We start from the raw sequence: 67,836 nt of genomic DNA, 5'->3' as shown, positions 1-67,836 counted from the left end.
ATATGAGTCGGTTTATGTACAAAGGAGAGGAGAGCTCACCGTTCTATTTTTTATTTTATTTATTATTTATTTATTTTGAGACGGAGTTTTGCTCTTGCTACCCAGGCTGGAGTGCAATGGTGCAACCTCGGCTCACTGCAACCTCCACCTACGGGGCTCAAGCAATTCTCCTGCCTCAGCCTGCAAAGTAGCTGGGATTACAGGCACCCACCACCACGCCTGGCTAACTTTTTTTTTAATATATATTTTTAGTAGAGACGGGTTTTCACCACGTTGGCCAGGCTAGTCTCAAACTCCTGACCTCAAGTGATCCACCCACCTCCACCTCCCGAAGTGCTGGAATTACAGGCGTGAGACCGGTATGCTCACTGTTTTGAAATTTTAAATGGTATAAAAGAAGACAACACCAAAAGACAACACCAAAACGTCCCCTCCCCCTTGCTGGCCTTCCACTCAGGCCGCTCACCTGGGTCCCGACATCTTCGTGCGTGTTCTGCCGGGTGGCGCACCAGCCCACTCTGCTTCTGAAAGCATATTGGGGTGACACTTCACATCATTCTGCTGCAAGCTTTTTCCATTTTCTTATGCTCCCTGGACTCCTTCCACACTGGGGCACATGGACCCACCTCCCTTCCAGCAGAGGCCCAGCGGTACAGGAGGTACCAGGGTTCATTTCGCTGTCCCCATCTGGTCACTTAGGGGGCTCCGCTTTGACAAGGTTGGAGCAGTCCTCGTCAGTGCGTGCCTGGACAAACTGTGTGCACGTAACTTTAGGACGAAGGGCTAAGCAACACTCAAATGTGACCTGCACTTTATAGTTAACAGACACAGCAGGATGACCTCCCAACACTGTGTCCTCGTGCCAGCAGGGTCTGGGGTGCCTTCATCCTTGAGTCCTCCCAGGGGACTGTGGAGCTTCCTTGTGTGGTGGGGAAATGCTGCCTTCTTTCATTTGAGTTTCTTTGTTTTTGTTTTGAGATGGAGTCTCCCATCCCAGGTTCAAGCGATTCTCCTGCCTCAGCCTCCTGAGAGCTGGGATTACAGGAGTGCACCACCAGACCCAGCTAATTTTTTTTTTTTTTTTTTTTAAGTAGAGACAGGGTTTCAACATGCTGGCCAGGCTGGTCTCCAACTCCTGGTATCAGGCGATCCGCCCTCCTTGGCCTCCCAAAGTGCTGGGTTTACAGGCATAAGCCACCGAGCCCAGCCCCTGAGTTTTCTTTAATTATGACAATGTCACTAATTCTGTAAAGGAAAATAGCCACAGAGGGACTGACTGCTGGCTTTTCTCATGAGCTCAGATTTTGGTCCCCAGCAGGCCCTCAGCCATCTCTCCCAGGTGGTCTCTCCACTCCACATGGAGAGTGACCTTGACGTGGTCCCACTGGACTCTTTGTGCCCTTCACAGAAGGCCAAGCGGAGGCCCAGAGGGGAGCAACAGCCACACAGGGGCCCAAGAGCCCACCAGAGCTCCTCAGGTGAGACGTGAAGCCCTCTGCACCTGTCCCTGCTGCCACCGCCCATCCACCGTGGACAGCAGAGCCCTGGGCTAGGTGGAAAGATGCCAGGAGTCCTCACTTCCTCCATGGCGGATGATGAAGGTAACCCTGTGTGCTGACCCCCGGAGGCACCGACTGCACAGCGAGGAGCCTGACTAGGGGGTCCCAAGGCCAAGGCCAGCGCCTCTCACAACAGGAGAGTCTGACAATGACAGACGCCCCCTCCTTGTTCCTCCAATGAAGGCCTCACAAGGCACTGTTGAGGCCTCCTAAGAATTTGATAAAAAAATAAAAAGCACCAAACAACCAATCTCTGAACGTCGGTAGCTTCAAAAAGGAGTACAAGTGCTTGCTGTTTTGAGAAACTGTTTATTACGTGCCATACACTCTGGCCCAGGAATCTCCCGAAAGCCCTAGGTCACACTCCTCCATGCCCTATGCTGCTCTCTTACTTTGGAATGCAGGGATTAAATTGGTGAATGATTATGAAATCTTAGAGTGGTAAAAGCTATCCCAGGCCTTACCCCAAAGCCAGAAACCACAAAAGAAAACTTGATAGATTTAGCTACAGAAGAACTTTAAACCTCTACGTAGTAAAAAAAATAAAAAAGGCTGGACACAGTAGCCCACATCTGTAATCCTAGCACTTTGGGAAGCCAGGGAGGGTGGATCACTCAAGCCCGGGAGTTCGAGGCCAGCCTGGGGAACATGGCAAAACCCTATCTCTACAAAAACAAAAACAAAAACTAAAACTAGCCAGGCGTGGTGGCGTGCACCTGTAGTCCCAGCTACTGGGGAGGCTGAGGTGGGAGGATCACCTGAGCCTGGGGAGGTTGAGGCTGCAGTGAGCTGTGATCACGCCAGTACACTCCAGCCTGAGTGTACACAGAGTAAGCCCTGTCTCAAAAAAAAAAAAAGTTAAAAAAACAAAATCCAAAGTCAAAAGAAAAATGACAGAAAACTAAATGCAATGTACAAGAGTATACTGTACTACTGTACAATACTCTGTGTTATTGTACTGTTGTACAATACAGTTTTTTGTTGTTGTTGTTGTTGTTGTTGTTGTTGTCTGAGACAGAGTCTTGCTCTGTCGCCCAGGCTGGACTGTAGTGGCATGGTGTCGGCTCACTGAAACCTCCACCTCCTGGGTTCAAGCAATTCTCCTGCCTCAGCCTCCTGAGTATCTGGGATTACAGGCACCCGCCACCACACCCAGTTAATTTTTGTATTTTTAGTAGAGACGAGGTTTCATCATGTTAGCCAGGCTGGTCTCAAACTCCTGATTTCAGGTGATCTGCCCACCTTGACCTCCCAAAGTGCTGGGATTACAGGCGTGAGCCACCGCGCCCGTCCACACATTGCATTTACACTCTTGTACAGAGTAGCATATGGCACAGAGAAGGGCTAAATTCCTTACAGTAACAAGCTCTTAGAATCCCTAAGAAAAAGACACACAGTCCAACAGAAAAACAAAAAATGGGCAAAGAACATAGACAGGCAATTTTCCAAATGGCCAATAATAAAATGAAAAGATGTTCAACATCACCAGCAGTCAAAGAAATTAGGATTCCAGTGATGAAAAGGGCTGTTTCGCCTACCAGACTGCCAAAGACATAATGCAATGACAGCATCTCAGGCCTGGCAAAAGGACAGGCAAGCGGGCATGCCCGCTCACCAGTGAGTGGACGGCAGGCTGGTCCCGCGTTTCTGGAGGGCATTTTGGCAAAATGCAGCACAGTCTTTGGTCCGCCAGCCTCTTCTAGGGATTTGCCCGCAGGAAACGCTTAGAGCTGCTCTAAGGACGCATCATGAAAGCTGTTCACCACAGCACTGTTTTAAAACCTGTGAAGCAGCACGCCAAAACCTTAACAGTCCCTGTCTCTGGAAAGTCATCTTATTCATTAGATCATCTCCCCCAAAGTTGGGTATTGAAAGAGTATTATTTTATGAGAAAAAAAAATGGTTTTTTGAAAAAATTCACGAAAGCATTAAAACAATGCTTTAATGGGTTTCCTGACCCCAAAATTGGCCCTCCAGCTTCCCAGGCTGGCATGACTAGAAGCACCTCTCCAAGGCAAGTCTCTGATTTTGATCCTATCAAATTTCTGACACTTTCTAGACAGGAACCGAACCCACAAATTCATCTCCCAGACACGTGTGGATCAGGGCCCAGGGGGCTTAGAGAAGCAGCGCGGTGCCCTGCGCACCATCTGCCCCTTCCACGAGTGGGCGCTGAGGGAGGATCCAGTCGGGTCTGCCCGTTCCCCGCCGCCCGGGGATGCTGAGCACACCCGGACCACCGGCCACCGCCATCCTCGGGCACACACCCTGGACCTTTTATAAAACAAAACGGGAACGACTCAAGGTCACATGGTCAGTGCGCAGCAGAAGCAGAAACAGCAGCGGCCTCAAGGTCCAGGGCAGTTCCTAGAAACTGTTCCCTCCCCCGAACCTGGCGGCAGGTGTGCTCCAGGAGCCGCCGCCCCAGGCAGGCCGTGCACCCACTCCCCGCCGCAAGCTCGGGTGGGGCAGCCACGGGGACACGCGGGGGCCGCCCCCGACCCCAGACCAAGGCCTTGGGGCTAGAGGGGCGGGCAGGCCCGGCTCCGCCCGGAGCACGCCCGTGAACTTCGGGGAGGAACTCAGCTGGCGGCCGGGGCCCCGCACGCTCCCTCCCCGCGGCCCCGAGCGCTTTCCCACGGCCACGCCCCCCGCGCCCAGAACTTCCCGGCGACCCCGCGCCCCCTGCGCGCCCCCCGGAGGCGGCCGCGGCACGGGAGCCGGGCAGCACGGAGCTCGGTCCGACCCAAGCGGCTTCGCCCCGCACCCCCGCGGAGGGGGCCGCGTCCGAACCCGGCAGGGCGGGGCGGGGGCATCCCCGGGGCGCCGGCGCTGCGGCAGGTGGGCGCGCTCTCGCGGGCGGGGGTCCGGCCGGGCCGCGCGCCTCCCCCGGAACTCGGCCGTGCCATTCCCATGATGCCCAGCCACGGGCACGGCTTCCGGAGCGCGGCCGCCGCCGCCACCGCCCGGTAGGTCGCGGGGAGGGGGCGGCCTGGGGGGGTCGCCCCGCCCCCCGCCCCGCCCCTCCCCTCCCGCGCTTCCCACGGCGCGGCCCGGGCGCGGGGCGGCGGCAGCGGCGGCGCGCGGGGAGGCGGGGAGGCGGGGGGCTCGGGCCGCGGGGGGCGTGGCCGTGGGAAAGCGCTCGGGGCCGCGGGGAGGGAGCGTGCGGGGCCCCGGCCGCCAGCTGAGTTCCTCCCCGAAGTTCACGGGCGTGCTCCGGGCGGAGCCGGGCCTGCCCGCCCCTCTAGCCCCAAGGCCTTGGTCTGGGGTCGGGGGCGGCCCCCGCGTGTCCCCGTGGCTGCCCCACCCGAGCTTGCGGCGGGGAGTGGGTGCACGGCCTGCCCGGGGCGGCGGCTCCTGGAGCACACCTGCCGCCAGGTTCGGGGGAGGGAACAGTTTCTAGGAACTGCCCTGGACCTTGAGGCCGCTGCTGTTTCTGCTTCTGCTGCGCACTGACCATGTGACCTTGAGTCGTTCCCGTTTTGTTTTATAAAAGGTCCAGGGTGTGTGCCCGAGGATGGCGGTGGCCGGTGGTCCGGGTGTGCTCAGCATCCCCGGGCGNCCTGCGCCCCCTCCCCGCGCCCGGGCCGAGGGCGGAGCGCGCCGGCCCCGCAGCCTCCGGCCCGCCCCCGGCCCGCCGCCTTCCCCGGGACGTGGGACGCGGGCGCAGGCGGGGTCCGCGCGGCGGGCGGCGGGGAACTGGCCGAGGTGAGCGGGTGCAGCGCTGGGCCGGGGGTTTCGGGGGCTGGGAAGCTGGGGGGCCGGGGACAGGAGGGCCGGCCAGGCCGGGGCCGGCGCGCCGTGCAGGCCGCGGCGGGCGGGCGGCGGGGGCTCCCCGGGGCAGGCAGACGGGGATCGGCGCCGGGGCTGCTCCGTACCCCGGACCGGGGTCCTGGCTCTGGCCTCCGTGCGACTGTCGGTCCGCGCGCCCCGCGCTCCTGGAGCCCCAGGTGAGGCGCAGGTGAGGGCCCGCGGTGGGGAGCCTGGGCCCGGCCCGGGGCGCCCGCTGCCCTCCGAGAATGGCCGCGGCCCGGCCGGCCTGGAGACTGAGGTTCACGCCCTGCTCCAGGCGGAGCTTCCGGGAGGGTGGCCGCTCTCCCGGGCCCCAAGCTCGCGAGTCCTCGGATCCCAGAAACATAACTCCGGGGGTGCAGACCTGCTTGGAGGCCCGGCCTCTTCCCTGGGAGGCGTTCGCCCCCCCCCCGGGCCAAGGACTAGGTCGCCGATCCAAGCGGCTGGGGTGAGCGCGCCCTCGGGGAGGGGAGCTCCCGTGGGGGACACTGCCCAGCCCGCAGGCCGTGAGTAGCCCGAGCTCGGGAGTCGGGGTAGGTCGGGCGGGGGCAGCCGGGAGGGGCTCACCTTGCCTCCAGTTCCCAAGCACAGGAAATGGCGGTGCAGCTTTGCTAGGGGACGCTTGTTGTGAGGTTGTAAAATTGCAGCTTCTGGAAGGCTGGGAGCGGAATTCTAGCCCACGCCCACTTCTGGGTGGCTGGAGCGGGCCCTCCTGCTGCCCCGCCCGCTCCTGCACCGGGGCTCCTCTCCCTGGCCTGCAGACCCTGGCCTCCTTACCCTGGGGGAAAACCCCACCTGGGAGGTAAGACTGCTCGCTGAGCTGCTTTTCGGCCAACCAAGACATGTAGAGTATTTGGGGGCGTTTCTCACAGGTGGGCAGACTGTTAGGATGGCGAGGGCCCAGTGTGGGTGCTTTGGTTCTCTCCGGAATATTGATGTCTGGACCGAGAAGGGACCGAGTGTTCTCCACCGCTTCCTAAAATCTGACACCGTGTGGCTTTGGGGTGCAGGTGCTGGGTATCCCCACAGCCACCCTCAAGACCGTATCCTGGGGCAGCAGTTTGACAAAGCCTGCCCCACTGCAACCTCGGCCTCCCAGGTTCAAGCGATTCTCATGCCTCAGCCCCCGGAGTAGCTGGAACTACACAGATGGTGGGCTACCACACCCAGCTAATTTATGTATTTTTAGTAGAGATGGGGTTTCGCCCTGTTAGCCAGGCTGGTCTCGAACTCCTGGCCTCAAGTGATCCACCCACCTCCACCTCCCAAAGTGCTGGGATTACAGGCGTGAGTCACCATCCCCGAACCAGGGGGCTTTTCAAGAATGATTCATCTTGCATAATATTTTAAAGCCTCAAGCTGTCCCGGGGAGATGCCCCCCCTCGATTTTGTTTTTGTTTTTGTTTTTGTTTTCATTTTTGTTTTTGTTTTGAGATGGAGTCTCCTTCTGTCTCCCAGGCTGGAGTGCAGTGGCGCCATCTCAGCTCACTGCAACCTCTGCCTCCCGGGTTCAAGCAATTCTCCTGTCTCAGCCTCCCCAGTAGTTGGGAGGCACACACCACCATGCCCAGCTAATTTTTGTATTTTTAGCAGAGGAAGGGTTTCACCATATTGGCCAGGCCGGTCTCAAACTCCTGACCTCAGGTGATCCACCTGCCTCAGCCTCCCAAAGGGCTGGGATTACAGGCGTCAGCCACTGCACCTGGCCAGATTTTTTAATACCATTCTTGGACTAGGTGATTTGACAGCTTAGAAAACTATTCACTAGGTGTCCAGGCCCTCTCTGCAATCAGTCAGAAGCTGTAAACGTGGCTGGTGGAGAACAGAATATTTCTCCAGGAAAACTCCCCTCCCCCACCTTGTCATCTAGTGGAAAGACACTGACTTGGGCCCGTTTTCTGAAGGTAGTAGTACTGTTTAAGGAGCTAATAGTCTTAATTTAGACTCTCCTCAGCCCAAGGCTAATGCAAATGTTTTATCATTGATGTCATTTTGCAGAGGCAATTTGAATAACACCTACAGTAAGGCAGGCATGGGTCCGCTAGCCAATGAGAGAGCCCCTACCGCATTGTTGGTTCTCAGTGCTCTGTGTCAGTGGGGAATCTCTCCAGAAGGGGACTTTACGGGAGATGTCATGGGCCGCAGTGGGTGGCCAGAATTTGAGAACTAGTGGATAATGTCACATATGTGCCCCATCACCGTCACTTCAGCTAGCATCAGATCTGTTGTCCAGGATAGCTAGACATGACTTGTGGTTAAATGTATTTGTCTTAATACGTTAAGTTAAATGTCTTTGTACTTGTGGTTAAATATCTTAGAGTAAGTTCCTTCAAAAGTTAATTTTGAGCCCTTAAGTTAATGGTATTTCTTTCCAAAAAAAAAAAAACTGATGAACTGTAGCTTCAGCCTGTAACTAGATGCCTCTGATTGTCTTTGATTCTGGTAGTCAAACGTCTATTGAAAAAGCAGGGAGAGGATGCCTCGGCGTGTAAGGGGAGTGATGAGGACCTGATCCCGGGCCGTTTGGGAACACTGGTTGCCGTTGGATCACAGTCAACCTGGACTCAGAGAATTTCAAGGAATTTCAAGTAATTCTTGTATTTTAGTTTCCCTTTTAGAGCACAAATTGGTACTAGCAAATGACTTACTTCTGAATCTGTCTCACCCCCTGGTTAATGGCTAGTTACCCCTTTTGGGCTCACCTGTGTGTAGGTGGCCAGCCTCACCTTTTTTTTTCTTTCTCTTTTCGTTTTTTCTTTTTGAAATGGAGTCTCACTCTGTCGCCCAGGCTGCAGTGCAGTGGCGCTATCTCAGCTCACTGCAAACTCTGCCTCCCGGGTTCAAGCAGTTCTCCTGCCTCAGCCTCCCAAGTGGCTAGGATGACAGGCATGCACCACCACGCCCGGCTAATTTTTGTATTTTTTTAGTAGAGGTGGAGTTTCACTATATTGGTCAGGGTGATCTCGAACTCCTGACCTCAGGTGATCCACCCGCCTTGGCCTTCCAAAGTGCTGGATTGCAGGGGTGAGCCACCGCATCTGGCCGCAGCCTCATGTTTTTGAGAAAAGATGGTGGCATGTAAATACCCGATTATGTGCTTGCCAGGAAGAAAGTGCTTGGTTAAACAGAGAAAGCTCCTGGTAGAGAAGAATCCACAACAGAGGCAAAACATACGGGCCAGTTTTCACCCACTGCTGAGGTCCTGAGGGCAGCCACGGCCTCTGAGCCAAGGGGAGTTCAGTGTCCATAAGCCTTGGGGGCTTGCTTGCATAGGAACCGCTTTGCCCTCCAATTCTGGTGTAGGCAGGCGGGGATCAGAGCAACATGTTAAGAATGAATAGCTGTGCAGTATCCCTGGTATTGTTCTAAGTGACTGCCGTCCATCTGGGCTTCCTCCCTACAGTGGCAATCCCCAGGCCTTTCATGAGCAGGTCTTCAAAGTGTCCCAAGCTCAGCCCAGCACTTGTGCTGAGGCAGCCACCTTTGGTCTGAAATCTGGAAGCACAGGATGAGAAGGGGGACATCACTGTGTTCAGGGTGACTTATGTGCTAGTTAGCTAAGAATAACAGTTAGTCCCATGAGACCACCTGGCAAATTTACATTTGACATTTAACACAGAGAGGGTTTAGTAAAAGCAGCCCTTCAAGATGTTTGGGGAAATAATTTTTGAGTGGCTCACATCATACAACTTTCCATTCCAGGAGCTTGTTGGTTGGGTCAAGATAAACCTACGCATGACGTCGTGCTGATCCTGGGTTTATAGTCGTCCTTTTTAACCTGCAAAGAAGCATTTGAAGACGTTGTCTCATGGGTACCGCTTGCCAACCTTTGGAGGTAAATAAAACCTCTCCCCTCTTACAGAGAAGGTGGAAGCCCGGAGTGAGAAGGGAAGAGTGGGGAGGTGATGTGCGTGCGTGCCCCGTGTGGCACCGTGGAGGGTGGCTGGAAACATTTTCTTACTGAATCTTCCCAGCGGCCCTGGGCTGGAGCAGATAAACTGTTCCTTTCCCAGCCGAGGAATCCGAGGCCCCAGGAGCATGAGTAAGTCACACAAGGACACCCAGCCAGCTGGACGTCGGGTGGACATCGGGCTCCACCCGACTCTCTCAACTCTGTGAGCCCGACATGCTGTTCCTCTGGGGCCTCACTTGGTACTGGCTGCTATCGCTATTCTTAGCTACATCATGCCCGTGTGCTTTCTTTCCGCCCAGGATGTGAAGCCGGCAGAGAAATAAAGCGCCGCCCCTCTGCGCGTCCCTCCCCGTCTGCTAGAATGTTTCTCATGAACGCTCCTCCAGTGGTTGCTCTCCAGTCCAAATGGGAGGCCTTTGGCCCGCCAGGGAGCTGTAGGTTCCCCGGGTGCTTCTCGGAGGCTGACGAGGGCGTGGAGAGCGCGTCGGTGAGCGCCCGGGTGCAGATGCTCATCAGCACGCTGCAGCGTGACGGGGCTGCTCGGGGCACCAGCGATGAGCGTGCTGCGCAGAGGGGTCACAGGGCGGAGGGATGCCACGACGCCAGGCCGGCCGCCAAGCCCACCGTGCACAAGGAGCCGCCCACGCTGGCTGCCTGTGGTCTCGTTGCTGACTTTGACCCCATGGGGGAGGAGGAAACTGCAGACTTTGGCCCGTTGGTGCTAGATTCAGACAGTGACGATTCCGTGGACCGGGACATTGAGGAGGCCATCCAGGAGTACCTGAAGGCAAAGAGTGGAGCCACACAGCCCGGGGCCGGTGGGGCTCAGCCAGGCACAGCCCAGCCTTCCAGGGCCGCAGGCGGAGGCAGTAGATGTAAGCCGGAACCGGCCCCGACTGCCCTGTGTCCACCAAAACTTGTACCTGGATCAGGTGGTGGCCCCGGCAGCCAGGTGGGATCCAGCGAGGACCAGGGCTCCGCCTCCCCGGTCAGTGTAAGCAGCGATGATTCCTTTGAGCAGAGCATCAGGGCGGAAATAGAACAGTTTCTGAATGAAAAGAGACAGCATGAGACCCAGAAATGCGATGGGTCCGTGGAGAAGAAACCAGACACAAATGAACATTCGGCCAAGTCACTCTCGAAATCCCACCAAGAGCCGGCTACAAAGGCGGTGCCTCGGCAGGGCCCGATGGGCGTCCAGAAGGAGTTCGCCTTCCGCAAACCTCCCCGGTTAGTGAAGACGAACGTGCAGCCCAGAAGCCTCAGGTCCAAGGTCACGACCACGCAGGAGAACGAGGGCAGCACGAAGCCAGCAACCTCCTGCCGCCCTTCAGAAGCAGCACAGAATAAAAGTGGGACCAAAAGGGGCACCAGCGCAGCAAGGAGGGGAAAGCGAGTCACGAGCCTGGCACAGGCACCCGAGGCGTCTGACTCTAGCAGCGACGACGGCATCGAGGAGGCCATCCAGCTGTACCAGCTGCAGAAAACACGCAAGGAGACCGAAGGGGACCCGCCCCAGACGGCCCAGCTCCGAGAGGAGAGAGCACCTGATCCTTCCACACACAACACAAGCAGCGCCCCAAAAAGTGCCTTGCCCGAGACCCACAGGAAAACACTCAGCAAGAAGAAGCCAGTGGCCGCCAAGACCACGGACCCTGGTCCGGGGGACGCTGACCATTCCCCCAAGCTCCTGAAGGAAACCAAAGCTCCACCTCCAGCGAGCCCGGCCTCCAGGAGCGAGTTTGTGGAACGGTCCTCATGCCGGGCAGACACATCTGCTGAGCTGATGTGCGCAGAAGCAATCCTGGACATTTCCAAGACCATCCTGCCGGCCCCTGTGGAGGGCAGTGACCGGTCCCTGTCTGCAAGCCCCATCTTCTACTCCCCGAACGTGCCTTCCCGCTCTGACGGCGACAGTAGCTCTGTGGACAGTGATGACAGCATTGAGCAGGAAATCCGGACGTTTTTGGCCCTCAAGGCGCAGTCGGGGAGTTTGCTGGCCAGTGGTGAGAGCTGCCCTCAGGCTGCCCAGGTTCCACCTTTGCCGCCTGGCCTCAGCAGCCAGACCAGCGGCCCCAAGGCCCCTCTTTCTAAAACACGAGACCCACTGCTGGGCTGCAAAAGGAAGCGTAGAGGCGGTGGCCATGTGAGGCCATCCACGCCCAAGAAAACGCGGGAGGTGGTGAAAGACAGTGGCCAGGATGCCAACCATAGCCAGGGGAGAGCCGAGCCTGGCCATGAGGGGCGGGACCTGCCTGTCCAGGGCAAAGCCAGCGAGGCCCCGGGAGGGGAGGGCGCCGCCAGGGGACCCGGCGACACTCGCGTGTCACAGGGCCAGGGTAAGACAGACGAGGTGAGGCGCCTAGAAGAGAAGGAAAGCTCCGAAGACAAAAGCAGCTCCCTGGACAGTGACGAGGACCTGGACACAGCCATCAAGGACTTGTTAAGGTCCAAGCGAAAGCTCAAGAAGAGGTGCAGGGAGCCCAGGGCTGCGTGCAGGAAGAAGGTCAGGTTCAGCACCGCCCAGACGCACTTCCTGGAGCAGCTGGGCGGGCTCCGGAGAGACTGGAAAGACAGGGGCCCGCCGGTGCTGAAGAGCTGCCTCTCCAAGTCCAAGAGAGACAGTGGCGAGGGCCCCTGGAAGAAACCCCCCAGCGTCTTTGGCAGCACAGCAGAGAGGACAAAGCAGGAGGGCCCCGGGAGCCAGGACACGGCCCTGGCCTTCCAGGTCAGGAGACCCGCCTCTGCCTCCGCCTCTGCCTCCACGTCCGCCTCCGAAGGGATTCCATTCCCCAGGGAGTCCCGGGACCCAGCTCCCAGCCCCAGCTCCCTGTCTGATGATAGCAGTTCAGTGGACAGCGACGATAGCATCGAACTGGAGATTAGAAGGTTTTTGGCGGAAAAGGCCAAAGAGTCAGTGAGCAGTTCAGAAGTTCAGGCAGAGGGCCCCACTGCTCTCGGGACAGGGGGCCCAGCCAGGCCAGAGGTGCTGAGCAGAAGGGAGCTGGCCCCACTGCCTGGCGTGTGCACACGGAGCCAGAGGGCCAGGGGGGTCCCACATCTGGCCGACGGGCTTCGAGGCACAGAGAGCGCGGGAGCACAGGGCGCAGCTGGTCTGTTCAGCCAGGGCGGGAAGGGGCTCCCTGCTGCTCCGGCCCGAGGGGATCCGGTGCCACCCAGGAGCACCAGTGGCAGTGTCTCCGCCAAGGGGCTCTCCGTGAGCAGGAGAAACGTTTACGTTCACAAAGACCAGAGCCCACGAGGGGCCGAGCCTGCTGCCAAAAGTGCTTTTGGTCAGCTGCCCAGCTGTGCCACCGTGGGCACCGAGGCAGGAGGTGCCAGAGGAACCTTTCACATGGGCTGCGGGAGCCCGAGCTTCCTGACCCCCAGCCCGGGAGCTGAGAGGGACACTGGAGCCCAGGCCGACCGTGCCCTGCCCTGGAGTGACTTCGCCCACCAGAGTCGGCTGCCCAGCCCGTGGGTGCTGCGCTCCGAAGGCAGAGATGCGGCATGGAGAGGGGGCATCGGGAGTGAGAGAGACAAGGGGTCTGAGGGACCCGGCCGGGGCCTGCCCAGCCTGCCCCTTGCGGGTTTCTCCCCGCTGCTGTCCACCCAGCTCTTCCACTTCGGAAAGGGTGTCTCCTGGGGGGGCAGGCAGGCCGGCCTCTTCAGCCCCCACCTGGGGCTGCCTCTGCAGGGCCCCTCCTTCTCGGCCTTCAGGGAGGCCCAGGCCGGACCCAGCCCTGTCTTTGGAAGCCCACACTTGCTGGCAAAGAAGGACGGCAGCCCCTGGCCAAGCAGGAAGGCACAGACAGGGCTGAGTTTGCACGACAGGAGGAGCTCGGGCTCGGAGGAAAGCATTTTAGACCTGAGGTATCGACGAAGGGTCATCAACAGAGATGACCAGGACCAGGACGCCTTGGGCAGTGATGCCAGTGACTTCAGCGACACCTCCGCGGAGGACAGTGGCGGCAGCTCAGTAGTGAAGGTCTAAACCCTCGAGCTATGGGTTCGTGTCCCGGGTTCCGTGCATTCGTGGAAAGCGGCGTAGCCGTGTGTGTAGCCGTGCGTGCGTGTGATGGTTCTGTGGTTGCAGGGAGGGGAAACGGTCTGTTATACATAACCCTGTATATATGTACACCAACATGAAACTTTTATTTAACAGACGTGTCCTGGTAAATATGATTTTTGTAGCTTTTTGTAAATTATTTAAAGTGATGTAAAAACTATTTTTGGAAAATACTGTTGTTCGATTTTGTAGGGTGTTCCTAACTGCAGTCTCTGTGTTATGCATACAAGTCTTCGATTAGAAAACATTTGGTTCTTATCATCGCAGCCAGGTTCACAGAGACTCTGATGCTTTTTAGTTGGTTATTGGTGAGAATGCCGGCGGTGACTGCAGTGGTAGCCTGAGGAAGGCCGAGCTGCCCTCCCTGGGAATCACTCAGATGCCCCCGAGATGTCCGTTGGGAAGCTCCCAGGACAGCACTTTTTATACAGAGGACACCCCCTCGGCCCCACAGTCCTTGGAGGCCAGAGCACACCTGAAAACTGCAATTACAGCCGTCCGTTGGAGAAACCTTTCGAAGCACAATGGCCAGCGAGCACGTGACTGCTCCCTGTTGCATGTCAAATCCACACAGATGTCAGCAGCAGCTGCTCTGCAGCCCAGCCCTGGGCCTGGGTGGGTTCATGTCCAATCTTGTTCAATCACTAGATGATTCTAACATCGAAATAAACCTCTTTTTATATGGAGTTACTGTTCTTTTTTAATCATGGTTCTTAAAGATAACACACGTGCATTTAAAATTTCCTTTTCCTTGGCTGGGCGTGGTGGCTCACGCCTGTAATCCCAGCACTTTGGGAGGCTGAGGCGGGTGCATCACCTGAGGTCAGGAGTTCGAGACCAACCTGGCCGACGTGGTGAAACCCCATCTCTACCAAAAATACAAAAATTAGCCAGGCGTGGTGGCGGATGCCTGTAATCCCAGCTACTCGGGAGGCTAAGGCAGGAGAATCGCTTGAACCCAGGAGGCGGAGGTGGCAGCGAGCTGAGATCGTGCCATTGCACTCCAGCCTGGGTGACGAGAGTGAAACTCTTATCTCAAAAAACGAATTCTTTTCTTGCCCACACCAATAATCAATGCTTAGAACTTTGGTCCCCAGACACCTAGGGCAGAGATGATGTGCAAAGCCCAGTCCTGGGGATAAGCGTTCTCCATACCTGCCCTCCAGAAACAGGAGCCCCATCAGAGGTGTGCCCGAACACCACGGCCAGCCCTTTGGGTGGTTTTCTGTGGGCACCTCCCAGGGCAGGATGCACAGGACCCTCTTCACTGTGGTTAAAGGCAGCAGCCTCAGGTCCTCAGTGTTGGCGCCCTGTGATGCTGCCCTGGTATTCTGTGCCTTCTGCTCTGAGGCTGCCGCAGTGCCTGTGGCTACTACAGAGACGGAAGCAGTGCTGGGCACTGATGGGCCATGACATGTACATTGTAATTGTTCAGCAGACTTTCATGAGTCACTGGAGGTTCCCAGGTCAGCCTCGTGGCTCAGCTGCCACGCAGGGTTTACTTTGGAGCTGAATCTTGTTGGTATTCTAACATGCGAGTGACTTGTCTACACACTGTGCACCCGTGGGTTTTAGCAAGAATTCACTCTTGTATCCAGATGCAGGCATGTGCCGCCTGCCATCCACAGTTATAACATCTGCTGGGTCAGAAGCTGGGATGAGGGTCCCTGTGGTTGCTGTTCCTGTCCAGCCCTGTCTTTTGTGTTTGATATCTTCATTGTGGCATATTGCTTCACTTAAGTGCTTTCAGGAGAAACAGTTTCATGTAATCCGTACTCTTCTATTTATATTGCTTCCCCCCCCCCCGCCCCCCGAGACAGTGTCTCACTCTGTCGCCCAGGCTAGAGTGCAATGGGGGCACAGTCTTGGCTCATGCAACCTCTGCTTCCCAGGTTCAAGCAATTCTCGTGCCTCAGCCTTCCAAGTAGCTGGGACTACAGGCGTTTGTCACCCAGCTAAGTTTTGGATTTTTAGTAGAGATGAGTTTAACCATGTTGGCCAGGCTGGTCTCAAACTCCTGACCTCAGGTGATCCGCCTGCCTCGGCCTCCCAAAGTGCTGGGATGACAGGTCTGAGACACCCCGCCCTGCCTTCTTTATATTTCTAGATAATGCCTGTGGGGGTGTTGGCTGGAAACCGTCCTGGGCCTGCTAGGGGAGGCGTTGCCAACCACAGTGCACATAGCGCTGAGCCTCTCCCACTCCTGCCCCCATGGCCACCCCAGGGTTGCTTGTCTCATGTCTTCCCCAAACCCCGGACCCTTTACACCTTCCATGACATTCCCATGTCCTCTGCCAACGCTCCACACAGCAGTGCAGGTCAGAGCTACTGCTGCCCCAGAGAGAAGACCTCCCAAGGTTCGGGGACATGGCGTTTGTAGCACACGGTCACCGGCCCTAGTTAGCGTGTTCTGCCCGTCCTTGTGGGTACGGCATCCGCTATCCACATGCAGAGCAGTTACCACTTGGCTGACAGTCACCGTGGGTTAATTACACACTAAGAATGTTCCGGGAACCTGCATTTCTTTATGGAACATTTTGGTCCATTTTCAGTTTTTGTAAAGAGGTGCTGTGTCATCGCTGGGGTCACCCCGGTGGGGTGGACTCAAAACTGCACAAGATGTCCCCAGTTCAGAGCTCCTTACCGAGGGCCTTGGGGTCAGGCTTTGCTGTGACAAACAGTGGCTTGCTCAAGCACCGACCAAACGGCCCTCCTGATGGGATTAAAACAGGCGATTCATGGGAGTCTTCCCTGGGGCTTCCTCTGACCTTTGTTCTGCTGATCATGGCTGTCTTTGGAGCTCCTCTTGTCCTGCTTTCAGGAGTCACTGGTGCCTTAAGACTCAGCTGGAGATGAGTCCGTTGGTGTCTACTTTCTTTTCACGAACTGGAATTCCCTGGTATTGTCCGTGGGCCATGTGACCTGAAAGTGTTGCTGCTTCACCCCTACACTGCCCTGTGTGTTTTAGAGAAGAGGCCAAGATCCAAGGTTCCTCCGTACCTGCCAGTGGGTTTTCCTGTATGGGAGGGGGCTGCAGTCGGGACAGCCAGGAGCTGTCCAGGAGGGATGCCCGCCCCTGTGTTGGCAGTCTGTCTCCCAGCACCTCCGCAGATTCGGGTGTGACAACGCGGCCTCATCCCATAAATACAGGCCCGGAGCCGCTTTGGGAATAAGTAGATGTGTGCCCGCCCTGTAGGAGTCTCCGGTGGACGGGGTGTCAGTAAGTCAAGCTCTTTGCAAGTCTGTAATTATTAAGACTTAGATGTGAGTCACGTCCCAAGAGCCCCTCTCTCTTCCCAGGGAGTAGAGCCAGCGTCCATTTCATCCAATACAAAGAATCGGGAGGCGTCAGGTTTTAAGGTTTCTGGTCCTCTGGGATGGGTCAGCCTGATGTTGGGGAACGGCAATGGGAAAGGGAAATAGTTCTGGTGGATCTTGTCTGATATTCTCCACGCACGTCCCCATATAGGGGGAGAAGCTTCCTTTAGGGAAGAGTCCCCCTTATTTTATCTGTCGCTCAAAATCTGAAGGGTCAGACAGCAGGTTCTCCCAGCTTGAGATACATTTGCTTCGGAAAATCAAGCAGTACATTTAATTATTAGCACCTTGTCTGCTTATATAAACATGAAAACGCTTTGTCCCCTGGATCCCCCCTCCCTCAAAATGAATGAAAGGGACTGTTTAAAGGGGTGTGGGGAACAACACAAAACCCACAGTCCACATCTGCAAATCACAACCAGGTTTATTCCCAGGCGTGGCTGTTGGGGACGGTGGTGGACAGATCACATTATCTGCAAAGTCTTTGAGGCTTCTGGTATTTTGTGTACTAAATGTAAGAGATTTTTTTTTTCCAATGTCAAGATATTTTACTATGTAGTAGAAACCATTCTAATATTGACTATAATGAAAAGATAAAGGTTACTGATGAAAAATACAGAAATATAAATGAAAATGTACGTTGAAGAAGTGGCTGGTTTTGGCCGCGTGCGGTGGCGCACACCTGTAATCCCAGCACTTTGGGATGCTGAGGCGAGCGGATCACCTGAGGTCAGGAGTTCGAGATCAGCCTGGGCAACACGGTGAAACCCCGTTTCTACTAAAAATACAAAAATTAGCGGGGCATGGTGGCACATGCCTGTAATCCCAGCTACTTGGAAGGCTGAGGCAGGAGAATCACTTGAACCTGGGAGGCAGAGGATGTGGTGAGCCAAGATTGTGCCATTGCACTCCAGCCTGGGCAACAAGAGTAAATCTCAGTCTCACCAAAAAAAAAAAAAAAAAGAGGAGTGGCTGGTTTTAAACCAACTCAGCAGCAAAATTCAGTGATTAGTAAGCGACATGAAACTTATTTTTCTTATTTATTTATTTTTTTTTTGGAGGCAGGGTCTCACTCTGTCGCCCAGGCTGGAGTGCAGTGGTGCAATCTTGGCTCACTGCAGCCTCCGCCTCCTGGGTTCAAGCAATTCTCCTGCCTCAACCTCCCAAGTAGCTGGGATTACAGGTGTGCACCACCATTCCTGGCTAATTTTTGTATTTTTAGTAGACACAGGGTTTCACCATGTTGGCCAGACTGGTCTCAAACTTCTGACCTCAGGTGATCCGCCCACCTCAGCCTCCAAAAGTGCTGGGATTATGGGCATAAGCCATCACGCCCAGCCTTAGCTTTTAATTTCTGAGTGGAATAAAAAGGCTAAACAAAGTGAAGATTGCTCTGTGGAGTGAATAGAGAGGGTTTCAGAAATGACTGTGTCCTTTTTTTTTTTCTTCAAATATCTCTGCAAACTGACGTTACCCTGTGTTTCCGTCGCCTTTCCTGTAATTCTAAGATTTTGAAAGAACACAATACAGATGGGTGCCATTTTCTTTTCATTTTGCAACCCTCCGTTCTGAACACTTTAATCCCAAACAGAAAACACACCCGTTTAGCATTCACTTAGATCAGTGGACTTGATTTTTCTCAGCATGTCAAGATTTCAGTTTGGAAATCTGTTCCAAAGATGAAGGTCCACATTTGTGAGCCCTGGAGTTCCGTCTCCACATTTGTGATCCTTGGAGTTCCGTATGACTCGCAAATGCATAGTAGGTTAGGACTGAATCTGCAGATCTGGTGCCGATGGCCTCGCGCCTCCAGGACGTCCCCAAGGCGGGCTCCGGCGAGGCCTGCTCACAGCACTTCCTTGAGGCTCTTTCTCATCTGAGAGGGAGGCACAGCGATGAGACCTGCCCTAGGTGTGAGGCTTGGGCCAGGTGACAATGCCAAAGCCCTTACAATACTACGAAATGCCGAGAAACGGATTGGCGGGCACACGCCCGGGCCCGGGCATGGGAGACGGGCACGCTCACAATTCAGAGGTATTGGAGTTTTTCATCTTTCCAGATGCTTACTCTATTTAGAATAAACAAATGGAGTCCAACTTTCCATCAGCTCATTAGCGGCTGTACAGAAATAACGTTTTATTAGACACAACCCACCAAAGCACTCGGTGCCCAACTGAGATGCCGGAATCGAGCCCGTGAAGCCCGTGGGAGGGAGGCACCTGTTGCTGTTGGTTGATACTCCCAGCCTGGGCCCCTATAGCGCCTCAGCTAGAATTGGGGGTGTTATCCAAGTGAAGTGGTTTCATCAGGTGTGACGACTTTGCCTGCAGGTGTGACTTTGCCTGCAGGTGTGACTTTGCCTGCAGGTTTTGCCTGCATGAAGCGGTATGCTGCAGCAGTGCAGGTGTTCAACAGTTCTAGGCTGATGGGGAAAGAACCCCAGTCATTTGGCCTGATGGCTTCATCTTACCCTGGGGTTGCTAACCTGCTTTTCAAAATCATCTGTGGAGGAAGGAATGCTTTTTTTTTTTTTTGAGACAGAATCTTGCTCTGTCGCCTAAGCTGGAGTGCAGTGGCATGATCTCGGCTCACTGCAACCTCCATCTCCCAGGTTCAAGCAATTATCCTGCCTCAGCCTCCCGGATAGCTGGAATTATAGGCACACACCACAACACCCCTGGCTAATTTTTGTATTTTTAGTAGAAACGGGGTTTCACCATGTTGGTCAGGATGGTCTCGAACTCCTGACCTCAAGTGATCTGCCTGCCTCAGCCTCCCAAAGTGCTGAGATTACAGGCGTGAACCACCCACCACGCTCGGCCAGGAATGCATTCTTTTCAGCATGTTGAGAAACCTGATTGATAAGGCATGTTATTATTATTTTTTTTATTTCAATAGACGCTAAACACAGAGGGATTACTGGTATTCTGGTATTTTTAAGGAATGACTGCAAAAACATTTTCAATTTGATGCCTGGAGTCTCTGCTGGTTTTATAGCTCAGAAGAAAGGTATTACATAGATCCTGGCTTGAGGGCCAATTTTGTTTTTTGTTTGTTTGTTTGTTTGTTTGTTTGTTGTTGTTGAGACGGAGTCTCGCTCTGTCGCCCGGGCTGGAGTGCAGTGGCCGGATCTCAGCTCACTGCAAGCTCCGCCTCCCGGGTTTACGCCATTCTCCTGCCTCAGCCTCCCGAGTAGCTGGGACTACAGGCGCCCACCACCTCGCCCGGCTAGTTTTTTTGTATTTTTTAGTAGAGACGGGGTTTCACCGCGTTAGCCAGGATGGTCTCGATCTCCTGACCTCATGATCCGCCCGTCTCGGCCTCCCAAAGTGCTGGGATTACAGGCTTGAGCCACCGTGCCCGGCCTATTTTTTTAATTAAATGTATTAATTTTCTCCGGGAAGCATTTCCATCCCAAATTGGACATTAAGACTGTTGCCAAAATGTTTACTTTTGTGTATTAATAATAGTATATATGAAGAAATAATCCATCGTGATGTTTAACTTCTTCCCTGATTCGTGAGTAGAATCCCTGCAGATAAGAATCTATACACAAGATATTATTGATGGTATATAAGAGGAGTTTATTTTTTCCAGTTTCAGCACTTTCTAAATTTCCTATAATGAACACATCGTGCTCTCATAGAGGGAAAAAAATCCATGTCATAGACAGAATTTTTTTTTTAATTGAAGATCCTGTAACTCATAGGAAACATGGATTTATGACTACACAGAGATGAAAATCCACTTAATGTAGTTATTACCCCACCTTAGCAAAATACAAGTAATCCCGTGCCTGCTTTTTCTACTTTTTATTGAAATTTTAAAATAAACATAGAGAATGCCCATGTCTGCATCACCCCCTTCCACAATGAAGGGCAGTCACCAGTCTTGTCTCTGCCCCTGCCCCTTGCTGGAGCATGAAGCACACAAGCATGGCGGAGGAGGTTCACCTGCAACCCGTGCTCCTCGAGTAATCTCAGATAGTAATGACCCTCCTGCCTGTTCAGCCTCGACTTGGCTGACGCGGCATCTGCTCCTCCTCCTGGCCCTCGCCCACACCCCAGTGGGGCATCCCATGCCCTTGTGGGAACCCTGCAGGGTTGGTGCAGATCTCAACCAGGGTGCTGGGTGCTTTTAGGACGGGAGATCTGCTCCCTAACTGGTCTTGTGGGTGACATGGCTCCCAAATAAAGACATGAGCAGAGTTAGCCGCCAGCACTCCTGATGCTCAGGCCAGGACTTGGGCCCCGGGAGCCACAGCCCCACTGCACCATGACAAATTTCAGACGAGATGGAAGCTCAGGATGTGACAACGTTTTTTAATGCAAAGTCAACTATGAGCATCTTTCCCATGTACTTATTAGACGTTAAATAGCAGGACTTCACAGCCCTGTTTGCACATTTTCCTACTCCGCAGACGGAATAATATTTTCAGGGAAGGGGGCACAGTGTGTGCCGTCGCTATCGGGCGACTGTGGGGGATGAGGGACAATGATTTCCCAGGAGGCCCCTGGGGTCAGAGGACTCCTAGAGGGGGTTTCCAGCCCCTCAATCGCAGATGGATGGCCTGTTGATGTTGTAACTGGGGTGGAAGTTGAGCCGGTCACAGGAGGTGATGTAGTTATCAGGGCCAGTCACGACGCTTTTCTCCAGGTAAACATTGAGAGTGTTGTTCCGGAACATTCCGCCCGCTGCAAGTTGTTGGGAAAATTTATTCGAATTTGGATAAAATACTTTCTAGAAGAGATGAAGGAACACGGATGAATGAACATGGATGAATGGGCTCACCCCAGACCATCCTAACCCATGCCCGATGCCTGGCACTTGCTGTTAACACTGCCCCTTGCACTGTTCGAGGGATAGAAGGGTGGGCTGCGGGGCCACCTGTGTGCCATCTCTACCTCGGGATGTGGCTGTGAGCATCGCCTTGGGAGTCAGGCCTGGAGTCACCCCCAAGTCTGCTTTTCCTCACTGTGCTACTCTGGGAAAGCTGCCAGCCCTCTCTGAACTTCATTTTCTCTTCTATGGAATAGAAATGATATTCACATCAGTGGGTTTCAATCTTAACTGGGGCCGGGCATGGTGGCTCACGCCTGTAATCGCAGCACTCTGGGAGGCCAAGGCAGGTGGATCACGAGGTCAGGAGTTTGAGACCAGCCTGGCCAACATAGTGAAACTCTATCTCTACTAAAAATACAAAAATATTAGCCAGGCGTGGTGGCAGACACCTGTAATCCCAGCTACTCAGAAGGCCGAGGCAGGAGAATTACTTGAACCCGGGAGGCAGAGGCTGCAGTGAGCCGAGATCGTGCCATTGCACTCCTGCCTGGACAACGAGAGCAAAACTCCATCTCAAAAAAAAAAAAAAAAAAACAAGATGATAACCTTCACTGGAAATTTGAATCATCTGAATCATCTGTAAAGCTTTAACGACACCAATGCCCACACCTCACCAGCCCAGTGGTCTGGGCAGGGGCTGCCCTATGGAGGTTGAGAAGGGGTGTATTGAGGCCACTCGTGTGGGCGGGCACCCAGCGGTAGGAATTATTCTAGCGAGACAGCATCATTAGGTGACTGTGACATTCCTGAAGCCTGAAGCTAGTGGCCTGGACCTCTGTCAAATATTTTACCCTATGCGGGTGACCTGTCGTCCGTAGAGGATCCTGTGTCATGTGTCATCTCCTTGGCAAGAAACAAGTGCAAAGAGAAAACTTCTTTTTGTTTTTGAGAAGTTTTAGATCTATAGAAAAATTGAATAGAAAGTACAGAGAGTTCCCAAATTACCTCCCTCAACACACAGTGTCCCCTGTCCTCAGCATGTTGCACTCGTGTGGCCCATTTGTTACAGTGAAGCCAGTGTTGATACTTTATTAGTAACTAAAGTCCACATTCTACAGGTGGGACAAATGTATCATGACAGGGACCCACCCCTGCAGTATCATGGAGAGGAATTCCCTTCAGAGCACTTTTTTTTTTTTTTGAGATGGAGTTTTTGCTCTTGTCGCCCAAGCTGGAGTGCAATGGCGCCATCTCAGCTCACTGCAACCTCCGCCTCTGGGTTCAAGCCATTCTCCTGTCTCAGCCTCCCGAATAGCTGGAATTACAGGCGCCCACAACTAAGCCCGGCTAATTTTTGTATTTTTAGTAGAGACGGGGTTTTGCCATGTTGGCCAGGCTGGTCTCAAACTCCTGACCTCAGGTGATCTGCCGGCCTCGGCCTCCCAAAGTGCTGGGATTACAGGTGTGAGCCGCCACGCCCAGCCCTTCAGTGCACTTTTTAATGCAAAGCATTTATCTCCTGTTCTCACATGGGAGGTAAACAGCTTCTCCGGCATCCACCCTTGGTCACGAAACTGGAAAAGAGACTCCAGATGGAGCAGGTGGATAAGAAGCAGGAAAACCTCCTTGGAAACTTGTCAAGAGTACCTCATGCCTCCGATCCCACTGCCTGCTCACATCAGTGACCTGAAGGCTCCTACCATTTACAATAGGAGCGTTTTTTCATGGCCTTTTATAAAACCTAAAACATCTGGACCCATGTTAGTGAGTTTGCTGGGTTTTTTGTTTGTTTGTTTTGGTGACAGGGTCTGGCTCTGTCACCCAGGGTGGAGTGCAATGGCACGATCATGGCTCACTGCTGCCTCAACCTCCTGGGTTCAAGCAATCCTCCTACCTCAGCCTCCTGAATAGCTGGGACTACAGGTGCATGCCACCACACCCAGCTAATTATTTTATTTTATTTTTGTAGGGATGGGGTCTTACTACGTTGCCCTGGCTAGTTTTGAACTCCTAGCCTCAAGTGATCCTCTCACCTCAGCCTCCCAAAGTGCTGGGATTACAGGCGTGAGCCACCGCGCCCAGCTGTGTCTGGTCGTTGTCATAGAAATACCTGATCCCCAGGGAAAACTCAGGGTCGTTTGATTATGGGAGAGTGCTCCAGCATTTTCAGGTAAGTAATCTTCTCACCAGAGCTCAGTCACTCACACAACACAACTAAATAAGCACTCAGCAGACCTTTTCAATGATGAATGCTTTGACAAAGAAAAAACGCCCACAATATTCTAACCCCAAAATGGCTGGCCCAGTGTCCCAGGTGTGCAGGAGACACCGCACTAGCCCCTCTGTCCATTCACCTGGACCTTCATGGGGTTTGGTGTGAGGAGGTTCTAGGAGGGCTATCCTGGAGTCCGAGGTCAACTTCAAAAAGGGTTTGGCTTCCCCAGTGGCCCACAGGCTCCTGTGCCCACAATACACCTTGCCCACCCACAAGCTGTGCTGTCAGCCAGTACTGCCCTCTTAAGGTCACACGTTAACATCTCATAAAGTGTAATTCCAGAAAAAAAGTAGCCCTTCATTTATCTGCCTCAGAACTGAGCACTGTAAGTTGCAGGAGATGGTTGTGTGTGTGTGTGTGTGTGTGACTGCTGTGCGTGTGCTTGGGGGTGTGGGGACAGGGTGATGCCAGCAAGTCTATATCCTCCTCTTTTAAAACGCTCCGCTCCCAAATTCATTCACTCATTTAGTTCCATCCTACCCTCTCCCAAAACGATTTGGGGAACCTCCCTCCTCCCCATTTGTGATGTTGGAACTTTGGCCTCTTCTCTGGGTGCACCCCTCCCCGTCTCATTGTTGACTTATTGAGAACCCCAGGTTTTTAGCCTCTTCTTTGAGGCTGCCCACCCCCGCCCCTTCCCATGCCCGGTCTTGCATCCCACTTACGGGCATCTCATGCACGGTGGGGGCTCTGCTCCCGTAAGCCTGGTTACTGGTCGTGTATACCGAGATAGCCTTCTGGGTCCTGGTAGATGAGAAACACTCTCTTTTCGTTCATTTAATCTAATTCTGCACAAGCCACAGCCTTGTATTTGGTTGACAGCACTCCACTGGAAATGCCCCCAAAGAAAGAGCAATGTGCCTGGGCTGGTGATGCAGCCTCAAAGGCAGCCTCTGGGAGTACCTGGCTGATGACCGTTCTGAATGGCCCGGCCTCCCCTGCCCCCTCTGCTCACCACTGTCCCTGCTCTTCCGAGGCAGGCCAAAGCCCTAAAGAGCAGGCAGCCAGCAAGTGCTGACCCCTAGCCCTAGAAGGACCTTGGCACATGCTGCAATTTCTGGGTAACTTAGCCTGTCAGGAGTGGAGGCTTGGCCTCCAGACCCTGCCACCCAGAGGGTCCCTCTGCCTTTAGCCCCCACCCTCGCTGAGGTGATGCTTCTCTCCGTACCACTGCCCCTACCTGTCAGTAGGACAGGCTACTGAGAGGCTGCAGGCCCACACCTTAGCTCTACTTTATACTCCCAGATCTTGGCCAAGTTGTTCTTTCTACATTCCAGTCGTCTCAATGGGAGAACGAGGATACTAACAGACCCTGCCCTAGAGGACTGTTGAGGGACCAAATGTGTGAGCACAGCAAGATGCTTGCACCTGCCTACAGGAATTTTCTTACTGCTTCTTAGCCTGCAATGCCCTGTGGCAGCTCACAGCTGGCTGAGTAGACTTGCTGCAGGTGCTGCTGTGCTCACGCCCCGCAGCGGGGTTTCAGGGTAGAGAGGAGACTCACCCGACACAAAACAGTGGAGCTGAGACCACAACTGGGTTTTCTCCCCACTACGGCCCTGCCCCTCACTGACCCTATTCCCACTTCCTGGTATGAGGCTCTGGGGAGCACCTTCGTCGCTCACTAGTGGACAATGACAGCGCGGGCCCCGAATGACCACTCGATCCTCTTGATTTCTGCAGCTAGGACCTTGGGGGTCTTGCGGGGTCTCTCACACACGGGGCTATCGAGCACCGGACGCCAGGACCAGGCGCGCCCCAGCTTCCTCACCTGTAGCCCCGGAACCACCCTGGGTTGTTGAACCTGCCCGGCAGGTCCGCGCTTACGCGGTAGTAGTCGCTGGTCCTCTCAGGCGGGGCCGTGGCGTTGGGCTCCACAGGCTCCGCGCACGCTCTGGGGCTTTCCTCCGCCATTGCGCCTCGAAAAGCGGGACTCGGTGGCGTCCTGTTGCCAAGCGACGGTCAGGTCACGTGACTGGGGCGGAGCCGAGGGGCCTTAAAGGCGCCGCGCGTGGGCGGTGCTCCTCCGCGGGCTGGTCGGGAACCTGCCGAGCGAGTCCCCAAGGACCGGGAAGGTCGGGACGGCGAGAGATTCCCTGCTGGGACCGTCGTATGGGGCAGCCCCTGGCCCCCAGCCACCCGCGAGGGGACCGGGTCACCCCAGCATGGGGGCGTGGACTCCCGGGCGAAAGGAACCCCAGGGCCTGGGACCCCGCCAGCCGGGTGATGGGGTTTAAGCACTGCAGGTCCACTCGGCAGACAACGATTGGACGCTTGCTGTCCAATGTACTCCAGGGATGATATGCCCCTCAGCACCCCGAGTCTAAATTGAGACCCGAGATCTTGCTAACTTTATGAAATTCTCCTAAGTCAAATATCGTTTAAATATTAAAAACCGTTTTGGAGCGCGAGAGGCTGCGCGGGACGTGGTTCACAGCTCACGTGGCGGGACGCGAGGGTCCCCATCGCCCAGCGGGCTCCCCCAAAGGTCAGGGGCCTCCCGGGCTGGTGGGGCCCATTAGCGAGGCGGGGCGAGCTGCAAGGCGAGGACGGTGGCCCCACTCCCCGCCCGAGACTCTCAAGCCCGGGACCCCGGGCCCTGCCCCCTGGTCTGCCCCGCCCCCGCAGGGAGGTCCCAGCCGCCCGGGGACGGCGCTGTGGCTCCTCCGGGCCTGTAGGTGGCACTGCGGCCCCGCGCGGACGGCGGCGGGAGGGGAGACCGCTCGGCCCGGCTCGGAGGGAGGCCTCGCTCCGTCCCGCGTCCCGGCCATGGCGACCGCCCCGGCCGCGCTGCCCCGAATGCTCGGCGCGGGTGAGCGCGCGCTTGCGGGTCCCTGGGGAGGAGGATGCAGAGGGGGCGCGGGGACCCGAGGGAGCGGCGGGGACGCGGAGGGGACCCGGGGCGAGCGCGGAGGGGACTCGAGGAGGGCGCGGGGACGCAGAGGGGATCCGTTGGGGCTGCGGTGGGGGCGGGCGTGGTGCATCCGGGACGCGGCGCCAGGACCTCTGTCTGCTTCCCCCCAGGTGCCCGGGCCCCGTCGCGCTGGCTGAGGTTCCTCGGGAAGGCGACCTCCGGACCTGCTCGGTCGAGCCGCAGGACGCTTGGAAGCGCTGCGACCCCTGTGATCCGCGAGTCCGAGGACGGCACCGGTGACACTGGGCGCGCAGCCGAGTCAGGTAGGAACGAGGAGAGGCCGGCAGCCGCGGGAGATGCGAACCCTGCAGGGGCCTGGGCGCTGCATGTGGTCGAAACTGCGCGCCCGGCCGGGCTCCTCCCACTCCCTTGCTGGCCACCTGAGAGCACAAGGTGGGGAGGTGCCAGAAAGACCTGAGAAACCCCCTGGGCCCCTCTCTTTTTCTCTTCTGTCTTCCAAGTAAGACCAAGGGACGGGGTTGACCAGGTTCGACCAGGCTCACACAGGAGCAAGGTCGGGATCAGAACCTGGCTCCAGCCCTCTGTTTCCTGAAAAGGTCCTTGTGCTTCCAGGTCTTTCCTGGGGCTGGGGGGCTCCCGGCTGCCCACCGCGGTGTCACAGGAGGCACTTGGGAGCAGGGGTGGGCGGGAACTGCGCTCTGCCTGTCTCTGCTGCCACCGATGGGAGACACAGCGTCGCTCCTCCTCCCTGCCGTAGATTTCAACGACAAGATTCTGAATGAGCCCCTCAAGCACTCTGACTTCTTCAATGTCAAGGAACTGTTTTCCGTGAGAAGCCTCTTTGATGCCCGAGTGCATCTGGGACACAAAGCTGGCTGTCGGCACAGGTAGGTGACACCCCCATCTGAGCTGTAGCGGTTCCCAGGAGTGCTTGGGACCTGGGACCTGCCCTGGTTCTAGGGCCACTTTTGAACTGGCCCGTGTCAGTTTTAGGTGATTACAGCTCTTCCTCCTCCACATGGGAACACGGAGCCCCACACAGAAGCAGCAGTTCACTCCCCAGCTTGGCGGGGGCTCTTGTGTGCCTTGGGGTGGTGCTCACAGCCCTTAGTAGGGCAGGCCTGCTGGGGGATGCAGAACTCCACGGGTTCAGAAATGGAAAGGCTGAGGGCAGAGCCTGTGAGGCTGGCCCCCCCTGGATTGAGCAGGGCTTTCTGGGCTGTGGGGAGGAGGAGTGACTGGTCCTGTATTCTCACATGGTCATTTTGACTGTTGCAGGGAGAGGGGATGGGAGGGGCAGGTGGGAGGCCAGGGAGGAAGTTGGTGTGGGTGTCCAGGGCGAGGGTGGTGGGGCTTAAATCGCAGTAGCAGAAGAGCTAGAGCAGCAGGTGGACATGAGGCAGCGGGGTAGAGCCAGTGGGCCTTGGGCTGGGGTCGGAGGTGGCTGGGGCCAAAGGGATCAAACACCTGCTCTTTGCCTGGAGCCTGGTGCTGGTTACTGATGGTGAAAACCAGGGGGGACCTGGGGGCCATCACAAGCTTGGTTCCTATGAGGTGTGAACTCTTAGCTGCCCCAGTGGAGAGGTCACACGGGTACCAGGAGGGATGGGCTCCCAGGGAGCCATCAGCATCGGGGACTTGTGTTTCCAGAGCATCGGAAAAGGAGGTCGGAGGTGGAGCCCTGGGCACTCCAGTGTTTGGAGTCAGTGAAGAGAGACGGCCGGGGGTGGAGGGATGTGGTTGTCTGTTGATGCTGCTGAGAAGTGAATTCAAGGGTGTGACCTTGGCAAGATGGAGGTCGCCAGTGTCTTGATGGGCAGGGTTGCTTGAGAGGAAGGGACAGTACCCAGTGGGAGTAGACTGGAGGTGAGGACCTGGGAACCGCAAACGTGGATGACTCGCCTGCCATGCACCGAGAGGCAGGGGTGTCTCCCATGCCCCGCTCTTCCTCAGCCCAGGCCGGCAGCAGTCTAGTGCCCTGGATCAGGGTTCTCCTCCCAGGCTTGGCCACTCCTGCCCTGATTCCTTAATGCTTTTGGCCCAGAGCACCCCCTAAGTCCAACCCCAGCGGGACCTTGTCCTCAAAGCCTTGGGAAGAGGAGAGTGACGGAGGGGGCTGCCCCGTGAGCCGCACAGGGCTGAATGTCCTTCTGGTGTCATATTGGATGTCCACACGTCCATATGGGGTCAGTTCTATTAGGATTCTCTCGGGAAGAGGTAGAGGGTCGCAGGGGTTAAGCCATGAGACGAGGTGTGCAGAGGGGTGGCCCGGACAGGTCTGCACTGCTGTCTGTCCACATGGGGAGCGTTGCAAACTGTGCTTCCCAGCCCATAGTGCCCCTGAGGAGGAGCTCAGGAGTCCCTGGTGGGCGTCTGTGTTCTGCAAGGGGCCGGTGGAGTTGGCCCGGTGAACTCTCATCCCCCTTGCCCTGGTGGGGTCTCTGGCAGGTTTATGGAGCCATACATCTTTGGGAACCGCCTGGACCAGGACATCATCGATCTGGAACAGACAGCCGCGCACCTCCAGCTGGCCTTGAACTTCACCGCCCATGTGGCCTACCGCAAGGGCATCATCTTGTTTATAAGCCGCAACCGGCAGTTCTCGTACCTGATTGAGAACACGGCCCGCCACTGTGGCGAGTACGCCCACACTCGCTACTTCAAGGGCGGCCTGCTGACCAACGCGCCCCTCCTCTTTGGCCCCACAGTCCGCCTGCCGGACCTCATCATCTTCCTGCACACGCTCAACACCATCTTTGAGCCGCACGTGGCCGTGAGAGACGCAGCCAAGATGAACATCCCCACGGTGGGTATCGTGGACACCAACTGCAACCCCTGCCTCATCACCTACCCCATACCCGGCAACGACGATTCCCCGCCGGCCGTGCACCTCTACTGCAGGCTCTTCCAGACGACCATCACCCGGGCCAAGGAGAAGCGGCGGCAGGTTGAGGCTCTGTATCGCCTGCAGGCCCAGAAGGACCCTGGGGCCCAGGGGCCAGCCCACCCTCCTGGGGCCGACGTGAGCCGTTCCCTGTGATGTTCACTCAACTCTTCCCAAAGCAAAGCACAGCCAAGCCTGTCTGAGCTGGGAGCCCCCTTCCCCAGCCCTGGGTCAGCGGCATCCTCAGTCCTTGTTACTTACTTAGCTGACGTCACAGTGCAGACATCCGCTGTTCCGCCTCAGAACCAGTGGCTGAGCAGACCGACGTTGCCTCTGCATTTGCTCTGTGGGAAACAGAGCGCAGAGGGTGAGCGATGTGCGCAGAACGGCCCGTTGGCTGCAGTTAGGACCTCAATGGCTGGTGTGGCCGAGCTGCTGGAAGACGCTGCTGTCCCTGTGATCCGAGCAGCCCTCCGTTCACCCTGACCCCTGACCTTTGTCAGGAAGGTACAGTTTTTCTTCTCAATCTAAATGCCTTTCAGGTGGGCTGCTTCCTTGGCTGCCTGGTTCCAGGGGGCTGTTTTGTAATGAGATGCTGCAGGCAAGCTGCGCGGAGGCTCCCAGCCGGGTTGGTGATTCCAGCAAAAATAAAACTCAGATTTGGGCAAAATGAGACTTGGAGTTCGGGGTTCTGCCTCGAGTGCGTTTGCTTTCGTCCATGTGGTGTGGCTTTTTTTTTTTTCTCAGGCACGCACTGGGGCCCCAGTGATGGGAGATGGGACGGGCGCTGTGTGTGTGAGGGGCATGAATGAGGTCAGCAGAGGTGCCAGCTGCCACTAGAGGGCACCGTCTTCAGCAGTGGAGCTCCTGACAAGCCCACAGCCCGGCCAGCCTCATTCATCAGAACAGGCTCGGTGTGTTCCCAGTTTCAGGAAAGATGGGCACGTGCTGACAGGGACGCTTAACACCCCTCACCTGTGGGAACACAGCCGTGTTCCTGGGACAAGCTACAACCTCCTCTCTGCCCCATCCCGAGCTGCTTAGGACCTAGGCCCCCCTCCCCCATGCACCTGACCACCCAAGGAGCCATCTCGGCAGAGTCCAGGCAGCAAGGCTGTATGGAGTCTGGTGCCCCGGGTAGGGCAAGGTCTGCCCTGCAAGAGCAGCACAGGGCGATGGGAGGCCAGAGTCCAGCGTCCATCCCTGTCCCTTCAGGGTTAGGCTGGCGAGGGGTTCATGGTAGGGGTCCCCGGGGGTGTCACGGGTTTGTGATGTGGGCAGGACAGGGAGCTGAGCTTCAGGTTGGTCTCTGGCCAGCATGGCTTTCATTTGCAAAGTCGAAGTCTGAAGATGCAGGTGTATAAAGGCAGGTGAAGTGAGGGCCCCTCCAGGGCTTCCCCCCAGAATCCCTCTCAGGGTGTGCAGGTGAGATACCCTGAGCTGGGTCTCCTGTCCCACCGTGCTGGGGAGGCCAGCTGTGGGGAGCCAGGACCCCGGCGATGAGGCAGCAGTATCAAACACTGGGCACTGATTGGGGGCTTCCAGGAGGTGCCCCTCTAGCTGCGACTGGGCCTCCTCCAGAAGAGGCCTTTGTAGCTTGGGTCCAGGCCAGGCCCTTCCCTGCTAAGCCACTGGCAGCGGGGGAGAGCATTGCAGGCAGCCCCAGGGTTGGGACGGCAGGAGACACAGTGGGGTGCAAACACAGGACGGATGGGGCGGTCTCTTCTGGCCATTAATTTTGAGGCCAGGTGGAGGGGAGCAGCCCAGGCAGTGCTGTGGCTAACCCAAGAAACCTTGTAAGAATGATGGGGGCTGGCAGGGCAGGCTCCCTGGGTCCCGACAGGTCCCCCTTACCTTATGCTGATGACCTGCCTGGCTCCTGCTGTCCTCCTCCCACTGGCCCCTGCACCCGGCACAGGCTGGCGAGGACCCACTAAAGAGCCACGAGTGGGCGCTTGCTGGGCTTCCAGGGCGGGAGGGCCCCTGGCCGAAGGGATGACCCAGTGGATAAGCAGGCACCGGTGACCACGAAGAGCAGGGAGGGACGGGAAGGGTGCAGCGCAGAGGCCATGGGGGCCATGCTGGGACAACCAGGGTGGGCCTAAGGGCCCCTTCTGGAAGTGGAAAGAGTCACCTCCCAGGATTCTGAGGGACTCTGGGTGAAACGAGGGTTGAGGGCTAAGGGGATGTGGTCTCGCTGACCCCATCCTTGACTCTGCCCGGAGGGGCCCTCCAAGTTTTCCACCCTGGAGATGAACCCCAAGAGCCCTCAGAAGAGGCCAAAGGAGACGGTGAGAGTGCCTGAGGCTGGGGAAGGGCAAGGGAGTTGCCTCAGTACTGGGGAGAGGGCCCCCCCAGCCATTTCCTCTCTTGGCCACGATGCCTGCAGGCCCCATTAGAGGTGGCCTTCTCTGGACTGTGGCAGGACTGTGCCTGGACCAGCTGGTGTTCCAGACGGTGGGGAAGACCAGAGGCAGCCACCAGAGGACAGGCCTGGCAGAGCTGGCTCAGGGCAGGGTGGGGTGGGTAGGGCCAAGGAGCCTTTCCATCCCTGCTGAGGCTGGGCCACTCCCACCCGTGAGGCCCAGAGGATCCCCATTTGCCTGGAGGAGCTCAGGGCAGCCCCCTTCGTCAGCACAGGCCAGGCTTCCACTGTGATCCTCTGCACCCCTCCCTGGGTGTGTGGGGGGAGGGGATAGGAGGGGAGGGCCTGCCCTGGGCAAGAGTAGGGTTCTGGGGCAGGAGCCTAGGGGCCCATGAGGATCGAGGCCAGCTGGGCCAGCCGATGCCCTCTGCTGATGTGGGCCCCAGCCCTTGAGATGGATCTCATGTCATCCTGGCTGGAGGTCTGCGCGGACACGGCTCTGTGGCTGATTCGGGGAGTGGAAGGTCAGGTGGGCAGAAGTGACAAGGGCAGGGCCCGGCTCTGATGTTCCTAGGTCGCTGTCTCTGCATAGCTCCACGCAGGACACTGGCCAAGGGGGCGACCCCCACTGTCTCTCCCCAAGTGAGGGACAGGGGCTCCTCGACACCAACAAGGGCCAGCGCTGGCTGGGGGTGCAAGTGTCCTGGGGACGTCTCCACAGCCTGGGCCCCTGAGTGGCTGGGAAGGCCTCCTGCCCAGATGCCCCCAGGTGGCTCCCAGGGTTCTCCCAGGACTCTGCCTCTCCAGCGGCCCACAGTCCCAATCCCAGCACCCTAGGCCTCCTCCTGCCCTCACCTCACCACCATCTGGCCCCAACTTGACCAGGTGCAAAGTGACTTTTCATATTTCTATAGGAATAGCCAAGAAATTCTTCCTAGATTTCTCCAATTCATATTATGGCGATGAGCGACTGTGTTTTGTTCCTGTTCATGTTTGGGCCATCCTCCCTTTGGCCCACTCCAGAATGAAAATGAGTCAGCCCTGTTCCTGGATGAGACCTGCAGGGTGAGAGTCCCCACGCAAGCTCCACGGAGAAGCTAGAGCGTCACCTGGGGGCAGAGCAGCAACCGTTCCTCGTTCCTGCTTTCCTGGGCAGGTGTGGAAGGTTTGCCCCCACCCCACAGACGCTGGACCTGCTGTTCCACAGGCGAGCATGTCCCACTCCACTGCACAGGGCTCCTTGCTCGCATACCCACCGACTGTGGGTCTTGGCAATGCCACTTCACCCCTCTGAGACTCGGTTGGTCTGTGTGAGAACTGGGAGCTAAGAGGACCTGGTGAGGCTGCTGTCAAGCCTGGGTGGGACGGGCCATGGAAAGCACTCTGCTCACGCCTGGCTCTGGGGAACAGGCTGCCCGGTCTGTGGTGTTCTTATTTATGATTTTCCTCTCCCTTCCATGGGGAAACTCTCTGCCCCAGGCCTCACTTGTAAGTGCAAAGCAGTTTTCCCACCTGTAGAGAACATTCCAGGTTCCATAAGGGAGGTTCCCATCCTGGGTATAGCAGAGCAGGACCCTCTGGGGAGGGCTGAAGAGCCCAAGGGCCATTCAGGTACCTGAGAAGGAGCTGGTTGGGCCTCATTCATTCAACAAACATGAAGCTGCCCTCCCGGACCCCCGTGAACCCATGACTGTGTGTACGCACCGATTTAACAGTGTGGAAATAAGGAACAGAATGTGGAGAGGCACAGAGGCAAATGTTCAGGATGGCTTTTGTTCTATCGAAGGTGTTTCAAGCCATGATTTTCTTGACTATTTCCATGATTTAGCACAAGGAAAAATCTTACAGATGAGGACACTCGTGTCCAGAAGGTGGAGACACCTGCTCTGGTCACAGCCAGTGTGGAACCTTGGCAGAGTTTGGGTCTCTGAAAGCAGACAGTGATTTGGGGACACGTTGTTTGCTGCAGATGATCCCAGGAAGCCTGAGGGATCACCTGGGAAGGTGGACCTGGAGGTGAGAAGCTGGCGAGTGACCTTGAGCAAATCCTACAGTGGGGACCCCACTCAGCCTTACAGGAAGTCCAGGTCCCACCTGGATGGGCTGTGTCCCCATGGGTGGAAGGTTATCCCTGGAATATTAATGCCTTTGTTCCGTTGGCTGGTGCAGTGTGTAGGAGAGGAAGCCCCCATGGTGCTTGAGAGAGTCCTCAGGAAGGACACATGCAGGTGTTTCAGGGGATGCCATGGCCTGATGGAGACCAGCTCCCCCAGCTGCAAGTGGACCCGGGTGGGCTGAGGAGACATGGGTGGGTCAGCAGCAGCACAGCCACCCCAGGTCTCCCAGATCCAAGGCAATACCAGCCAGAATCTTGAGTGAGAATCAGGAAACAACAAGACAGACACATGAACCTTGATCAGCTGCCACATGCCTCTGGTGATCTAGAAGATTCTGCTCATGTGCAGGGCTGTTTCCACTCATGAAAGACCAGAGAGGGCCTTGATAAGCTGCCACATGCCTCTTGTGGTCTAGAAGATTCTGCACATGTGCAGGGCTTTGTCCACTCAGGAAAGACCAGAGAGGGTCCTAGCTATCTATTCATTCTTGACTAAATATGAGGACTTACACATGTGCAGAGGAGACAGGAGAAGGCTTAGAAGAAAAGAATATCCAGGGCAGACTGGTAAACTGCTAGAACCTCAAATGCATTCCCCACCCCACACACAGACCCACTGGCTCAAGGCATTTGGGCACCACCTCTGACCAGGTAATAGCTGATCACTAAGATATGGTGACCCAGGAACAACAAACACTTAGGAAGCCAGAATTCAAAATAAAAAGTATTAAAGTAAGCCATGTTAAGAATTAAAGTATGATGAAAATGACTCATTAGAGAACATACATAAGGAGATACTCATTAATTAAAAAACTGAATAGATATTCTGGAGCTGAAAAGTTTAATAATCGAAACGAAAATTCACTAGAAGGGATTGACAGCCGATCTGAGGAAAGAATCAGGGAGCTCTGAAGGTAGATCAGTAAAAATGATCCAGTTTGAAGACTAACAGCAAAAGTTAATAATAAAGGAAGAGAAATGAACAGTGCCTTGAACCTGTGGGAAACAATCAACATATTAATATTCACATAATCAGAGTTCAAGGAGAGGAGAAAGAGAAGGGACAGAAAAATTATTCAAAGAAGTATCTACTTGATACAAAAGGAAGCAGGAAAGGAGAAAAGACATGAGACATACCGGAAGCAGATAGCCAAATGGCAGAGATAAATCCAACCATAGCGGTAATCAAATTAAATGTAAATGAATTAAACACTTCAATCAAAAGGCAGACATTGACACTGTGGATAAGAAACAAGATCCAACTTTATGCTATCTAGAGCCTAGAGAAGAAACATTTCATATTCATAACACAAAAAAGGTTGAAAGCAAAATGTTGGGAAAACAAACACCATGCAAAACATAACCACGAGATCTGGAGTTGTTTTATACATATATCAGTATTTTTTCTTTGTTTTGTTTTGAGACAGAGTTTCACTTGTGTTGCCCAGGCTGGGGTGCAATGTCACAATCTTGGCTCACTGCAACCTCCGCCTCCCAGGTTCAAGTGATTCTCCTGCCTCAGCCTCCTGAGTAGCTGGGATTACAGGCGTGTGCCACCAGGCCCAGCTAATTTTTGTATTTTTTTTAGTAGAGACAAGATTTCACCATGTTGACCGGGCTGGTCTCAAATTCCTGACCTCAGGTGATCCGCCTGCCTCAGCCTCCTAAAGTGCTGGAATTACAGGCATGAGCCACCAGGCCCGGCCAGGAGGAGTTATATTAATATCAGACAAATAGACTTTAAGACAAAGTGTTAGCTAGAGATAAAGAGGGGAATTTCATAATGAAGAGACCTATTCAGGAAGATAAAATAATTATAAATGTCTATGTATTTAACAGCACAGCCCTAACAGCACAGCCCTCTGAGTATATGAAAATTATAGCCAGTATGATATGGCAAAAAAACAAAAAAAAACAAGCAACAGCACCAAAACCAGAAACAAACAAACAAAAAAAGAATTAAAGAAGAGATTAAAGTTCAAAATTAGAAAGGAAGAAGTAAAATGACCTTTATTAACAGAAAACAATCCCGTGTATCAAAAATCCTAAGGAATCACCAACGAACTGTAATAAATGAGTACTGCAGGATCACAAGATTCCAGATCAATATGCAAATATCAACTGTGTTTCTCTATCCTAGTAGTAAGCAATCCATAAATTAAATCAAGAAAACAATTCCAATCACAATATCCCTGAAAAGAACAACATACTTTTTTTTTAAAGGAAGAACAAATTTAGCAAAAGAAGAAGACTTGCATACTGAAAACTATAGAATATAAAACACTGCTGAGAGAAATTAAGGATATTGTAAATGAATGGAGAGATACTCTATGGTATTAGAAGACTTGGTATTGTCAAGGTGGCAGATATCCCCAAACTGATGTACAGATTCAACTCGATCACTAAGAAAATCCCAGTTGGATTTGCTTGTTTCCAAACATTGACAAGTTGATCTTAAAATGTATATGAGACACCAAAACATTATTTCAGAAGAAGAATAAAGTTAGAGGACTTACATTTCTCTCTTCAAAGCTTCCTAGAGTGACGTCAATCAGAACAGTGTCATCCTGGCATAAAGATGGGCACAAAGATCAATGGACTAAAGTTGGAGTCCAGTAATAAACGCTGACATTTATGGTTTGTTGATTTTGAAAAGGTGCCAAGGCAGTTCTATAGGGAAACAGTAGAATTTCAACAAATGATGCTGGGATAATTGGATATCCTCATAAAGAGATTTAGGCCTGTACCTCATACTAAAAAATTAACTCAAAATGGATCATAAATCTAGATGCTAGAGCCAAAAGTATAAAACATCTAGAAGAAAACATAGAACATCTTCAGGACTTCAGCCAGAATTTTTAGATATATCATCAAAATCATAACCCATAAAAAAATGTATTTCATCAAAGTTTAAAACTTTTGTGATTCAAGAAATACCCATTATGAAAGAGAAGGCATAGACTGGAAGAAAATATTTGTAAATTATATGTCTGATAGAACTCTTACAACTAATAACAGGAAGACGAACAACTCAAACTAAAAAAAAAAAGTAAAATGTAATTGAATATGCTTTTCACCCAAGTAGCATATTCACCCTGAATTTGCTTTTCACTTAGGAAGAAGGATGAGTGACCAGTAAGCACAGGAAGCCACTCAGCATCATGAGTCATTCAGGAAACGCAGATCAAAACCACAATGAGACACCACTTCACACCGCGTAGAATGGCATTAGTCCAAAAAAAAGGACAATAACAAGTATTGTCATCCATATGGAGAAACTGACACCCTCGCACATTGCTGGTGGGAGTGTGAAATGGTGCAGCCATCGTGGAAAACAATCCAGCATTTCTCTAAATGGTTAAGCATAGTGTGGCTGATGACCCCCAGTTCAACGACTAGTCATACACCCAAGATAATGGAGAACATATGTCCTGTATCTGAATGCTCACAGCAGCATTCCTCATAACAACCAAAAAGTAGAAAAAGCCAAAATGTCTATCAACTGGTGAATGGATAAACAAAATGTGTTGCATCCATACAATGGAACACTGTTCACCCATGAAAAGGAATGAAGGTCTGACACACGCTGCAACACGGATGAACCTGAAGACAGTATACTCAGCCTGGCACGATGGCTCATGTCTGTAATCCCAGCACTTTGAGAGGCCAAGGCCGGGGGGATCACCTGAGGTCAGGAGTTCGAGACCAACCCAGCCAACATGGCAAAACCCTGTCTCTATGAAAAATACAAAAATTAGCCAGGTGTGGTGGTGCATGCCTGTAGTCCCAGCTACTCGGGAGGCTGGGGCGGGAAAATCACTTGAACTGGGAGGTGGAGGTTGCGGTGAGCTGAGATCGCACCATTGCACTCCAGCCTAGGTGACAAAGTGACACTCTGTGTCAAACTAACAAACAAAAAAAAGACAGTATACTCAGGGAAAAAAAAACAAAAACAAAAACAGACACAAAAGGTCACATATGTATGATCCCACTTCCATGAAATGTTCAGAATAGAGAAGTCTCTAGAGATAGCAAGTGGATTCGTGTGTCCAGGGTCTGGAGAAGGGACTGGAAATTGATTTCTCAGGGGCATGGGAGACCTTTCTGGGGTAGTGGGAACATTCTAAAGCCAGATGGTGCTGGTGGCTGCTCAGGCCTGTAGATGTACTAAGAGTGGTTGAATCGTACAGTGGATGAGCATTACGATGTGTACACTATATGTCAACAAAGCTGTTAAAAGGAAGTGATCAGAGGTGATCCAGAAGCGATGCTGCCTCCAACTGAGGCAAAGGAAGAAGAAAGAGCTTAAAAGTGTTCCCAGAGCAAAAACGCCTGTTTTCTAAGGAACGGACGGCCCCACAATCGGTTCAAGTCGATCGAAGAGCCTCCGGGAGAAGTAACAGCTTCGTCACCCGTCTAGTTCGGGGCTTGTTTCTATAGTAACCTGTGACATGGCCCCCTTCCCAAAACACAGAACAAAACAAAAAAACAGAAACTAAGACAATGAATCCCTGAGAACAGTGAGAAAGAGAGAAAGCTCTTGCTTCCTTTGGCCTACGGAAGGGTGTGGCTGTTGAGCTGAGCCTTGGAGTCCCTGGGTTTGCCAGGTTCCCCGTCCGGCAGTGCTGGGGACTTCGAGCCAGTGACCTCAAAGAACGGCCACGCCAGGGAGGCCAGTGTGCATGCAGGTATTGACGTTGGCTTTCCAGGGGTGCAGTGAGCTGCATGACTGAGACCCATTTCCCCATAAAACAGCCAAGCCAGGGAGACCAGCGTGCACGCTGGTATTGATGTTGGCTTTCCGTGGGTGCAATGAGCCGCATAATGGTTTGAGGCGAGGATTTAAACGTTTTGAGACAGGCATGACTTGCCACTGTTTTAAAGGTCAGTTGCTGCTGTTTCAAAGATACGTACTGTTGCTTTGCCAAGAGGCCTCGTTCCGTGTTGCTGGGAATCAGCAGCCATGCTGCTCTGACGTGGCCGGTGGTCGTCCCAAGCCCCCACGCCTCCCTGACCTCTCGCTGTCCATCATCCCCCTCTCCAGAGGCGCTCACACCAGTCATCACTCCCCCTCCCAGTGCCCACATCCCCTGCCTGTCCGCTATGCCCTGTCCACAGTGCCCTGTCCACAGCACAGCTAGCTCAACACACGTGGCATCCACGCCAGGCACCATGCTTCGCCTTACACTGCTGAGCCCGCCTGGCCCTGCATGGCCCACGTGGCTGGGGTACAGGCGTGGGGCAGGCTTCTGTGATGGCGTCAAGAACTGGGCGCTTCCTGCCTCTCTCCTCAAGGTCCCCAGGGCTGGCTCATCCCAACTGGGGCGCCTGCTGTGGTTCTCAGATGCCCTTAGCGTGTTTCTTCTCTGGGCTCCCTGGCCTATTTCAGAGCAGTCACAGACCAGAGGGACTGGGCCCCGTTAGATCCATCAGATGCGCCCTGGAGCGGGCAGCGTGGTCACCATCCATGAGGATGCCAGCGTGTTGGGGGAATGCAGGGAGGGGAATGGATACTGGGTGGGCCACCAACAGGCCCGACGGAGCCCTGACTTCCTGCACGAACATCGTCCCAGTGCACACATCTGCCCAGGACCACTGGGGCCATTCTTACCTATGGGTCTACCAGATGCCCAGGAAACGCCCCCAAAATATATGATGCTCACAAGGCAAAGGCCACCTGCCCTGAAGGACGCAGGAGCCACAGAGTAGTGGAAAGCAAAGGGATGGAGGAATTATCCCCAAATCAGTTACACACCTGATGGCAGCCCAGTCACAATCTCTAGGGAGGTTTCTTTTCTTTTTATGGAGGGGGTCACTGTAGACAAATTGCATTTTTTCTTACAAATGTATAATTATCTGAAATGCAAATATACCGTGTTCTGTTTAGGGCAAATAGCCTCTTCTGATGTTGAGACTACAAATAATCAGAAAGCACTGAAAATTCAAAAGCCGGAGTTAAAGTCCTCAGCAGCGCTTGGGTATGCGGTGGGGTCCGTGACAGATGCTTAAACCATGGGCTCCAAAGGCCAACACAGGAAGGAAGGAGAGAGCCTCAGAGGAGGGGGCAGGTCGGACCCGGTCCATCCCCGGCGTGGCGCCCTCAGCCCTTCTCACCACCCAGTGCCTCTTAACATTGCTGGCGGGTGTGAGCCGGGGTCGTGCAGCCTCTGAGCGAGCTCGGCCCCTTACTCACCATTTCCAGCCTCACCTTCCTCTCCTGCGAAAGGAGCACGAGGGTAACACCTGCCTCGTGGAAGTGCAAGGCTGGTACAGGCTTTAGCTGCATCTCTGAGCCCTTTCACCAAAAAGGACTCACTGAACCAAAGAGCTGCACAGAACATTAGCATCCACCCCCACCCCAGAGAGGGCTTCCTGGAGCTCACCTGGGGGAGGGTGTGTGTGCAGGTGGGAGGACGGGGAACGTGGCCTCCCTCCACGTGGCTCGTGATCTGAAGGCCCCACCTCAGACATCTCCAGCCTCCCAGGTGGCAGCTGCCTGAGTGGCAGGTGGTATCTGGGGCCAGGAGACCTGATTCTGCCTGGCTGGGCCTCAGTTTCCCAGGAAATGACTTGGACAGAGTAACGCCGCCCCCTCTCTATGGCACCTGGCTGGGGACTCGCTCCCTCCCTCCCCACTGCTCTTCCTTCTCCTTACTCCTGGGGTCTTCCAGGAAAGTGCTGATCCCGGAGTAAGATTTGAGGGGGCAGTTCCTGCACTAGCCTCAAGCCCTCTGTGTACCCCTTCCCCAGATGCAGTGAGGGCGTCCGGTCCTCCAGGAGAAGAGCTGGGCTAGGAGCTTAGTGTGTTCCCCGTGTCACGGGGCCTCTTCCACCCCCGGCTCATGGACCCCATGCTGGCCGCAATGCCTGCCACTCCTCTCCAGGGACCAGCCTTCTGGAAGGGGGATGTTGAGCCCGTGAGGAGTGGGGAAGCAGGTGGGGATGGCCGTGTCCACAGCATCACCTTGGCAGCTGACGGGCAGGAGGACAGGTCCAGGTGGCCTCCAGGCACGTTCTTGTTTGTGTGACATTCACCGTGACATGGTGCATGCTGTGGCACACAGGGTCCTGTGTTCAGATAAGCCAGGGCCTCGGAGGAACTCAGGCAGAAGAAAGAGCCGGAACACAAACACAGCGCGACCTTTCCCGGGAAGGAGCCCCTCCACGAATGCGTCCTGGGCCCCCTGCCACGTCCTGGGCCCCCATGGCCAAGTGCCCCTCTCTTCCACCACCCGCGACTCTGCTCAGCCCAGTTGAGCCCCAAGAGCCTCTGCTGAGTCCCAAGAGCCTCTGCTGAGCCCAGCCCGGAAGGGCGAGGGAGCCTGGGTGGCCAGAGAGGGCCGAGGCCTGTCAGGATGACTGGGCTCCTTCAGAACAGGCACCCACCTGGGACGGGGACGTGCAGGGACCGCTGCGGCTGCCTTGGCCCAAGACACCCTGGAGGCCAGGCGGGCAGGGCCCCTTCTTCCCGGAGGAGGTGGGACTGGGCTGGGTTTTGAAGGATGGCAGCGGCCAGGTGGATGCAGGGCACGGACAGGGAAGGCCACGCAGGCCTAAAACACACAGACTCAGGCAAGCAGGAACTTCGAGGTCAAGTCCCGGAGCCCTCGGAGGGAGACTCAGGAAATCGGATGCTCAGAGGGGGGCAGAGTTTGGAGCCCCAGGCTTGGGGCAGGAGGTGGCATGTCCAGCAAAGGGGCTGCTGCCCATCACGGCTGGCCTTGCCCTTGGTTTTGGTCCCGGGGAAGTGCAGGGTGCAGGAGAGATGCCACAAGGCCCTTGGGTGTCCTTCCTGTGGCTTCCTTCGGTCCCAGGTGGGTGTAAGGAAGGAGACCACTACTACTCCTGCTGCCCTCCCTTGCCTAGTTCACAAGACAGGAGGAAAGAGAGAAAGAAACAAAAGTAAGATAAATAGCCAGACAACCTTGGCACCACCACCCGGCCCCAGGAGTTAAAAAAAGTAATAACAACAACATCAACCCCTGACCTAAACTACTTGTGTCATCTGTAAATTCCAGACACTGTATGAAAAAATGCATGTATGTAAAACTTTTTGTTCTCTTAGCTGATGCATGTAGCCCCCAGTCACATTTCCCACGCTTGCTCGAATTATCACGACCCTTTCACGTGGACCCCTTAAAGTTGTAAGCCTTTAAAAAGGCCAAGAATTTCTTTTTCGGGGAGCTCTGCTCTTTAGACGCGAGTCTGCCAATGCTCCCAGCCGAATAAAAAGCCTCTTCCTTCTTTAATCCGGTGTCTGAGGAGTTTTGTCTGCGGCTCGTCCTGCTACAGGTGACACATCTGTCACCGCATCCACGCAAGACACTGTTAGATAAAAGACAGGAAGGAAACGGTTCCAACTCGCGAGTGAGTCACTGGGGAGGTGGGATTGGAAGTGATTTTCTCCCCTCTTCCAGCTTTCTAAGATTTATAACATGTGTGCGTCCTTTAAACGTGTGTCAGGAAGCGACCCCACGAGGGCGTTGTGTCTGGGCAGGAAGAATCCCAGGATTCCCTGGTTTTACTGGTTTGAGCGCCAGCCTCCAGGAGACAGGGCAAGGGGCTGCTCATCCTCCGTGACCAGGCGGCTGCTCTGCCTTTGTCTCATGGGTGGTCAACGGGGTGGCTGAAAGGCTCCCGTGTTCCTCTAGCCCAGGGGATCCGATCAGCCTGACCGTCACCGTCTCTCCGTAGCCTAGTCGGTGGCCCAGCAGTGGACAGAGGCCCTGCAGGCCACTGAGGAGGATGGAGCCCAGGGACAGAGGAGGAGCCACAGTGCGGGGGGTCCAGGCCCTGCCTACAGCCCAACCCTCAGGACACCACAACCCCTGCACCCTGTGTGCTTGCCTTGGGGCATTTGCTTTTCAAACTCCAGGAAAAAATATTGACAGTAACGTGGGAGTAGCAAGAATCCAGATAAAAGAACACACAATTCACGCTGCCTCCCTTTCTCATGATTTGCAGGTACCAGCACACCCGGGCACTTTCTCCGTGGTGCGCTGTCCTAATCCTGACTATTTCAGCGCCCAGAAACAAGCCGAGAATAAAAACACCCATCGCCCATGCCCGGCATTAGAAAATCTCCTTGGTATATATTCAGATTATTTTAAAAGAAAATTAAACTCACAGATATAGCCAGGAGTAGATGGATTTTGTGGAGCTTAAAATATACGTAAAATTTAGGGATTACTTTAAATAATAATAGCAATATGAATCCAAATTTGATAGGAAGATAAAATACTTATTTGAAGTAATAAAAAATCACAAAGCTCACACATGAAAAAGCTGATAGGTGCACTAAACATCATCAAATGGAAGAAACAAACAAGATTTGATTAGTGACTCCCTGGCATCCCTCTATCAAACTTACTTTTTCTATATCTCTTGGCTGCTACCCCTTGATTATTGCTTCCTATGAAAATGATTTCCTGGCCGGGTGCGGTGGCTCACGCCTGTAATCCCAGCACTTTGGGAGGCCAAGGCAGGTGGATCACGAGGTCAGGAGATCGAGACCATCCTGGCTAACACGGTGCAACTCTGTCTCTACTAAAAATACAAAAAAATTAGCCAGGCATGGTGGCGGGCGCCTGTAGTCCCAGCTACTCAGGAGGTTGAGGCAGGACAATGGCGTGAACCTGGGAGGCAGAGCTTGCAGTGAGCCGAGATCGCACCACTGCACTCCAGCCTGGGCGACAGAGTGAGACTCTGACTCAAAAAAAAAAAAAAAAGATTTCCTATAAATAGAATAGAAAGATAACTCAGCCTTCCCTTTGATGTGAGGTTCAGATTCGTTTCTCATCATTGGTTGGGGGCTGCATGACACACGTGGCCACCGTCATGGATGTGTGTGTGGTGATGCTGCCACGGGCCTCTGCCCCGTAAGCAGCGGCTCTGATAATTCTCCTTTGCGAGGTGGCCACCAAAGGAGCACAGAGCTGGCTGGGGCATTCGTGCGTGTTCCTGACTGAGAACTTTTCACGCAGAGAGGAATTCTGTCCTGACGTCTTTATTGTATAATAGATGCGATTAAGGCTGTAGACTTGAAGTTTATATTTCTCTTTATGTAACACTCTGTTCATTGTTGATTCTAGTTTATTGCCTTGTAGCTACAAAGGGCAGGCTCTACTGTGTTGGTTCTGTGAAATTCCCCAAGTTGCCTGGTATGTGGCCTACTTTAAAACTATTCTCGGTGGCTCAAGCCTGTAATCCCAGCACTTTGGGAGGCCGAGACGGGTGGATCATGAGGTCAGGAGATCGAGACCATCCTGGCTAACACGGTGAAACCCCGTCTCTAAAAAATACAAAAAAAAAAAAGCTAGCCGGGCGAGGTGGCGGGTGCCTGTAGTCCCAGCTACTCAGGAGGCTGAGGCAGGAGAATGGCGTAAACCCAGGAGGTGGAGCTTGCAGTGTGCCGAGATCCAGCCAATGCACTCCAGCCCGGGCAACAGAGAGAGACTCCGTCTCAAAAAAACAAAAACAAAAACAAACAAAACAAAACAAAACAAAACAAAACTATTCTATGTGTCCTTAAGAAGAATTAACAATTAAGAATTGTTCACTGTAACAATTATAACAATATAATTGCTTAGCTGTTGAGGCAGTGTCTTTGTATACTTTCCAATTTTGGTTCCAAATCTTCGACATTGGTGTGAACTTTTTAAAACCCTCGGCCTCTGTTTCTAATGGAGAAGTGCTGGCGTCTCCCGTTCCGACTGGATTTGACCCCTTTGTTCTTCAGTCTGTTTTGGCTTCTTGCGTTTTGATGCAGTATGTCTTCAAATTCATGAATAGTCATCTTCTTGTGATTGTGCTTTTGTTTTCATGTTGGCCCCCTTTTCATCTATACTGAGAAAAAATAAATCATGCTTTTGTCTAACAAGCTTCTTTATGTATTTTGAACATTTATTATCCCTGCCCACCCCTTTCCACTTCCCTCTCTCCATACATCACTATTCTCCTGTGCTTAACATGCATCTTTTGGTTTGTATGAACCCATGCATGTGGGCACAAGTGTGTTTTGTGTGCATTTAGCTCGCTTTAAATATCCAGTAAAACAGAACCTTCCTCCCCGCATCAAAGTCTGCACCATTCGTGTTTGTACAGCCAGCAGCTAGTTTGCTTTGCTGACATCATTTAACCCCCTGACCTTGGTCTGCTATAGACTTGCTAAAATTCTCCCTTTCAAAATTTCTTTGATGGAAGCCAGTGAGTGGTAGACGCTCTCAGTTGCTGTTGTTGTTGTTGTTTAATTTTTATTATTATTTTTTTCAAGATGGAGTCTTGCTCTGTTGCCCAGGCTGGAGCACAATGGCATGATCTCAGCTCACTGCAACCTCCGCCTCCCAGGGTCAAGTGATTCTCCTGCCTTAGCCTCCTGAGTAGCTGGGATTACGGGTGCATGCCACCATGCCCGGCTAATTTTGTATTTTTAGTCAAAATGGAGTTTTACCATGTTGGTCAGCCTGGTCTCGAACTCCTGACCTCACCTCAGCCTCCCAAAGTGTTGGTATTACAGGCATGAGCCACCTCGCTGGGCCTCAGTTGCTTTTTAATGTCCAAGATGTCCTTATTTTGCCTTCAATATTTTATGAAAGTTGTGCTGAGAATAATATTCAAAGGTAAATGTGATTTCCCCTGGGTCTGTTAAACACGTTACTCCACTGTCTTCTGGAAGGTAGCGTTGCTGCTGAGAAGTCTGCTGTCAGCTGACATCTGCATTTTTGGTAGGTACTGTGGCTCTTCTTTCTGGTCATTTTGACTTTTTTCTCCTCTCCTGGATGATCGGCACTTCACTGTAATATTCTAGGAGTGGATTTCTCTTGGTTTGTAATTTAGATCTGGGATCTCATGTCTTTTCAATTCTGAAGAAATCTGAGCTATTACATTGCTTTGTTGCCTTTTTAGAAAATGTTTTTCTTTCAGAACTCCTATTCTGTTTATATTGAAGCCTCTTGATCTATTCTCCATGTGTGTTAACTTTGCACATGTGTGGTCATGTGTGTGTGCATGTGTGCATGTGTGCATGTGTGCATGTATGTATGCATGGTGTGTGTGCACATGTTTATGCCTGCGTGTGTGTGCATGTATGTGTGCATGTGTGTGGGTGTGGGTGTGCATCTGTATGTGTGCACATGTATGTGTGTGCATGTGTGTGGTGTGGGTGTGCATCTGTATGTGTGCACATGTGTGTGCATGTGTGGGTGTGCATGTGCATGCATGTGTGTGGGTGTGTACGTGTGTGTACGTGTGTGTGTGTGTGTCTGTGTGTGTGTGTGTGTGTGTGTGTGTGTGTGTGTTGTGTTTTCAGAGCTGCTGCACTCTGATTGGTTTCCTCCACTCATTTGATTCCTAGCTCCAGGCTGGAGGCTGAATCTATCTGTAACACCTCAATGTCTCCTTCAAATGTTTCTGTCTTCGTTGATATTGTTAGTGCTATCTTCCATGACACTAAGTCTCTTTTCTATTACGTCAAGTCTGGAATTTAACCTGTCTATTGAGTTTTTTATTCACTTTATTATTCATCTTCAAGATTTGTAATTATTTCTATTTCATCTCCTTCTTTTTTATATTCTGGCCAGTTCTAATTTTATACTTTACATATTTTTTAATTGCTAGGCATCTTTTACTTTACATATTTTTTAATTGCTAGGCATCTTGATCATACTCTTGCAGTTTTAAAGTGTGTGTCAGAGTTTCCTTGGCTGGTGTAAGTTCCTGTACCAATTGCTCATTTTTAGCCTGCCTTTCTTAGTGTGGGTTTTCTTGGGTAATTTGGAACCTGGCCTTGCTCATTTCAAGGTGAGGATATTGTGTCTCTGCATTTCTGCCTTTCTCCACTATCTCGTTGTCATTGTCCTCTGTCTAACAGTGTTTCGTAGCCTCTGCCCTGGGTCCCAGGCTTCTGCTCTGCAGTGATGCGGAGGATGTCACAGATAAAGTCACCCCTTCCAACGACGGCTTGTCTCAGCTTCTCTCAAGGCTGTGTCGATGTCCTCTTGCCTTCCTATGCCCACAGTGCTCCACTAAGTTATAAGAAGTAACAACCCTGGGATGTGTCAGGAAGGGTTTCTCAGCCTCCTTTCTGGAGTCAGGGAAGCTGTTCCCATCACTGCCAGGAGCTGGACCCAGGCCCTCTCTGCCTGCCTTGAGACTCAGGGCTGACAGGCCCCTGCCTCTGCCCATCACCAGCCTGTGCTTCTCCTCCATTCCTGGTTTCATGTGAGTGTGTGTATGTGTGTGTGTGCATGTATATATGTGCACACATGCATACACACACACACACCTGTGTTGGTCTTCTGTCTGACCTATTGCTGCTCTGTGTGTGGGGCAGTGTGGTTCCTTATTGCACACCGTGCTCAGGAGTGTGGACACCCTCTGTAAATGCACACGGTCCCGTGTTCACACAGGAGGGTCCCTTTTTTTTCCATGATGAATCTGAGGCCAAGTAACCTGCTTAGAGATGCAGGAATTTCAGCCGAGACCCAAGCCCATGGCCCTCAGACTCCAATCCGCAATCCCTTTAGCAATGTGCACGTCAGCACGTGTGGGATGGCTGGAGGATGCCTGTTACTGCCGCACATGTCCCCCCCAGGAGGCCTGCATGCCCTTCACTCCCTTCAGTTTCCTTCCAGGTGAAATCTGCAAACCTGCTCCTCTGGACCTGGTCCTGGTTCTGTGTCCGGGTGATCCTCTGGGATTAATAAGCTGTTATTCAACAGCCTCCAACAACAATGGCACGTTATCTGCTCCATTGCAGAACTGGCCGTGGTTTGCATCCAGGAAGGGATTGGTCAGTCACCTGTGCCAGGTCCCTGGGGGACCCTGAGCCCAGCAGTATAAAGGGCGGCTGTGGGAGGAGTGACACAGCCTCTCTCAGCCCCAGCAAACGACCTGTCAGGCAGCCGTGGACTCAGACCCCAGAGATGAAGGCCCTGCTCCTGGCCGTCAGCCTCAGCCTCATTGCTGCCCTGCAGGCCCACCACCTCCTGGCCTCAGACGACGAGATTCAGGATGTGAGGCCCAGATGGGAAGGGTGGGCTGGAGGGGGCATGGGGCAAGGTTGAGACTGGATGGAGACCCCCTACCTCCCCCATCCAAGGAGACCCTCATTTTTGGGTTGGGCGTTAAAGTCCTGCCCCGAGGGAATGATGAGATGGGGCAGCAGGGGTCTGGGCTGGTGGGGGAGGGAGTGCAGGGGCACAGAGGGGGCAGGACTGGGAGGGTAGGGGTCTGGCTGACTTCACTTCTCCCCTGGGGGGTGAGGGCTCCTGTGGTCCTGGTCAACTTGTAGGGGCTGGAGCCACCTTCAGGTGGGCCTGGCAAGGGTGCTGGGTATTTCCTGGGTGGGTTAGACTGGGGAATGCTCCCCGTCTCCAGCCCTCGGGGTGCGGTAGAGTCTGGAGGCTGCAGGCCAGGGAAGAGTAGGGGAGGCTCTGGGGCGGTCGGCCTGAGCCTGATAGAGAGGAACTTTCTCCAGGTGTCAGGGACGTGGTACCTGAAGGCCATGACAGTGGACAGGGAGCTCCCTGAGATGAATCTGGAATCGGTGACACCCATGACTCTCACGATCCTGGAAGGGGGCAACCTGGAAGCCAAGGCCACCATGCTGTGAGTGTCTGCCAGCCACCGGGCAGCCTGCAACCTGGTCTGGGGCCTTCCCTTTCCCCACCCAGGAGAGCTCTGGTGCTGAGGAGGTGGGCAGACCTGCTGGGAGGCCTCTCTCAGCCCCTCCTGCAATGTTTGAGGGCAAACTGTGCCACTGAGGTACCTTGGCTGGAGGGGGCCTGAGGGGACAGAGGCCCCGGATCAGACCTTGTGGGCTACCAGTGGTACCACCCACCTCCTCCTCCGACTAGGGAATGTCTGGTGATGTGCAGGTCTCTTTGGGTAAAGGTGTTTACCCCCAACCAGAGTCAGAGACAGCAGGCAGGGCCCGCAAACTAGCCTCACAGTCCTGGCAGTACATTTCTGTGGGAGGAGTGGCACAGCCTCTCCCAGCCCCAGCAAGCAACCTGTCAGGCAGCCGTGGACTCAGACCCCAGAGATGAAGGCAGGGATGGGGCTTGTAGAATGACCAAGAGGGGGCAAAGGACGCCACGGAGAAGACTCCCTTGAAGTCCCTGCATAGAGCTCACCTGTGCAGCTCTCACCTGTGCTGCTTCCACCCACATGGCTCACATCTTTGACTTTCCACCTGTGTGATTCACCCACGTGGCTCCCACCTGCACAACTGTGTGGTTTAACGCCTGTGGCTCCCTCCTGAGTGTCTCCCTCCTGAGTGGCTCCCTCCTGCGTGGCTCCCTCCTGTGTGGCTCCCTCCTGAGTGGCTCCCTCCCGAGTGGCTCCCTCCCGTGTGGCTCCCTCCCACGTGGCTCCCTCCTGCGTGGCTCCCTCCTCAGTGGTTCCCTCCTGAGTGGCTCCCTCCTGAGTGCCTCCCTCCTGAGTGGCATGCAGTGCCTGTGCTCCAGTCCTGGGGGCTGATCCTTAGAAAGTCACTGACGCTGGCAATGACCCTGATTTTTTTTTTCCAAAAGCCCCTAACTGAACCTTTCCCTCTCTGGGCCAGATGATGATGGATGTGGGGCTTGTCCCTGAATGTCTCCAAAAGGAAGAATGCAGCTGGCGGGATGAGGCTCAGGCCCACGCCGCAGACACTGCCTGCAAACCAGGCAGCCCGGGTCCCTCTGGCAGGAAATGTGTTGGGGGTGGAGGGGTTGGGAAGGCAGCCACCAGGAGGAGTGGTGCAGAGCTCCTGGCCACCTCGGGAGACCCCGGGAACTGTGATGTGTGACCCGGAGGGGCCGCTGGTGCTTGGGTCTGAGATGCAGAGAAGCACCCTCCTCTATGGGCCTGTGGCAGACTCGGGGCCACCTTTGCAGGGCATTGCAGTGTGGCTGCTCCAGGGCCAGGGGAGGCACAGGCCAGGGCCACTTTGCCAGGGAGCTTCTGTTTTCCAGGATAAGCGGCCAGTGCCAGGAGGTGAAGGTCGTCCTGGAGAAAACTGACGAGCCGGGAAAATACACGGCCAGTGAGTCCTGCAGCCTGAGCCAGAGCCCGAACTCGAACACATGCTGGAATTGGGGGGGCAGCCAGTGCCTTTTTGGGGTGGCCTTTTGGTCTGCTGCCCCTGACTCCACTAAAAGCCCACTCTCCTCTCCCACTGGTCAATTTGCGTTAGAGACTTGAACACCTGACCCCAAACACCAGGTGTGACGGGTTTATTCCGGGGCGGACCCTCAGGGCTTTCCCTGTAGCCCGGCTGTGGCTCTGGCAGGGCCAGGAGCAGAGTCGTATCTGGCTGCGGGGTGCTGCACCCCAACTCCCACCTCCGCAGACCTCATACCCAGAGGAACCCCTGGTGACTCACTGGTTTGGGATGTGGCTGCCTCTCAGGTGCATCAGGTTCCTGGGAAGTGGGGGTCCCATGGCCTGGGGCTCAGGCCTGGTGGGGAACCTGGGTCGGAGAGCTCTGGGAGGCTGGGAGGGTGCAGGAGCTGCGGGGCTTGCTGGGCCTGGTGCCGCACGCTGTCCCGGGATCCTCTCTGAAGGCCCTGGTGGCTAATTCAGGACTGTGCTGCTGTCCTTCTGCAGACGGGGGCAAGCACGTGACATACATCATCAGGTCACATGTGAAGGACCACTACATCTTCTACTGTGAGGGCGAGCTGCACGGGAAGCCGATCCGAGGGGTGAAGCTCGTGGGTGGGTCCCGCACCCCCACCCTACAACCCAAGTCTCCACCCGCCCTCCCTCCTCCCACGGCCTCCTGCACCCTCTTCCCCATGGGAGAAGCCACTGGGACCCAGGAACCCACTGCAGTTTCCTTAGGATGAGTTTTCCTGATAAAGGCCCCAATTCCCACCCCTGGAGCTCAGGATTTCGGATGCCCCAGCCTAGGTCTCTGCAGCGAAGGCAGGAAGGAGCCGCGGCTGTCGGCACAGGGGCTCAGAGGTCGCACGTGTCCCACGGCAGGCCAGGCCCTCCCCCGGGGCAGCTCCCTGCAGCGTCATCCTTGAGCGCATTCCTGCGGGGTGTCCAGCAGCGGGGAGGAACGGGGATGCGAGCAGGAGTCTGTGTGGAAAGGATGTTCCAGCTCCCAGGGTTGAATTCCGGATGCCGTGGCTCCCACAGACAGTGACGTGTCAGTGCCATCCCTGTCTGAGTATGAGGCCCGTGAAGGCTCCTGAGTCCTCCCTGGATCCAGGGGTGTGCAAATGACAGAGGAATGGGACAGGCAGTGCCCTGGTGCCCCCGAGGGGAGAGGCGCTTCCTCCAGGGCAGGCCTGTCCTGCCGTCCATCCTCACTCCGGGACATGCCTGGGGATGGACGGAGAACCCTTCCCATTCTCCCAGTTCTGCTGCCTCGGGAGCCTTCTCAGCCGTGCACGGCACCCTGGTCCCACTTTGCCAGCCCAAGGGCCTCTGGGTTCAAGTCCCCCCATGGTGGGCAAGGTCCCCCTCCCCAGCCCAGCTCAGGCCTCCAGGCCAGGACGGGGTGCCGGCGACTGCCTAGTTCTGCCTCAACCACCCACATCTCGCCCTGGCACCCACAGGCAGAGACCCCGAGAACAACCTGGAAGCCTTGGAGGACTTTGAGAAGGCCGTGGGAGCCCGCGGACTCAGCTCAGAGAGCATCCTCATCCCCAGGCAGAGCGGTAGGAGGCACGGCCCTGCAGAGCCCCCCGTGTCCCCGCGTGGGGACGTCAGCAGAGCCGCGTTGCATGGGCGTGTAACTGTGCTGCGTCTAATTCTGGCTTTGTCCTTCCTGGGGTGGTGGAGCTGGTGGCTGAGGAGGGGCCCCGGTCCTGACTGCATTCCTGGGGTCTCCTGACTCGCCTGTGCTTCCTTTTCCTGCAGAAACCTGCTCTCCAGGGAGCGATTAGGGTGAGTGAACAGCTTTAGAGGACATTTGAGAAAATCCAGCCTTGGGCTCAGTGGCACTTCGAGAGGCCCTGGGGTCTCTCCCACCTACCACACTCCTACCTGGGTGGGAGACGCCCCACCTAGGCCAGGCAGGTGGGAGATCTTCTCCTGAGCTGCCCGCACTCGGGCACCAGCCTCCGCTCTTGCCCTGGGAGTGACTCCTGGGAAGCTGAGAAGCCCACAGCACCGAGCCCGCCTTTGCTGGCTGCTGGTGGAGACGGTGTCTACCCCCCCACCCCGTGGGCGGGAGCAGGCAGGAGATTCAGGTTCCTCCTCAGCACCGCTCACCCTCAGCCGTCCTTGTGACCTCGCTTACCTGATAAGTTGCTCAAAGATTCAGCAAAGCGGCAGGCGTGCCTGTGCTCGCTGTGTCAGGTTGACCCCTTGCTGACTGCACAAGGGGACCAGAGTTCGGAGACTCGCCCAGGGTGTGGGCAGAGCCAGAATCCCAGACAGCATCGCTGTCCTTCCTGCACCCTCCCCTTGACCTGCAGTCACCCTGATGCCTCTTCACTCAGCAGGGAGCTCTGTCAGCAGCCTGCGGGGGTGGTCCCTGCTCCATCTGCTCCAATCTGGAGGCTGGAGCCCCCACCTGCAGCCCCCAAGAGCCCGTGTGTGCCCCTGAGATCCAGCACGTGCCCCCCACACCATTGCCTCCGAGAGCCCGCATGTGCCTTCCACCATAGCCCTCAAGAGCCCAGTGTGTGCCCCCAGCGTAGTCCCCGAGAGCCCACATGTGCCCCCACACCATGCCCCTGAGTGCCCACATGTGCCCCCACACTGCAGCACCCAAGAGCCCACATGTGCCCCCACATCACATCCCCGTCCCACCCTCTCCCTGTCGTGGCCTCACTCACCCTCCCCCTTGTTTCTAGGGCAGGGGCACCTTGGCTCCTCAGCAGCCCAAGGGCAGCACCACCCAGCACCTCCGTCGTTCACAGGGACGCAGAAAATCTCCCCACCCCTGCAGAACCCGGCCAGCCGCACCCCTTCCTACCACCCCCCACCTTCCCCCCGCCCTGCGCCTCCTCTCCTGGTTCTCCATAAAGAGCTTCAGCAGTTCCCGGTGACTCCGCCTGTCTGTGGGGTTCCTCGGGGTGGGGGATGCTGGCTGGGTGCTCCTTTGGGTGCAGGGAGGGGGTGGGAAGCGGGAGGAAGGACAGGGGACCAGCCTAGGCCCAGTTCTCCATGGTGGGTGCCACAGGCCAACAGTGCGAGGGGCCTGGAGGGGTCTGGCAGGGGGGTGTGTGCTGGCGACTCGGCCTGAAGGTTCGGGGGGGCTGCTTCCTGCAGGTCAGCTGCCCACGGAGCTCAGGCTCTAGGGGTGGGTGGGGGCAGGGCTCTGCTCCTCGATCCTGCACAAGTAAGACCAGAAGGCCTGGGACCAAGCGTAGCTGCCACCCCAGAGGGGGACTGGGCAGGGCCACCAGGGCCCTCAGCACTGACGCTGAGTCCGTGAGGCTGGACATGGGGAGAGGGGACAGCAGCTTAAGGCAGGGTGTGGCTCAGGCTTGAGCTCACAGGGGAAGCCAGTCCTGTCCTCCGGGGAACCACACCAGCACTGCCGCCAAGGCCTGGCTCCACGCTGTCCCTCTCTGTGCCTGGGTAGGTTTGGGACGGGAAGTTCCCAGCTTGGGGGCAGCCACCGGAGGTCCCACCTCGCGCAGGCGCCTTTCCTGACCCTGGCGGTTTGTAGAATTTAAAGTTTCTGTCGATGGCGCAACCTCGCAGTGGCGCTGAGAGCGAGGAGAGGCAGACTCTTAGTGACCTGCTTCTCCCCAGGAGAGGGCGGCTGCCGGGCAGCACCACACGGGGTGGCTTGCGCCCGGGACAGGACAACAGCCCGCGGAGCTCAGGGGAGGGAGCGGAAAGGGTAGCGGGTGACCCGGCTGCCTGTGGCCAGCTAACATGAGTCATTTCTCGGCTGCAGGGCATAGCGGCTGTCCCTGATTGTCTGGTACCTGGCCTTGGGGCAATGAGGGCTGGTGGGGAGTGGCCCCCGAGCGGGGCCATCTGAATAGGGCAGGGTGGCTGTGTGGACCAATCAGCTGCTCAGGAAGGGGCCGGCCCCTAACCAGGGCCTCCGCGATAGGTCAAGACTGCATTTTAAAAAACCTCGATTCTGGCCAGGCATGGTGGCTCATGCCTGTGTTCCCAGCACTTTGGGAGGCCGAGGTGAGAGAATCACTTGAAGCCAGGAGATGGAGACCAGCCTGGGCAACGTAGTGAGATCCCATCTCTACCAAAAAAAAAAATTAGCCAGGCTTGGTGGTGCACACCTGTAGTCCCACCTACTTGGGAGGCTGAGGTGGGAGAATTGCTTGAGCCCAGGAGGTCGAGGCTGCAATGAGCTATGATCATGTCACTGCATTCCAGCCTGGGTGATAGAGCAAGACCCTGTCTCAAAAAATAAGATAAAAAATAAAAGAAACCCGATTCCATTTGGGTTCCACTTTCTGCATCTCAAGATGAATCTCGGTTCTTACGAGGCATCTGAGGTTCTCACCCACAGCAGATGCCACCCATGCCCAGCTCCATCTCCCATCTGCCAGGCTCCAGGGGTGACGTGGCTACAGCGGGTGTCACCTGCAGCAGGCAGACGTGGCCACGCTGGCCGGCACACCCATCTCAGGTGTGTAAGTCTCTGCACCAGTCTTCAGACACCACGCAGATGAGTGCAAAGAGCCTGTGCGAGCACCTGTAGCTCAGAAAGTGCCCCGTGCCCCACACAACCTCCATGGGGAAGCCAGAACCCCCCTCTCCCGCAGGGCCAGTGCCAGAGCCCAGGCCCAGGGACAGTCCGGACAACTGTGCAGAGAGGAGAGGATGATGGGGCAGCAGTGACAGAAGAAGACAGACACCCCACCTGGGTGCACCCCAGAAGAGAGAACCCTTCACTACGTGTGGCGATAAGGAGAACTCTCATGTGGACCAGAGCGTGACTGCGCGAGAGCTGGAAAGGGAGTTTGGAAGGCGCTGGATGGGAATCCACCTCTTAGGGAGGCGCAGGGTCTGGTGCGGAGGGGCCATCGGGAGAGGAGATGTCCCTGGAGGACTGGTGGGGAAGAAAGTGGGCTGTGAAGAAAGTGGTGAAGAAAGAGGACCAAGGGCCCCTTGGAAGATGTTACAGAAGGTCAGAGGGCGGCCCATCAGCCCTAACGGCTCTGTTCTTCCCAATTTCATCCCAATTCATGTGTCAGCTTTTTCATTATCCCTCTGCATTATTTTAAACGTGTCTGCTCTAGGGGCGACAATGACATCCTTAATTCACAGTGGACTTGGAGCGAGCAATGTGTCCTTTACTTAAAACGTGAAGACCTTGTGACCCCACAGGTGCGTCCTCCCCGCTCTCCCTCATGTCATAGACCTTGTGACCACGCAGATGTGTCCTCCCCGGTCTGCCTCATGTCATAGACCCTGTGACCCCACAGGTGCGTCCTCCCCGCTCTCCCTCATGTCATAGACCTTGTGACCCCACAGGTGCGTCCTCCCCGCTCTGCCTCATGTCATAGACCTTGTGACCACGCAGATGTGTCCTCCCCGGTCTGCCTCATGTCATAGACCCTGTGACCACACAGGTGCGTCCTCCCCGCTCTCCCTCATGTCATAGACCTTGTGACCCCGCAGATGTGTCCTCCCCGCTCTGCCTCATGTCATAGACCTTGTGACCCCACAGGTGCGTCCTCCCCGCTCTCCCTCATGTCATAGACCCTGTGACCACACAGGTGCATCCTCCCCGCTCTGCCTCGTGTCATAGACCCTGTGACGGCACAGGTGCTTTCCCTCATGTCATTGCTGATGCGCAACGCATCTACATATGCTGGAGACGCCGCGACGCAGCACTGCAGAGCCTGCCTGAAGCCGTCCCACGTGTGATAAAGGAATGGAGAGGGTGTTTTCTCTTTACCCGCAGACCTTCCTCGCTGAGTGCTGTTTGATCCTGAGTGTCCTGTTTCCCTGCTGATCACATCCCTCAGCCTGAAGAATGGCTTTTATTAGGTTGGTGTGTGCTCCTGGGTCCTGTAGTGTGTGTCAGCCCCATCCTGCAGCTGCTTCAGGGGAGCCCCCCTGCACGGGACAGCGTACCCCCAGATGGAGCACCACAGGCTGGCCACAGTCGGCCATTGGCACAGTGACCTCGACTTGGGCAAGCATCTTCCCGCCAAGCTTTGACCTCTGTGTGGTCTTCAAGGGTGGTGGGGGTGTTCTATTCTAACAGGTGTGGGGGCCCCTTCCCTGGGAGTTCCGGGGGATGTGGCTCCAAGGTTCTCAAAAGCATCTACCTGGATACCCCAGTCCCCAGGCGCAGGGCCTCACTCCTCCCAGCTCGGGGTTCTAACTGGCATAGGAGATGAGCTGAGGCTACAAATTTAGCCTTCTCCAAAATTCTGCCGCTTCTTCAATTGGTTCCTGGTTTTCCGCTCTGCCTACTTTCTGGCTGAAGGAGATAAGGGCCTATTTAAATGTTACTTTGGAGACTCGCTCCATTTAGGCCGCTATAACCAAATGCCATCATCTGGGTGGCTTATAATAAACGGAAATGTGTTTCTCTTTAATGTTGATGACGTCCAACCCATTCCTTCTCCTTGAATGAGTCACCCTTCTGGTGCTGTAGCTGAGAATTCTCTGCCTAACCCCAGGTCGTGACGGTCTCTCCTTTGTTTTCTTCTGAATGTGTTGTAGACTTGCGTTACATGGAGACCTGGGAGCTGGCTTTGTGTGAGGCAGGCCTGTCGCTCATGTTAAGGACCATCGATCTGCCTGTGGACCAGCAGCTGTTCCAAACCCAGTGGGTGAAAAGATCGTCCTTTCTCAATAGAACTGAGCCACGGGTTCCATTAATACATGAGCCCTGTCTGTGTGGCTATTTCTGAATGTTCTATCCCGTTCCATCGTGTGTGTGTACAGCCCTTTCCAACACACATGCTCACACCCCCTATACACACATGTGGAGAATACGATTTCTTAGCAGCCCGTGTGGCTGTTTCTGAATGTTCTATCCCGTTCCATCGCGTGTGTGTACAGCCCTTTCCAACACACATGCTCACACCCCTATACACACACACGTGGAGAAAACAATTTCTTAGCAGCCCGTGTGGCTGCTGCCCGCATCCCCTTCCTGGCCTGCCAGCCTCCATCCACACGTTTCCTCCCACAGAGCCTGCTGGGCTGTGCACAGACACTGCCTCTCGGGCCCCGCAGGTGTCCCTGAGTGTCCAGGCTCCTGCTGAGAAGGGGCCAGCCCTGGAGTCTCATTCAGGGGCCAGATGGTCAAAGGGCCTGGAGCAACACCTTTTCCTCTCTGAGATCCGGTAGTGGGTGGGAATCCTGCCTGTCACTGGCAGAAGGTCAGCAGGGTTAGGGAACACCAGAGCCTTTCTCTGTGGCCCCTGGGGGCTGGGACCTGCTCACTTGTCTCTGGCCCGAAAGGGCAGTGGCCCTGCCTCTCTCCACCCTGGGGACGGCAGGACACCCCCCAGCAGCCCTCCCTGCAGGGAATGACTGGGTCGGGCTGACACCTATGGTGCTGCCACCCGGGGGAATTGGGAGTGGGCGGGGAAGGCGGTGCCCGGGCCTGGGAAACACAAGGGTGCCATTGTGAGCCTGGCATCACCTGCAGCCCTGACCTCCTGCTGGGGTCAGCCCTGGGTCATAGGACAGATGCTTTAAGCTCAGGAGCTCCCCCAGTCCCAGGAAAGAACCCAAGAACCCCTGGCTGAGAGAACAGTCGGGGCTCAGGTCAACAGGGCGCCCTTTGGGCCAACCGCTAAGTCCAGCCTCTGGCGTCTGTGCCTCTCACTGTGCCTGCACGTGACAGGGTGACAGCGGGAAGACGCTGGAAGGCCTGAGGTCAGGCAGAGAGGGAGGCCGGAGTCACCAGAGCAATGACCAAGCCTCTCTTAGAGGTCAGCTCTTCCCGCCTCCGCCCTGCCTGCATCTCAGCTTGGTGCGTCCTCCCGCCTTCTCTGCCCCCAGATGCCTCTGATTGTCCTCAGGGAGCTGGTTCAGCAACCTGACCTGCCCTCAGCAGCAGTGGCAGCGTTCCTTAGGCTTCCCCTGAAGGCTGATGTCTGTGTTCCCTGCTGGAAAATTCTCCATCGGTTCATCGGCAAATAGTTCTTTCACCTCTCAAATCTTACCAGATGAATTTCTTTCTTAATCATTTATTGAATGAAAATTCACATAAGATCAATGTTTTAAAGTGAGCAGTTCAGGGGCAGTTGGTGCAGCCACCTCCTCCATCTCGCCCAGGACACTCAGCACTCCAGAGCAAATCCCTAAACCTACTGACCACGGGTCCCTCCCAGCATCCCCCAATCCCTGACTCATGGCGAAACGGTGGGCCAATCGTGCTGCCTTTCTCGAACCTTAGTTCCCTCAGAGGTCAAAGTCATTGTTTGGAAAAAACTTCGCCTATCTTAAGCCCCTCTAAAAACGTGAGGTCAGGTATCGCTATAATATATTTGTATTTTGCAAGATTACCACATTAGAGCCAATATTAAAAATCAAACACATTATTTCTAAACACCTTATAAACTTTGAAAATCCACAGTACTCTTGGAACTATGATTAACATCTGCAAATGCCTCAATGACACCCAGTCCCTGGCCGCTAACCTCCCAGGGGCCATCACACCCTCCTGTACCTCCACACCCTCCTTTCCATCTCTGAGTGTTGATCACCTTCCAGCCATACCAGCATCCACAAGGCCAGAGGACCTGAGCTCCCTCTCTTTGCCTTTTCCCTGAAAAACACCCCTATCTAGGTTCTCTCTCTTCCCTACCCGTGAAGGGACAAGGCCCATTCAATTCTGAGAGTCATCCTCAGGCTCTGGGCCCAGGGGTTCTTCATCTTTGGCATGGGAGACCCTGAGGTCAGAGAGAGTGAATCCCAGGGGGCCAAGAGATGAGGCAGAAGCTGTTGCTGGAAAGCCAGATCCTGGTGTTTGGTCAGTTCCAAGCCCCAGGGATTGCAATACACTGTCATGTATACATGTCCTTAGGAGGAAGCTTCACTTGTTATCAGGGAAAGCATTTGGTAATAGCAGTGGTTACAGGACCTGGTGCTATCAATGGTGTCAGGGAAAACACGGGTTCAGCCACACAATCATAATGGTTTCTATCTCATGTTACTCAATCTAATAAATGGATGAATGAATGAGTGGAGGATAGACGGGTTAATGAATGGATGGTGGATGGCGGACGGGCAGATGAATAGATGGATGGATGGATGGATAGATAGATTAATGTTAGATGGTAGATTGATGATGATGGATGGTTGATAGATGGGTAGATGAATGGATGGCGGATGGGTGGATGGGTGGATGCATGAATGGATGGATGAATGGATAGATGAATATTGGATGGTGGATGGATAATGGGTGATAGATGGTGGATGGATGGTTATATGGATGGGTGACAGATGGGGGGATGGTTGGATGGATGAATGGATAGATGAATGTTGGATGGTGGATGGCGAGGAGAGAGCCCCCAACATGGGGGACGCGCAACGTCTTTTTACTTAATTGTTACTTTTACTTGAGACAGGGTCATTGGGACACCCAGGAGGCTGGAATGCAGCGGTGGATCTCGGGTCACTACAGCCTCGACCTCCTGGGCTCAAGCAATCCTCCTGCCTCAGCCTCCTGAGAGTTCTGGAGGGACGCACATTTCCCAGGTTGGGCACCTGAACGGGCTTCGAGTCTTAGCGCTGTTGGGAGCCCCAGGGGGACCTCGGCCACAGCCCACCTTTCGTGTCTTTGGTGACTTCAGTCCAACAGAGGAGGGGGTGCCACTCCTCACGAGGGGTGCCTGGGCAGCTTAGGGAGGTGGGTGGAGTGTCTCTGGGATGAGGTATTGCCCAACCCACCCTGCCCGAGACACCTTCCCTCACCTGCCAGCCTGTGGGTTTTCAAGAAGCTAATCTCCTTCAAGCTTCTCTCTTGCATCAGATAGAATTCCACTAGGAATTTTTCACTTTGCAATGAAAGGCTACATTAAAATCACGTGTTTGCCAGTAACCTCAGACTTTCAAAAGCTCATGGTTTGCTTTTTGACGAAATGTAAAGCCCTGGGAAGGGTCAGGTCCGGGCCCGGAACCAACAATTAAAGGGGCCTGGCTGAGGCTTCCCTTAGCTTTGCGTCCTCATCCCAGAAGCGAAAATGACCTGGCCCCAAATATGTGCCCAAGGTCGAGGCTGGTGGTCCAGGTACTCCTGGCTCCCTGTAGTGACGTATCCAGCTCCCAAGCTGTTCCATCCTGCCCCAGGGCACCTGCCCCCTCCCCACCCACTGTGACCCCACGTCCGCCTTTCCCCCGTCAGGGCTGGTCATGCTCTGGTCCACCTAGGCCTGAAGACAGAGCTCCCCTCTGCCCTTTCCTCACCAACCCCTGGTCGGCATCCTCCCCCTTCCCCCACACAAAGGCTCTGGGGCCCGCCAGTCCCAGGTGGTACTCACAGCCCTGAGGCCCTGGGCCCCCCAATCCTGGACACAGGAGATGAATGAGGTCAAGTGGTGTGGATCCTTGAGGGGCCAGGAACGAGGTGGGAGCTGGCCCAGAGGCTGGGGCTGGTCTGTTTGTGTTCAGGACCTCTTAAATGTCTTGGGAAGGGGCAGTGCTGGTCACCTGCGGGCTGGTCACCCCCCAGTATCTGGGACTGTGGTCATCAGAAGCAGCACTCGGTGCAAGGGCATGTCCCCGACCTTGACGGGTCAGCGCCTGAGCTCTGTCCACTCCGGCCCGGCTATCCTCCTATCTCAACCCCCCAACATAAAGGCTTGACCTGGTCCTTTGGGCCTCACCAAACCAGACACTGTCACTACGCCCACGCCACTCCTCTACCTCCCACTCTGCCTCCCGGCCCCGCCCCCACGCCTCTACCTCCCACTCCGTCTCCCGGCCCCGCCCCCAAACCTCCGCCTCCCACTCCGCCTCCCGGCCCCGCCCCCACGCCTCCGCCTCCTACTCCGCCTCCCGGCCCCGCCCCCACGCCTCTACCTCCCACTCCGTCTCCCGGCCCCGCCTCCAAACCTCCGCCTCCCACTCCGCCTCCCGGCCCCGCCCCCACGCCTCCGCCTCCCACTCCGCCTCCTGGCCCCGCCCCCACGCCTCCGCCTCCCGGCCCCGCCCCCACGCCGCTGCCTCCCGGCCCCGCCCCCACGCCGCTGCCTCCCACTCCGCCTCCCGGCCCCGCCCCCACGCCGCTGCCTCCCACTCCGCCTCCCGGCCCCGCCCCCACGCCGCTGCCTCCCGCTCCGCCTCCCGGCCCCGCCCCCACGCCGCTGCCTACCTTGCTGCTTCCTGGCTCAGTCCTTCTTTTCCTGGCCCACCCCGGAACCCCTCAGCACTGCTCATAGATCCACCAGCTTTTAGGAAACTCGCACATAAAGCGTTGGGCAGGAAAAGCCCATCCCTGCAGAGACGTGGACCCGCCCGCTGCCTCCGTTCACGTTTGTCACAAACCATCTCAACAAGGTGGCGTTCCGGATGCTCCTCAGCTTGCGCCCCCAGCCCAGCTCCCTTCCCAGCTCTTTTCCACCCCAACACTCTCTCCCATCTGGTCCCTGAGCTCAGCCTCCGTCACTCGGTGCTGAAAATGACCTCTTCCAATGTTATTTCAGCAACATGGCAGCTTCCGGGCCTCTCCCAGGCAACCTCACTCCCGAGGGTCCTGGTCCCAACAGGGAGATCAAGGTGAGTCCAAGCGTGCAAGCTGCTGCCATCGACTGAGCTCTGCTCCGGGCACTGTGACACCAGCTTTTCATGCCTATGTCGCTTACTGCTGGAAGAACCCAGTGGCGTGGGCACTGTTCTCATTTCTATGCAGAAACAGAGCCCTGGGATTAAGGATTTTGCTCGCGGTTGCACAGTCAGGAAGTGGACCAAGCTAGGGCAAGGGCAGATCCAGGCAGGAGGGGCTTCAGCAGTGGAAGAATTTGGAGACCTGGGACACCACCTTGCCAGGGCGCTCCAGGGGAACAGAGGGTCTCAAGCTTAAGCTCACAGCTGGGTGGGAAATCTGGCAAAGGAAGGGCACCAGGCCAGCCTGAGAGTGGAGAGAGGGGCCATTGGAGAAAAAGAGAGCCCATTCTCTCTTCCCTGCTGGGGCCCTGTGTAGGTCAGACCCCTTGAGGTTGTCCCATGGTCCCTGACCCTCATCCCTTTCGTCCCCTTCGGACTTTTTCTTGTGGCTTCATTGTGGGTCGCTCTGCTGCTGGGCCCCAAGCCTGCCCTGCTTTCCTCGGTCCATCTGCTGTGAACCCACCAGTGTACTCATCACGTCAAATTCCTTGCTTTCCATGTCTAGGATTTCCATCTGGTTCTTTATTCCCTTTTAATTTCTTAAAACTTCACCGAGGTGAAATTCACAGAGTGTAAAATAACCGTTTTGAAGTGTACAATTGTGTAGCAATGAGTCCACACACCCGGGTGCGTATCCATGACCTCTTTGTAGTTCCAAAACATTCCCATCGCCCCAAAGGAAGCCTAGTCTCCAGCAGCATTCGCCCCCCACTGTCTGTCCCTAAGGATTTACCTGTTCTGGACATTTCCTATCAGCGGAATCATACAACATGTGACTTTTTGTGACTGGCTCCTTTCACTTAGCATGTTTTCAAGGTTCTTCCATGTTGTAACATGGACCAGTGCCCTGTTCCTTTTCTTTTTTTTTTTTTTTTTTTTTTTTTTTGAGACAGAGTCTCACTCTGTCGCCCAGGCTGGAGTTCAGTGGCCGGATCTCAGCTCACTGCAAGCTCCGCCTCCTGGGTTTATGCCATTCTCCTGCCTCAGCCTCCAGAGTAGCTGCACTACAGGTGCCCGCCACCACACCCAGCTAGTTTTTTGTATTTTTTAGTAGAGACGGGGTTTCACCGTGTTAGCCTGAATGGTCTCGATCTCCTAACCTCGTGATCCGCCCGTCTCGGCCTCCCAAAGTGCTGGGATTACAGGCTTGAACCACCACGCCCGGCCTAGCCCTGTTCCTTTTCATAGCTGAATAATATTCTACCATTTGAATAGACCCCATGCTTTTTTGCTTTTTTTTTTTTTTTTTTTTTTAGATGGATTCTTGCTCTGCCACCCATGCTGGAGTGCAGTGGCACAATCTCGGCTCACTGCAAACTCCGCCTCCCAGGCTCAAGCAATTCTCCTGCCTCAGCCTCCCTAGTAGCTGGGATTACAGGTGCACACCAACATGATGCCAGGCTAATTTTTGTATTTTTAGTAGAGATTTTTCACCATGTTGGCCAGGCTGGTCTCAAACTCCTGACCTCAGGTGATCCACACACCTTGGCCTCCCAAAGTACTGGGATTGCAGGCAGGAGCCACCTCGCCCCGCCAACCCCATGCTTTTTATCCACTCATTGTTTGATAGACACTTGAGTTGTTTACATCTTTTGGCTATTCTGAACAGTGCAGCCACAAATACGCACACACACAACTGTTTGTTTGAATTCCTGTTTTCAATTCAAGCAAAGTTTCTGGGTCATGGGATAATGATGTGTTTAACTTTCTAAGAAGCTGCCCATTGTTTTCCACCGTGGACGCGCGGTTTTCCTTCCTGGGTCTTTTCCATGCCTCCCATTTTGCTTCTCATCAGGTTCTTGCCTTTCAGTACCCTCTTGAGCATGTAGAGATATGTAGAATGGGTCTTTAACATCCTGATGTGCTGAGTCCACCGTCACTGTCATTTCTGGATCTGTTTCTATCACTCGATTTTTCTCCTGCTTATGTCTCATACGTTCTTGCTTCATTGCCTGCCTGATAATTGTTAACTGGATGTCATATTTACTTTGTGGATTTCACGTTGTTGGTTTCTTGACGTGGCAGCTGGCCTCCAGGATGGCTTCCCTTGTGTGATGCCTTCCATTGTGTATGGGCTGGACCTCATGACCCACTTCTAATAGCTATGACAAGGAGGAAGGGATGGCGTGTGAATCAGACACAGAGTGTGACATCAGCCCCACTGCTCCTCTTACCGCTTATGGTGGGGAACCGTGTCACAGGCAGCCCCAGGGAGAGGCTCATGTGGCAGGAGCCTGAAATTCCCACTGGCCATTGTGGCCCACCAGTTCCAAGACATTCTCCAGAGCCTGAAGTCCCGGCCCAGAACGTGACCACAGCCTCATTGCAGACCCTGAGCCCGAACCACCCAGCTGGGCCACTCCCCGACTCCTGACCCTCAGAAATCGTTGTTTGAAGCTGTTGTGTTTGGAGACAATTTCTTATGCAGCAAGAAATAACACACTCAATTTTGTTTTTCGTTAAATAACGTTAGACTGTGTGGCTGCAGTTAAATTGTTTTAACATGTTGGATCTTCCCCATACTTGCTTTTAATTGTATTCGGATGGGTTCGGAACAGCCCTTGCTAACCCCACTACCAATGCAGTCTCTTTCTTAGAATTCTGCCTGCTGCCCCGTGTATTCTGAAGGCTTTCTCCTCGGCTGTGTGAGTTCTAAGAGTCACTCAGTTGACCATTTCCAAGGTTTCCTCCCTGCCCCTCTGTGTGTCTCCTGAGCGCTCCGTGCAGCCCCTCTCCGAAGCTTTGCCCAGCAAAGTCGAGTCCCTCCACCTCCCCACACTCTAATACTCTTCTCCTCAGTGTGTGTGGGGTGGGACCCTGCGATCTGTTTGGGTTCGTTTGCCCTGAGCCAGGCCTTGCTGGGGTCACAGAGCTCAGTGCTCGTGTCCGTCTCTCAGGGATCACGATCCTTCGCTGCCTGTTGTCAAATATCCAGAAAGCACTGCTTCCGAAATCTCCTGGGCTTCTAGTTGTTTAAGGTGGATAAATACGACACCTGCTATTGTACATTAGCCAGGAGGGGAGGTTTGCGTTGTGTTGTAGCTTTTGTTTTGAAATAACTATAGATTCATGGGAAGCTGCAAAAATATTACAGAGGGGTCCTGTGTGCCCTTTGCATGCTGTGCATAGCTACAGTCAGACCTCACATAAGTAATGTGCGAAAATTTACATAACCATACGTCATGCAGGACCAGGAAATTGATGTGGATGTGGTCTACAGGTCTTATTCATATTTCACCAGTTTTATATTTGCTTTTGTTTGTTTGTTTGTTTTTGTTTGTTTTGTTTTGTTTTGTTTGTGATGGAGTCTCACTCTGTCGCTCAGACTGGAGTGCAGTGGCCGGATCTCAGCTCACTGCAAGCTCCACCTCCCGGGTTTACGCCATTCTCCTGCCTCAGCCTCCCGAGTAGCTGGGACCACAGGCGCCCGCCACCTCGCCTGGCTAGTTTTTTTTCGCATTTTTTAGTAGAGACGGGGTTTCACCGTGTTAGCCGGGATGGTCTCGATCTCCTGACCTCATGATCCGCCCGTCTAGTTTTATATTTGCTTGTGTGTGTGGTTCTATGCAAGTTTTTACCTGTGTAGATGTGTGTAACCACCGCCACAATCAACATATAGAATGGTTCCATCCCCACAGAGGTCTCTTGTGTTACCCCTTTAGAGACACACCCACTCCCCAGGCCCAGCCCTTGGCAGCCACTAATCAGCTTTCAATTCCTATAATGTCATTTCGAGAATATTGTATGAACAGTCATAGAGTATGCGACCTTTTGGGATTGGCCTTTCTCACTCAGTGTAGTTCCCTTGAACGTCCTCCTGCTGCTGTGGGTATCAGCAGTTCACCCCGTTTTATGGCTGAGTCTCCCATAAGGCGGATGTACTCGTCTGTCTAACCGTTCATTCACGGATGGTGGTTTCCAGTTATTAGCTATTACAGGCAAAGCTGCTGTGGACAATTGTATGCAGGGTTTTCTGTGTCCATTTATCCCGTTTGTCTGGGATAAATGCCCAGGAGTAAAAGTGCCAGGCTGTAGAGTAAGCATATGCTCAGTATTTTGTTGTTGTTGTTGTTTGACACGGAGTCTTTGTCACCCAGGCTAGAGTGCAGTGGCACAATCTCAGCTCACTGCAACCTCCGCCTCCCGGGTTCAAGCAATTCTCCTGCCTCAGCCTCCTGAGTAGCTGGGACTACAGGTGCACGCCACCACACCCAGGTAATTTTTTGTATTTTTAGTAGGGACGGGGTTTTACCATGTTGGCCAAGTTGGTCTCGAACTCCTGACCTCAGGTCATCCACCCACCTTGGCCTCCCAAGGTGTGGGGATTAAAGGCGTGAGCCGCCATGCCTGGCCCAGCATAGGCTTAGTTTTAAAAGAAACTTCCAGCTGGGTGTGGTGGCTCACACTTGTAATCTCAGCACTTTGGGAGGCCAAGGTGGGAGGATCTCTTGAGCCCAGGAGTTCAAGACCAATCTGGCCAACATAGTGAGACCCAGTCTCTATTATTGAAACTTAAAATTTTTTCAATAAAAAATAAAAGCAACTTACAATTTCCAGCATGGCTGTACCATTTTAGAGCCACTTAAAGTATGGATTTCTCAACATTATGAGAGATCTAGTTTCTCTGGTACAGTCCCTACTTTTCTTTTTTTTTTTTTTTTTGAGACGGAGTCTCGCTCTGTCACCCAGGCTGGAGTGCAGTGGCCGGATCTCAGCTCACTGCAAGCTCCGCCTCCCGGGTTCACGCCATTCTCCTGCCTCAGCCTCCCGAGTAGCTGGGACTACAGGCGCCCGCCGCCACGCCCGGCTAAGTTTTTGTATTTTTAGTAGAGACGGGGTTTCACCGTGTTAGCCAGGATGGTCTCGATCTCCTGACCTCGTGATCCGCCCGTCTCGGCCTCCCAAAGTGCTGGGATTACAGGCTTGAGCCACCGCGCCCGGCCAGTCCCTACTTTTCATTGTCACTGTCCTAATAGCTGGGCTGTGATATCTCACTGTGGCTTTGATTGGTGCTCCTTGATAGTCAATGACATTGAGCATCCTTTTAGGTTCTTATTTGCCACCCTAGATCTTCTTTGGGGAGCTGTTCCTTCATGGTTTTTGCCCATTTTCTTTCTTTTTTTTTTTATTTGAGACGGAGTCTCGCTCTGTCACCCAGGCTGGAGTGCAGTGGCTGGATCTCGGCTCACTGCAAGCTCCACCTTCCAGGTTTACGCCATTCTCCTGCCTCAGCCTCCCGAGTAGCTGGGACTACAGGCGCCCGCCACCTCGCCCAGCTAGTTTTTTGTATTTTTTAGTAGAGACGGGGTTTCACTGTGTTAGCCAGGATGGTCTCGACCTCCCGACCTCGTGATCCGCCCTTCTCAGTCTCCCAAAGTGCTGGGATTACAGGCGTGAGCCACCGCGCCCGGCCTGTTTTTGCCCATTTTCCAGGTGAATTTTATTTTTGCTGTTGAGTTTTCAAAGTTCTTTATATCTTCCAGACACCAGTCCTTTGTTGGATATGGAACTTTGAAATGTTTTTCTCCCCATTTGTAGCTTGTCTCTTCATCCTCTTTTTTTTGAGAAGGAGTCTCAGTCTGTCACCCAGGCCGGAGTGCAGTGGCGCGATCCCAGCTCACTGCAGCCTCCGCCTCCTGGGTTCAAGTGATTCTCCTGCCTCAGCCTCCTGAGTAGCTGGGATTACAGGCACGTGCCACCAGGCCTGGCTAATTTTGTATTTTTAGTAAAACGGTGTTTCGCCATGTTGGCCATAGGTGGTCTCGAACTCCTGACCTCAGGTGATCCACCCACCTCGGCCTCCCAGAGTGCTGGGATTACAGATGTGATCCATCACGCCCAGCCGTCTTCATCCTCTTCACAAAGTCTTTCTGGAGTAAGAGTTTCAGATTTTGATGCAGTATGATTTATCAGGTTTTTTTCTTTTGTGGATCTTGCATGTGGTGTCAAGTCTAAGAATTCTTTTCCTAGCCCTAAGTCCTGAAGATTTTCTCGTACGCTTTCTTCTAAAAGTTGTATAGTTTTTTTGTTTTATTTAAACTATGAGTGAATGCGTATGTCAGGTGTGAGGTTTTAGATGGAGGTTCTTTGTTTGCATGGGATCGATTGCACGTGATGAAGTGCTCCAGCACCATTTGTTGCAAAGACTGTGTCCTTTTCTTA

General features: G+C 54.6%; 4 protein-coding genes and 1 long non-coding RNA gene across 12 annotated transcripts; 3 read left to right on the top strand and 2 right to left on the bottom strand.

Moving 5' to 3' along the window:
* Positions 1–8,468: 8,468 nt before the first annotated feature.
* PPP1R26 (protein phosphatase 1 regulatory subunit 26) lies at positions 8,469–14,019 on the top strand. The gene is made up of 3 exons (XM_025360732.1): positions 8,469–8,658; positions 9,054–9,186; positions 9,564–14,019. The coding sequence occupies exon 3, from the start codon at positions 9,626–9,628 to the stop codon at positions 13,256–13,258; it is 3,633 nt and encodes a 1,210-aa protein (XP_025216517.1). The 5' UTR covers positions 8,469–8,658; positions 9,054–9,186; positions 9,564–9,625; the 3' UTR covers positions 13,259–14,019.
* A 6,934-nt stretch (positions 14,020–20,953) lies between these two features.
* On the bottom strand, positions 20,954–27,232 carry C15H9orf116 (chromosome 15 C9orf116 homolog). Of its 2 annotated transcripts, XM_025359783.1 has the most exons (4): positions 27,126–27,232; positions 25,480–25,683; positions 24,374–24,452; positions 20,954–21,345 (listed from the first exon to the last, which is right to left on the bottom strand). In XM_025359783.1, the coding sequence occupies exons 2-4, from the start codon at positions 25,620–25,622 to the stop codon at positions 21,289–21,291; spliced, it is 279 nt and encodes a 92-aa protein (XP_025215568.1). In that variant the 5' UTR covers positions 25,623–25,683; positions 27,126–27,232; the 3' UTR covers positions 20,954–21,288. The 2 variants fall into 2 exon arrangements, with proteins under 2 accessions (XP_025215568.1, XP_025215567.1); XM_025359782.1 differs by lacking the exon at positions 27,126–27,232 and having other exon boundaries at positions 20,954–21,391; positions 25,480–25,758.
* MRPS2 (mitochondrial ribosomal protein S2) lies at positions 25,757–30,142 on the top strand. 4 transcript variants are annotated; one of them, XM_025359778.1, is made up of 5 exons: positions 25,757–25,818; positions 26,337–26,520; positions 26,733–26,858; positions 27,341–27,470; positions 29,032–30,142. In XM_025359778.1, the coding sequence occupies exons 2-5, from the start codon at positions 26,478–26,480 to the stop codon at positions 29,621–29,623; spliced, it is 891 nt and encodes a 296-aa protein (XP_025215563.1). In that variant the 5' UTR covers positions 25,757–25,818; positions 26,337–26,477; the 3' UTR covers positions 29,624–30,142. The 4 variants fall into 4 exon arrangements, with proteins under 4 accessions (XP_025215563.1, XP_025215565.1, XP_025215564.1 ...); XM_025359780.1 differs by lacking the exon at positions 25,757–25,818 and having other exon boundaries at positions 26,398–26,520; positions 27,196–27,470; positions 29,032–30,140; XM_025359779.1 differs by lacking the exon at positions 25,757–25,818 and having other exon boundaries at positions 26,435–26,520; positions 26,733–26,852; positions 29,032–30,140.
* On the bottom strand, positions 28,764–31,928 carry LOC112608118. The gene is made up of 3 exons (XR_003115947.1): positions 31,322–31,928; positions 29,729–29,811; positions 28,764–29,191 (listed from the first exon to the last, which is right to left on the bottom strand). It is a non-coding gene; the product is annotated as an uncharacterized LOC112608118 (long non-coding RNA).
* A 15,794-nt stretch (positions 31,929–47,722) lies between these two features.
* Positions 47,723–53,026, top strand: LCN1 (lipocalin 1). 4 transcript variants are annotated; one of them, XM_025359188.1, is made up of 7 exons: positions 47,723–47,960; positions 48,425–48,555; positions 49,905–49,975; positions 50,539–50,649; positions 51,501–51,602; positions 51,805–51,831; positions 52,751–52,932. In XM_025359188.1, the coding sequence occupies exons 1-6, from the start codon at positions 47,871–47,873 to the stop codon at positions 51,828–51,830; spliced, it is 531 nt and encodes a 176-aa protein (XP_025214973.1). In that variant the 5' UTR covers positions 47,723–47,870; the 3' UTR covers position 51,831; positions 52,751–52,932. The 4 variants fall into 4 exon arrangements, with proteins under 4 accessions (XP_025214973.1, XP_025214972.1, XP_025214971.1 ...); XM_025359187.1 differs by having other exon boundaries at positions 52,746–52,932; XM_025359186.1 differs by having other exon boundaries at positions 47,817–47,960; positions 50,539–50,636; positions 52,746–53,026.
* The last annotated feature ends 14,810 nt before the right edge of the window (positions 53,027–67,836 follow it).

This window comes from Theropithecus gelada, chromosome 15 (assembly GCF_003255815.1).
Source record: "Theropithecus gelada isolate Dixy chromosome 15, Tgel_1.0, whole genome shotgun sequence".
Taxonomy (NCBI): Eukaryota; Metazoa; Chordata; class Mammalia; order Primates; family Cercopithecidae; genus Theropithecus; species Theropithecus gelada.
This window is presented reverse-complemented; position numbering and strand designations above follow the sequence as displayed.

Coding starts and splice junctions, on each gene's coding strand:
- PPP1R26 (XM_025360732.1), top strand. CDS start 9,626: ATGTTTCTCATGAACGCTCCTCCAGTGGTTGCTCTCCAGTCCAAATGG.
- C15H9orf116 (XM_025359782.1), bottom strand. CDS start 25,622: ATGGCGGAGGAAAGCCCCAGAGCGTGCGCGGAGCCTGTGGAGCCCAAC. Junction 24,453..25,479: donor GGGTGGTTCCGGGGCTACAG/GTGAGGAAGCTG, acceptor CTCATCTACCAG/GACCCAGAAGGCTATCTCGG. Junction 21,392..24,373: donor CCACCGTGCATGAGATGCCC/GTAAGTGGGATG, acceptor CATCTCTTCTAG/AAAGTATTTTATCCAAATTC.
- MRPS2 (XM_025359777.1), top strand. CDS start 26,478: ATGGCGACCGCCCCGGCCGCGCTGCCCCGAATGCTCGGCGCGG. Junction 26,521..26,732: donor GCCCCGAATGCTCGGCGCGG/GTGAGCGCGCGC, acceptor GCTTCCCCCCAG/GTGCCCGGGCCCCGTCGCGC. Junction 27,471..29,031: donor AAAGCTGGCTGTCGGCACAG/GTAGGTGACACC, acceptor GGTCTCTGGCAG/GTTTATGGAGCCATACATCT.
- LCN1 (XM_025359186.1), top strand. CDS start 47,871: ATGAAGGCCCTGCTCCTGGCCGTCAGCCTCAGCCTCATTGCTGCCCTG. Junction 51,603..51,804: donor CCTCATCCCCAGGCAGAGCG/GTAGGAGGCACG, acceptor CTTTTCCTGCAG/AAACCTGCTCTCCAGGGAGC. Junction 51,832..52,745: donor CTCTCCAGGGAGCGATTAGG/GTGAGTGAACAG, acceptor CCTTGTTTCTAG/GGCAGGGGCACCTTGGCTCC.